At 47.0% G+C, this 72089-nt stretch overlaps 2 long non-coding RNA genes and 1 pseudogene across 2 annotated transcripts; 1 reads left to right on the forward strand and 2 right to left on the reverse strand.

Annotated features, from left to right (window-relative positions):
• Positions 1-18134: 18134 nt before the first annotated feature.
• LOC144132600 (uncharacterized) lies at positions 18135-60096 on the forward strand. Its single transcript, XR_013314875.1, has 4 exons — positions 18135-18259; positions 18370-18449; positions 37614-37760; positions 58919-60096. It is a non-coding gene; the product is annotated as an uncharacterized LOC144132600 (long non-coding RNA).
• On the reverse strand, positions 49940-50984 carry LOC144115362 (uncharacterized; annotated as a pseudogene).
• On the reverse strand, positions 55671-57482 carry LOC144132597 (uncharacterized). The gene is made up of 3 exons (XR_013314874.1): positions 57450-57482; positions 57196-57374; positions 55671-55817 (listed from the first exon to the last, which is right to left on the reverse strand). It is a non-coding gene; the product is annotated as an uncharacterized LOC144132597 (long non-coding RNA).
• Positions 60097-72089: the final 11993 nt, after the last annotated feature.

The following is a 72089-nucleotide window of genomic DNA, read 5'->3' on the forward strand; positions in this document are numbered from 1 at the left end:
GCCGCTGCGCTCCAACTGTGCAGAAACACTCTCGGCTCGCGTTCTCACTGGTAAATTATAGTTTGCTCACTTACAATCAGATTGTGGTGACAGTTTATGGGAGTGTTTTTATTAAGCCGGAGCGCACAGGCACCGAACGAAAGCACACCTCCCTCGTGAACCCGTGATGTGACTTCGTCTCCGCAAGCACGCCGTTAGTTATCTCTACTAACGCTACACCGCTGCCGTAGAGGAAATATTCCTTTGTGCCTGACTATGAGGCACACACAAAATTTTCAGAGAGAGAACAGGTTTCGGGCGTGTTTCTAAGCTTGACTGCGCAAAGCACGGAGTCCGCTGCGCACGCCGCGGGTTCGCGTCGCCTGCCGCCTTCGCTTGCATGGAGGTTACCCACAAGCGACGGAGCGAGCGTCGCCGTGCCGTCTTGTCGCGTCGCTCGCTCTTTCCCGCACATGGAGTCCAGGCTTAAGGGTTTCAGACGACCTGCGTGCAAGCTACGTATACTTCTCACGTTTGAGTACGTGAACCATCTACGTACGTGAAACTAGAACTATCCAATAAAACAAAAAAACAGCGGGGAAGGAACCCCGGGGGCTCCTTACTTTCCAACCAGCTCGCCGGCGCGGCGCCGAGGGAGGCATAGCCGCGCGCGGCGTCGATTCTTCTAGAGTATCGGAGAAGTTTTTGCTTGTTGTCGACGGAAATGGGGTAACCTTGTCCGCGCTAAAGTGATACCCTCTCCCCTTCGCTCCTGCGCCGATGACTCAGCGTGCCGAGAATGACCTAGATTTTTCTGGACGGTGATTTCCGCACTCGACCAATGGCGTTGCGCGCCCGGCGCGAGAAGGAGGAGGAGTTTGTGCCGTTGAAGCTGCGTGTATGTGCTCGCCTGATTGGCGCGAAGAACAAACAGACGCGGTCTGCGCCTATAAAGCAGGGGCTGTAACCGCTGTCGGTTAACCCGAGCCACCGTTTAAGCTTCCGAGAAGCGCGCCCGCACGACTCCCGGGAGAACACCACTCGACCAGCCCGGGCCAGCGATGCAACGTGCGCCAACCTGCGGGACGGCCCCGTCGAGCTCCTCAGGTCTTCGGACTGTCGCAGTGCCCGGTGAACAAATTGTGTTTTGTTTATTTGTCTCTCTCTGTGTTAGTGCACTTCAGGTGCAAAAATTGTGTTGAATTGTATCTCTCTCTATTGTGACTTTGCATGAGTTGCATTGTATTTGTACTTTCTATGTTCTCGTACGAGTGATTATGAAAGCCTCTGTATCGTCTCTCAGCTGTATAAACTTTTTTGTTTTGTGAACCTTTGGCTCCGACCCATTCTCTGGTTTGCGACCCGCGAAAGCTGGGCACCAAACGACCAACCCCCTTGTGACTTGGTAGCTGGTCTCCGACTGAGCTTGCCAGGCTGAGTCGAGGGCATCTCCTTTGTGACCGAGACCGCTACCGCCCACACGCTCTAAGGGTATCTGGGAGCGCACGCAAAAGTGCGCGAAGTGGTGACAGTCGTACTACTAAAGCGACGGAGCCACAAACCAGAATACCTTGCAGCGAAGACGTCTCAAAAGCAGCTGGAGCTTGAGATTTATCATGAGGTATCAATATTCTACATAATTTTCGCGTACTACACGCATTGTAAGTCGGAATTTTCTCTCTGAAGTGGTAATAAGCGTACATATATCCACTATGCTTAAGGATAAAAAATGAAGCCGCAATGCAGGGCTGTTGGCCGTCGCCGCATTACGCGACTTTTCAGTATGCCATTTCCTGAGGATATTCCGTGCAGAAGTTACAATATGGATTAATTGCTCCCGCATTTTTGAACGAATTTGGAGAATTTCGGAGCACTAAGCTTTAAAAAATTACTCACCACGCTCTAATATGTAACCGAAACGTTTAAATATTTGACATAAGCGACCTTGGAGAAATTTCAACCAAACAAAATTCAAGCAGTGAAGCCATTGTACGAGGTAAAAAAAAGAAGCACTGTTGTCAATAGGATGATTTTGTGGAAATAAGAGTAAAAAAGCCATTGGCCATTTTATATGCTGAAGTCGAGCAGCTGAGCGGCACGCCATAGTGGAAGGCTCCGGACAAATTTCAACCACCTGACAATCATTGTGCACCAAAACCTCGGCGCACGAGTATTTTAGCATTTCGCCTCCATTAAAATTCAACCGCCGCGGCTGGGATCGAACCCGTATCCTCGTGCTCAGCAGCCAATCACTACAACCACTGAGCCATTGCGCATTCTGGTCTAAGAGATTGTTCCAAGCGTACAGCAGCAAAAGATTGATGGAGGAGTTTCAAGCGATCTACCACGGCGAAAATTCTAAGCACGAAAACTTTGCAGCAAGACCTCGTTTGTTCCAACCTACGTATAGCTCGCTTGTGTCTGCAAATGCTGGTTGCTAAAGTATAGACTTTAGCCGTTGCAATAGAGTGCTGTGGGACGCAGTCGCGCGCAGCGTGCGTATGCACGCGCAACATACCGTTTTACGCTCCCACCCTGCTCTTTCCTATCCAAGTAACGAATTCCCAAATCGTTAGCAGTAGAGCACTCTATTTGCGAGAACGTGTATATCGGCGCTAAAGTCGGATACAAGAACGATGTGGTGTCAGAGGAGACCCTCCAACCAGTGGCGTCGACATGCCATAACGTCGCGGACAATCGCCTTGCACATACTAGCGTGCAGATGCTAGCGGTCGTAGCAGGTGCAGGGTAGTTGACCGTGCCTACGTAACAATAATGCGACCCCACTGGCTGGAGGGCCTAAAAGGCGTCCTGAGTTGTATCCGGCTACATACAGAACAAATCAGGAATCACCTCCTAAAACCGACAGAGCTGCGGAGCGCCTCCAGAGGTCCAAGCTCAAGAGCGCTGTTCAATCAACTTCTACCTCTCTAATGCGTGCATCACTGCCCCCTCCTGTGTAACACCGGCATGATGCGGCGTGGGCTAGTTAGAATGGAAGTCAGTCATGCTGTCTGTAGTAATATGGCTTCAGGCGAACCGCGCGCACTTCAGTACGGTTCAACCGTGGTGATTTGCCAGCTGCGGCTGCAACTGCGTAAGTCACATCACTGGTGGCGAACAACTTCGCAGGGACCAAATATTTGCGCAACAACTGTTCCGAAAGTCCGCAACGATGAACAGATATCCGAACCCACGAAGACGCCTGACGCGCAACTAACGAATCTTCATCCAAGGTTACACCTAGCACTGTTGACGCTGAACAAATGTGTCCGCATCGAGGTCAGTGTGTGTCGCAGTAGGGATCAACGGGAAACACAGCTTCGAAGGATTGGTCACTTGAAGTCCGAAGAAAAGCTGAAAAGGGGTCACGGGTAGCGTTTTCTGAAGGGCCGTGTTGTACGCACACGTGACATACTGAAAAATTTGCTCCATTGTTCTGTGCTCTACATCAACATACATAGGAAGAATGCGGCCAGTGTTCGTTTGAGTCGCTCCACCAACCCGTTTGTCTGCGGGTGATAAGACGTCGCACGTCGATGGCTGGACACTCACCACAGACGGGGTTTAGGGGCCGTGAAAGGTGTCCCACGGCCAGTAACAACGGTGGGGGTGCCATGAAGCAATACATTGTTGTGGACGAAAAACCGTGCTACTTCAGCAGCAGCGCCTTTGAAAAGAGACGCGGTATCAGCGTACTGAGCTAAGTAGTCAGCCGCGACGACTGTCGAACGTTTTCTAGATGAAGACGTCGGGAAGGAACCCGACATGGCCTGACCCGATGGAGGCGAAATTCTAGAGGCCTGTGCACAGTGCGCGGGCCTCTAGAATTTCGCCTCCATCGAAACTCCTTGCTTTAATCCGGAAATTGGGCGCGGAAGTATCACTTCAACAAGCCTCGTTTTTTATTTTCGATACATTCAGGCGTTACCTAGCCTGTTTCATTTGCGGGGTATATATAGGGCTCCAAAATAAAGCTTAGCAAGCTGTGTGTTGGTCTTTATTTCTTTGTGGTTAATGTGCTGTGAAATGCTATGTCCAGGAAAAACCAAGCCGAGGCAGTAAACACTTGAAAGAAAAAACTCATTTGTGTTCACGGCGGGTGCACGTGAGCACAAACAATGATGATTACAGCTATGGTCGAGCAGATGAGTGCTAGCTTGTCAGCATTGCTTTTGAACTTGCTGTATTTGATTTTAATGGTGCTGTCTAACATGATTGGGTGATGATTGCTTTGTCGCTCTGGCGGAGTTACGAGCACTTTGTAGGGTGAAAAGTGTATTGAAATTACTCACTTTAGCATATTATCGTGCGGCGCTTTTAACTCGACCGCTCTCATCGAGAGAGGAACAGACATACAAAAGCTGTATTGAGGTGCTTGTGAGGTGTGCGCTTGCGTTGATCGAGCCCACATGCATAAGCATGCATATATGCCATAAGCACGCGTTCTAGTGACTGCCCACCGAATCATCCATTGCTGCTTCGGCAGGTTAGTGTGGAACAGTGCAGCTTTCCAATAGCATGTGGCTGTTCGACCCGCCGCGCGTTTCAAGTCCGAACCACAGGGTATCGTTTCTTCGGCGTCACGCCAGCGTTTCGGCTATTGGCGTCGCCGGCGGCGCAATTCCGGCGCTTATAGCAAGCCGACGCAGGGCTTCGCAGATATCTGGCTACGCCACGTGTCAGCGTTGGTACCAGAAATACCTCGCAGGTGAGAATTGGGGGCAAATAATGTCTAGCCGCGCGTTGGCAGCGACTTGCAGATAAATTGACATAGCTGTGACTGAACCACCGCCACTGCGGTCCCTGTGCTATTGTCCCCCTTGCACACGCAGTAGCTACGGACAGATGATAATTGAGTGGCTTTATCCATGATCTCCGGACATCCTCCTCTGGAGACGTCCTAATGCCCTCACGTGTTTGGTCGCCATCTCCCGCGGCCGCCGAGCGACAACGCCGGTAGACCAGACGCAGGCGCGACGCGGAAGAAACGGTGCCTTGTGCACTCCGGCGTACGTGTAGCGTTCAGACTTGGATGCTTCGCCTCAGCACATTCTTGGCGCTGTCGAAGCGCGAATCATGTGTCACTTCACTGCTGATGGATTTATTAACGTGTATGTTTTGTATGGATATGTTTGCGGTTTCGTGTCACCATCACTATAACGTTCAAACAAATTGAGTTGTAAGAAAAAGAATGGTTGCATTAAATAGAGGATCCGAAAATCCCACAGCGGAAATCATGAGGTGCATGCAGGGTGATAGTTCATTAGAGCCAAAAATATCCACAAAGAGGCCTGTGTCGGAGCAAAAGTGGCACCAAATTTGAAAACACCGGAAGTGGGCGGAGCTTAAGCGTGGTGTCAAATTTCAAAAACCGGAAGCGTGGACGGAGGGAAGCGCGCTACCAAATTTGAAAACGAAGCGTGGTGCGAAGTTTTCAATCTCAAAATGGGCAATGATGGAACTTGATTAGTTTAGGCAGACTGGGGAAAAGAGGGGGAAAGAGGGGCGGGGAGGCGTCAGTGCTTACGCATTCCTCCAATGCGGGTGCCACAGTGATCTCATAATGGTTACAGCAGTGGAAGCTGCTGCTGCCCATGCCGCGCCATGCAGTCGTTTCAGGATGTAATGTTGAAGGGCGTTTCAAGGCTCTTGATGCCGGCTTACTGCGACCGCTCGCCCCGCCTGATAACCACTAAGCGGAAGGCACGCAGCTATGGCTATGGGGACGAGGTTAGTCACATGATCAGGCGCGTTTTTGGTGCCAAATGATGCAGTGTGTTTCCCACTGTCTTCTGCTAAACAGCTGCGTTAGTAAATTTAAATCGCATCTGGACAACCTCTGACGGCATCTAATCGGTAAATTATGTGCGGATAATAATATACTGACATCACTGCACCAAATATAAACACAGTGCACAGACATCCGACCTCCCAATGCTCCATGGGGCTGGAGTGGCCGAGCCAGACAGGCAGCGGAACCGCACATACATGTGCACAGGACATGATAAGACACATTAAACATGCAATGCTTTCATAAATACATATGCCCGCAGTCGGCGAGGTGTTTCCCTGAAAAAGCAAGGTGTTATTTTTAGCGTTGGACGTAAATGCGCACTTTTGTGCTAGCAGCATTAGAGCGCCTTTTTGTGCGTCGTACTCGTGTCTCTCAGCTTTTATAAAACTGCGCGAAGACGACACGTAAGGAGGACGACCCAAAGACACACATGCAAAACGCATCTGCGCTTTCCGTAACACCTAGTGATGGCGTTCGCTATGGCTAACGTTGCACTGGCAGCAAAGTGCAAGCTACCACTGTGCACTCTGGTTTACGTACGAACTCGATCGCTGCGCATCTAGGCCTAAGGAGGCATTCAGTTTCCTTGGAACCGCTCAGAACTTCAAAAAGTACAGGGTGTTTACGAGAAGATCAGTGATTTTAAAAACAGCCATTTTTACGTAAAAGTCATGATTTTTTCGCGATCATGGCGACGGCATTCATAGATGCCGAAGCGGTTGTGACAGAAGTTGAGTTAACAGTATCTGACTAAAATTTGCTAATTGGCGTTTAAATTTTAACAGTTGGGCACTTGGAAGCAAGTAGAGAATTGTAGCGGACCATCAGGGCAGCTGGCGCTAGTTAGTATTTTTGTAAAGATGTAATTTCTCGTTGCTCTACGACAGTTGGAATTTCGGCCCTAAAGACGGATCCAAGGGGCGCTGGGCGGCTGGGCGGCCGTACGCTCCTTTCACGCTTTCCCTCTGGTTCGAGTGGAAGTATGCGAAGCACTGCTCTGGCAGGGGTGGAGAGAAGTAGATGCGGCCGCGCTCTGCTTACGTGTCCCTGAAATACGTATGAACAGCTGAAATTACTCGAGCCACTGTACTAAGGGCCGTTTTACATTTGTGCACACCTGATAATTGATATAAGGTGCCTTGACGGATCGCTTCAATTAACTAAATACAAACAACAGCCTAAGAGTCTATATATAGGAGTTAAATAACTGATCTAAGCTTATTAGCACACAAATGAATTAAGACGTCCACCAATTCCGTCGCTGTGATCCTAAAAGAATCATTCTATCCCAAAGAGCGCATGAACACGCTGGGTACTACTTCTCACCTCCAGAATTTCAGGCCAGACTCCATTGAACGCTATTCCTTCGGCCTTAGTTAGGCAGTTGAAAGGCTTTTACTTGATACGTGAGAAGTTCTCAGTTTTTGTCTTCTTTATTTACGCTACCTGTGTTGCCATGAATATCAAGGTGGAGGAGCGGACTTTGTACAACGCTCTATTGAGTTGCCTGGGAATTGCTTGACTCGTTTGTTTTACAAATGCCACGTGTTAAAAAAATGTGCCGCCTGCTTTCATAACTGTGTACATTTTTTTTGTCAGAGCCGCTCGTTTCATCTGGCTGGGCCATTAAGGAACTCAAGCCCTTTCAGGTACGGACCTTGCATCGACCACGAGCACGGCTATTGCCTTGTGCCTGTCACGTGGAAAGTTAACTATCAATGACAATTGTTCGTGCCTAATAACCTTTGCAACCAAAATGAGCAGTTCGACATGTTAGACACGTTATAAAGGGGAATCCGTATTTACAGCAGTCACTCGTGGTAATTGTCACGCACAGAAATTTCAAGATGCTTGCAGTTCCTACATTGCATGCATTGAAACGCGACAGCCGTGGCCCTGGGCAGGACGTGATGGCGAGAACCTCCACTCAGCATGTCGGCGCCGCCGCGACTGTGCCACAATGACAATAGCGTGTGTTTATTTCTTGATTCAAAATACAGTTGAAGTCCCTCGACTACATAAGGAGGGGGGGGGGGGATTGTAAAAAGGCAAGTATTAGTCCGAACATAATACTGAACAAAAAACATCCAAAACCAACCAAAAATAACTAAATAAAAATATACGCGCACTATTCAAACTAATTGGGTGAAAACAATGTACAATTCTAGTATTATCACTACACTATGAAATGATAAGTACAGGTAAATCGCTAAAGTTAAACAAATGCATGGGAGCAAAATTTTCGGGTGCATACTGATTCATCGCAACAGGTGCATCTTCAGATTTAAAAAATGTAAGAAAGAAAGGGTGACACCATTAGGACTGTGGGTTAAGTTACTTCTCATTCCAACCACTGATTAGCTCTTGAAGTTTAGTTGTGTCCGATTCGGTACCTATAATTGATGACAAATGGTCCCATTCAATGACTGTGCATAGAATGAATGACTTCCCGAAAAAGAATTCCTGCAAAATGTGCGGAATCTGAGCGTTTTAGGTTAAAGGCCAGCTTTTTCTATGGTGACAGAGTGACAGCGATGGACAGGGCTTTCTTCAGATTAAGCTGTGTGGGCGCCTCAGCCTCACATTGGTTGCGCAGATTAGGAGGGAGGAGGTGTTTTGGAGAATATCCCATCTCTGGCTAGGCGACTTCAATATGCGAATCAGAGGGCGAGTGCACCACAATCAAAGTGTGGTTATGACTCACTGCGCATTATCAACGCTCTATATTTGCCCAAGCATCCATCATTCTCTCACACTATTTTTTTCTTCGTTGGATCGCACAGTGTTGGCACTCTGTTCGTCAATCATTCTTCATTTTGCGAGGGATCGTACATTATTGCAATTGGTATCTATTAGTGCTTATTTACGCAGTTCATGTTCCACCCAAATCAAGCATACACTTTCAATGGAAACATTAGGAAGTGCCATAACACAAGTATGTTGCGGCTTAATGCTAAGTAGCGCTATACACTTTTTGTGGACAGATAGGAAGAGAAAGCTTCAAAGAAAACACTAAGGGTCGAGTATAAGCTTCGCCAGAGTCACCAAAGCCAGCTTGTCCGTCAGCTGGTCCGATGTCAGCCAGGCGTGCTTGAATGGGGGTGTGGAGTGCGGATTAAAAGGCATTAAATTGTTGCAGGGTGAGAGTAAAGGATATGTTTCAGGCTAACGTATGGTTGCGAGGAAGTTGGGACATCCAGGATGGTAATGGAAGAATCAGGATGCTCTCTTTGGCATCGAAGGTTATTGATCAGCAAATACTCGGTTTTTAAATTTCATATTGATCTCACATCGCCATTCCCTCCTACACATGACAAAAAAGCAATGTTACTGAGAAAAGGGTTTGAACTGAAGGAAGCGATAATAATCTATTTGATGTTTTCCCCGCTCCTGGAACAATTTCGGTATGCATGGTATGAAGAGAGATGTTCAGAGGAGATAGCTAGTGGCCATTTTCGGTACTTACCACCCCCCCCCCCCCCTTACATATACAGTTTATCTAGGATGCGTGTGAGAATATTTTAAGCGTAATTCGCGGAGACAAATGACGCTTTCAAGCTTTTTACTCAGTTCCTAGTGCCAGCTTGTTTTAGACGGTGGAAACAGCAGGCTTGTTCATCATTTCAAAGCATGGAGAGCCCACACGCAATTCTTTCTCGCTCCCTGAATTCAGAAGGGCCCAAAGGCCTAGTGCGACGCCCCAACTCAAAGCTCGTTGGTAGTTAGGGGTCTTGATCCGTGTGCTCCGGAAAGCTTAGGAACACGCACGTGGTCAGATAACTTTCCGGAGGTTTGTTTGCGATGCTAAACTCACTCCTCTTATGGCATCGCACTGCCTTTTACGCGACCAGCTTTCAGTTGGGGCACTAACATCGGCCCCATTCTATGCACACCCGTGAATTTCAGGTGCCCGGAGCGGCAGCGAGGAACCAGAGCAGAAGAGTGCCTGCCATTCTGTCCTTTGCATCTCAAGCCCCGCATGTGGGTCCTGGCAAAGAAAGACCGTATCCTGCAGTGGAACCAGCCTCGCGAGAAGTGTGGCGCTTCGAGGAAGGTGAGTATCTGCGTGTTTTTTTTTTCGAGCGAAAAGCTTCACTGCAATAGCTTTTCCAACCGTCAGCGGGGCCGCAAGCTTGACCTTGAAAGTAGCTAGAGGTCAAATCATGAGCATAACTGGTGGTAGTCAGGTTCGACACATGACTTCTAGATGATGTCAGGACCGCGCGAAAAGAACAAGGACAAAAGAGGCACAAGAACACAACAGGACAGGCGCCAGCTCGTTACTGGCAGATGGATACGGCAATAAGGTTGGAACATGCAATGACAGGGTCGGTGCGGAAACTTGTTTGGAGGAAAGGATCCAATGCAGAACAAATATGCTCAAGAAGTACTTTGGTTTGAGCTAGTTAGTGCCTAGCTTCTAGATGGTGTCAGGACGGCGCGAAAAGAACAAGGACAAAAGAGGCACAACAACACAACAGGACAGGAGCCGGTCCTGTTGTGTTCTTGTGCCTATTTTGTACCAAACCAAACCAAAGTACTTCTCGACACATGACGTCAGCTACAGCAGCGACACCAGCGGCTCTTACACCATCTATCTCGACTGTGACCTTTGACCTTGACCTTCGGTGAAGCGGAAAGAGTGAAAGCGTCTGCCGGCATCGCATGCGCAGGTCATGAAAGTGGGTTCTGCATAAAACTCTGGGGCACTTTGATTCGTTTAGCATAAACCTAGGTGTGTTCGATGCGGCGCCTGCCGTGGAGACCGCAAGTTCCTCGATCACAAGCGTAACCAGGGATATGGAGCTTTTCGCTTTCGACCAGGGCTGAGCAGAGTAAACCTTCAGCAATTTTTTTGGACTGGCAGAGTAGTGCGCGTTAAGAAATAAATACTAGCTCTTGTTCAGACGGCAGTCATTGTAAGAAGCAGTGCCTGTGGGGCTGCGGCTGTCCTCTCTAACCTTTATTTCTATTGTTGTTGGGAAATACTTTCATTCTTTCTGTCAAAGCTGTCATGAGGAACCCGCACTAAGATGGCCGGGACGCTCTAATGCATTTACCGGCACACAGCATACTGTGAGCTGACAGCCAGACCTGAGACAAGCAGCTAGTTGTGTGGATAACCGCTGGAACCAAGCGGCGTCCTCTAAGGTGCACGAACCGCGTGAAGATTTCCTCTTGTTAAAGGCGACCAAAACTGGAATAAGCGGTGACACTCGTTGCTACCGATACCATGTCCTTCCTATGCGCCATTTCCTATAGAATGTGACCCACAGCGGTGCTTGCTGTTTTTTTTTCCGCGTATCATACTGCGTTTGCAATAGCTGTACATAACTTCCACGGAAGTCACTGGAGGGATGTCAGTATGTGCATGTGCGTGGAATTTGGCTGCTTCAAGCGCAGAACCAGCCGCTGTAGGATACTTCCGATGAACTTAAATTTCTTTTAACGAAAGTTCCCAGAGGTATAGCGGGGGATATCGAAGGCGCGCTGAACACAAAGCAACGAAGGTTACTTGTGCATGCTTAAACCTTCCACGTTCGGCCGTGGGAATCGCAACTTTCAAGCATATCGCGCACTCCATACAGGTGAATCCGTAGTTCAGATTGTCGATAGCGTGACAACTTCGAAACAATGATATACTCATTGAGTAACCTTGCAGTTCGTGTGGAGATGGAGATAACCCAAGTACCTTGACCAGGCGTATCTCGAAAAGGCGTCAACGTTTCCCCATCGGAACAGCGCCAAGAGAAATAAATCTTCATTACGCCACCATGCGTGCAGTGAAAAACGTTACATTCAAATGCGTTGTAGGTTTCATGGCCGCGATATTTATTTTTTTTTTGTTCTGCTTTTGATAACTAGGTTGCGCAGGCCGATGCTGACCCCGACACCGCAGGCGGGCTGTTGACCGGAAAATTAATTGAATGAATCTTGGGGCGGGTACAGCTTGTCCTGTTAAAAGAGCTGTGCCAAGCATAGGAGAAAACAGCGCGCATTGATTGTATCGGACGCTCTCGGTGAGTCGGGCAGGGTAATTTAAATCGCTGCGTTTTAAATCGGAAAAGCAGACTCTTGCCCTTACGAGCTGCTTTGAAAGAACAAAGTTGAGTTTCTTTTGCACGCGATACTGAGGGTACATCTTGACAAAAATTTACACGAAAGCGAAGGAGTTGAGTTCAAACGGGAGACGCCATGTTTCATACATGGCGTTCTAGAGTTTCTCACTGATACCTACATTGAGAGCTCACACCACTCTCTGCTTGAATTTCTTGAACAGTGCTTCATCCACGTAGGGAATGCGGGAAGACGAGGCTTCTTATCTGCCTTGATACTGTTCGGCCGAGGACGTGTATTCTGCCTCGGATGCGGTATACACGTGGAGGCTTTGCCGAAATGCTGCCCGCTGTACGCAGAATAATTTACTTCGAACGTGCAATTTTTCACTTCTTCGATTAATTTAACGCAAGTGCCATTTAGTTGTCAGGCTCGTGTGGAACCTTTGAGAGCACTTCTTCGGGGTTTTGCAGTGAGAAAGGTCTCATTGTTGCAGCTGATTCCATGCCTAACAATACCCACGTCAAATACGAAAGCTCATGCTTCCGGCATTTATGCGCCTTTCCATGGTAGATGTAAGCTTTTTCTCTAATATCGAGAAACTCTGCGTTTGTAGCATCTCTAGCACTTCTCTTGATGCGTCCGAAATAGTAGTAGCTTAGACAACAAAATAAACGTTGATGAAATTATTGGCTAACCTAAAGGTACCGACAACCGGATTTTGACCTTTTTTGTTCTAAAGCTCCTTTAGCCTTTGTAAAAAAAAAATGGGCCTGGCCGAGGCCAAGCGGAGTTGGAGCGAGGCGCTTGTAGCGTGGCTGGCGACAAGTTTATTGCGCAGGCGGAAACATTGCACATCTTGTTAAGAGAGTCCACTGTCTGCCACAGTCCGGACTCATCTGCACTGTTACTTTGTTCCAGGACTCAACTTTACTGGCGAACAATCCCGCCTATTGTCGGACCGAAGACCAGATAGGTGAGGGCCACTTTCCACTTTGTTATGGAAATCCATGCACTCTTCTCTTAAGCATGACTGAAGTTCTGATGTTAATAGTTTCTTTTTCTGCAAAAACTGCCCAGTCGCTATTGAAGCGTCACGATGGATATACAGTAACCATTTTTTCTTTCGTGCAGCACAAAAATTTCAGTATAGGCGCACTTTTCATTTCGCTTTAATTGAAATGCGAACGCGCCTCGTCCAGGTTTCATTAGGGGGAGTTGTGGAAGACGTGGGAGTGACCCTCAGTGCCCGAAACGTTTGTGATGTCTACGGATTAGATAGTAAATTCAAGTTCCGGGAATTTCATGCTGGCTGCAGATTGTTATGCGAACCTATGCGCTAAAAGCGACACAAGAAGACAACACACATACACGACACAAGCGCAAAAAGATTGTCGTTCATTGGTCTGGTCGATCGAAATAAGCACGTTATGTGAGGAGCGCGTGTTTCCGGCCCTTTGGGATCGCTTCTTAAACGATCAAGGCGAGCACGTTCCACTTCGCGCAGAAAACGCCCATAAATGGCAAGCAGGGCTACTACGTCACTACATGCTGGTGCAGTTATTGGCGCAAAGTGAATCCTGCCCAACAATCCGACACAAAAGCATTTTAAACGAAAAAGGTTACTTGAAACCAGCTTTTTCATATAGTGTAAAATTTCGCTACTACAGTCAATATACCTGCAGATCTAACTATGACAGTTTTTTGCGATCGTCCAAAACGTTGCCCATCGGTTTTCTATGGCATTCTTAACTGCTGCGTTGCGAGCGATGGAACAACTTTAAAAAAATAATCTCGTCGTGCTTCGTAAGAATAGAACATTACCTCAAATATTTCCGTACAGCAGGTTACATTATTTGTATATTCGAAACATTTGAGCAAAAATGCTCTGCATGCAAAAGCCTGAGAGTATTTTTTGATCGTTGGCAAGCGTTTTACGCCGTTCTCATTCCACTCTCATTTTGTCGAATACCTTTCGTGCGCACCGTCTGAGGTGTCTTCGACTCGTAGCGCTGGTAATATCAAGCTGATTTTTCAAGAATACGGTCTCCATGTAGTTACCGATACACTTTCAAAGCGCTGTTATATAAAAACAGCGTGCTTAGTAACGCGTGTGTAACTTGCGATTTACGAGGATAACGCTTATACCGAATTCGAACACTACATAGCAAGCGAGACAAGTTATTCCTCTCTGTATTCATTTTAAATTTTGGCCATGGGCACCTGTGAAAAATCGCCTGCTGGATTATTTGAGGAAATATTGGCTGCAGCGGAAAACCCCTAATAATGCTCAGAAAGTAACGCCTCGAAAAACAAATGTGCAAAGTGTCCTTGTTGCTCTGGGCGTGCAATACACTGCACCATCCTGTGTGCGTTGAGGTTTCAGCAATCGGTATCTACGTACCTTGGCTGAGAACAGAATTCAATAATTTTCGGACGTTTTTTTGCAGGTGCAGTTATTTCAGGCATCCCGGGGCGTCCCGAACAGCTGGATCAGTAATGTACCGGGAATATCCACTACTGGGTTTTCTACAGTCCAGGGTGTGGCTCCCGGAGAAGGCAGCACCAGTGAGGAACAAGAGGTGCCATGCCCACGACGATCGCGTGAAGAGGAAGTTGAGGGCACTCGCCATAGTGACTCCGAATTGGTACGGATAAGCGTGTAGTGATGACAATAGTCTATGAGACGCTCGATAGCTGCATCAGGAAATTGTACGAGGCTTTGCCTGCTGCATTTCAGTTTAGTCAGGAATTTTTGGGCATGGACCCGTTTCAAAAAATTAGCAGTGGTTAAAACTTTGGTTAAGCCTAGCTTGGTTTGCATGGCAAAGTACTGCCGATGGGGCAGTCCGATGGTTCAGTTGCCACCTGCCATGGCGGGCATATTGTGAAGACGTCAGTTGGTCACATGGCCTGCCACGTGACACCGCTTGATATCTGTTACGTGACTGTACTGACGCTGTCATCTTTAAAGGGGCTGCGAAACACCGCTTGAACGGATGCCGGTTACGCTTCAGATGGATTCTTTATGTCACACAGATGCTGACTCAAAAACAATTACGAGAATCGATGCATAGGAACGGGAGTTATTCAATGAAGAAATTTCAGAATACAAGCAAACAAAATGCTGCCCTCAATTTGCTTTTCGCGCAGCTTCCCATTCCCATTTCACTCTCCCAATGACGACACGCGGAGCGACCAATCAAAACAGCCTATCTTAACACGTGGCCGAAGTTTGCACTCCATGGTTGCCTGTTCTCTGCAACTCGTTCATGTCAAGGCTGGCAGCGCCATTTGCATGGTTGCAACAACCACGTGAACGCCCAGCTGACCCAGCGATGCTTCACCGTCACGTCGACGGCGCAGAAGGGAATACTGATCAGTGACGTTTCCTTCCTTATTGATCCGAACTCGAGCGCGAGATACTGCGACGGTGTGACAGCCTGCGCAAGATATCAGACACATTTAGCGTAGCGCCTACCACTACTGCTTACCGCCAACCATCGCCCGTCGCTCCTAGCGCACTGGTTGGCCACGGCGAGCAAGGAGCGCGTGCTGTTGACAGGAACGTGGCGCCATCTGACGCCACCACGCGCTGATTGTCTACAAACTGACGATGCACACTGCCTGCTAAATGAGAAACGAACGTATCCTACCATGGGACCGAAACGAACGCTTATAGAGTGCAATGGCTCGATCGGATCGATTCCGCAAAGCCGCTCTCAGATACATAGAGAGTAGCCATAAGTGTTTAGTGCTAGGTCGTAGGATGTTTACAGAGAGACACAAAGTCCTTCGATGCAAAAAGTAGCCAGTGCCTCTGGTGGCGTGTTTTTGTTTTACTTGATTTACAGTGCTTTTATCTAGGGCAAACAAGCGGGTTTTGTTAATGTAATATAAAACGCAAAAACTTGAAAAAAACGTATCTCTAGTTATTAAACCAATTCGCAGTATATTTACTCTTTGTCAAATCATCAAGCTAGCGTAAAATGATGTCATATCCGCTGCTAAAAACAACCACTGTATGGTGACACCGTCAGCGCCACGAATTTGTTTTTGCGAGCTAATTAAAATATTAAAAACCACAGTATACGCGGTACGACTGATGCTAATAACATCACTATAACTCATTCTATGCAACCAACCGGCAAAACAATACACTAAAAATGTGTTACAGGGCCCCTTTAAAGCCTAGCGTAGTGAAGCTTTCGCTTCAAAAATTCGCGAGAGCCATCCAGTGACATCCATAACCACCTTTTTCATCAAAAATTTGCCCGTCAGCGCCCTCTAGAAGTTCTTTATAGCGCTACAAAAAACAAGGGCACAGGAAGAACTACACAGGACGGGCGCTGACTCCAACTAACTTTAGTGAGGCTTCCACAACCTGCATTTATACACAACGAAGGACCAGAGCGCATGCGGGCGAAATATTTCTGGTAGATTAGGGAGCGCAGACTGCATGCTATCGTCTATTTAATAATCTGTATCCGCTGTCTCGCAGGGAAACTGATGTGGTGCTGACGCACGTGTCGACCCTTTCTTTGATAAAAAATGCTTCGGCCAATTCGCGTGCTAATCTATCCTTACTTCTGCTTAGAATTTTGATACGTTCAAGTCGTGGCTCACAGTTTTGGTCGTTCTCATCTTTGCACGAGCGGCAGTGTGCGGGTAGATTGTCAAACGATTCGGAAACGTTACTAAGTGAACTTTCATGTTCCCTGGCACGTTCGTTCACACAGCGGCCGGTCTGCCCGACATATACTTCGCCACATTTAAGGGGGATTTCCTATACCACACCCGTGGCACACTGCACGTACGGCTTTGCGTGCTCCATGCCGCAGCCGGAACTGTCAGGGCTGTTGCTGCTGACCTTGGAACACATCTTGGCCAATTTATTTGCGCAGAGAAGACCAGCGGCACGCCGTACTTGTTGCCAACCCTTTTCAGGTTGTGGGACACCCTATTCATATAGGGGATAACCACTGGCTTGGCGCTGCTACGTTGTGGTCTAATTGCTTTCTTTGGTCTCTCTTTGACTCTCTGCAATAGTGTCTCCGTGACCGCTGTCAATACGTGTTCAGGGTGCCCTGCTTTACGCAGTCTAGCTACCTCGCCCTGAAAGCTCTGCTGCATCATGTGAGGGCACGAATTGAGAAGAGCGGATTCCAGGGAAAGGGTCACAATCGCCCTCTTGACCGTTTTAGACTGTGCCGAATCAGAAGGTAGGAAATCTTTTCTGGCTCTAGGGCGGTAACACCAGCAAACGCATCTGTCTCCGAGCTTGATGTTGAGGTAAAAAATTAAAGGTTACTTCGTTCAGGCACCTCGTACGTGAAACAGAGCCCTTTGCCGTGTTGTCGGAACGTATCTAAAATCTCATTTCCAACTTCCTGGTAACCACCTGTATTACGTCTCTTTAAAATCACTAAATAGTCATCAACATATCTAAAAATCTTTAGGGCTGTTCCATCGTCAATAAGTGGAGCAAAAATGTTGTCAATTGATGAAAGAAAAATGTTCCACAAAACAGGAGCGACACATGATCATATGCAGATGCCCTGACGTCATGATCCATGACCACATGATCCTATGTAGATGCCCGAAACTGCGAACCACGATTGAAAGTATCAAAATTGTAATCAGAAGTAAGAATAGATTAGCACGCGAATTGGCTGAAGCATTTTTTATCAAACAAAGGGGTGACACGTGCGTCAGCACCACACCAGTTTCCCTGCGAGACAGTGAATGCAGATTATTAAATAGACGATAGCATGCAGTCGCGCTCCCTAATATGTCAGAAATATTTCACCCACATGCGCTCTGGTCCTTCGTTGTGTGTAAATGCAAGTTGTGGAAGCCTCACTAAAGTTAGTTGGAGTCAGCGCCCGTCCTGTGTACTTCTTCCTGTATCCTTGTTTTTTGTAGCGCTATAAAGAACTTCGAGAAACGGCTTCACCAACTAGCCCCACAACGTGTTTTGTTCAGCGCCTGCGTTGTAACAAACGAAGGCTGGCGCGTGCACGCAGAAGCAGCAGCTCAGCGGCGTGAATTCCGCACCCGTTCTCAACAAGCGGGCAGATCCGTCATCCAGGCTGGTCGCCTCATCCGCCGGGCTCTTCAACGCGAGGCCGCGTGCACCCGACGCACAGGTGGCGTTGGCTTGGAGGTGGTGCTGACAGCGACATCGTACCGAGCAAGACCGGAGGAACGGCGTGCGTCGGACTTGCCTCTGCTGCGCCGACTTCGTGTGCTGCTGACGGCGGCAGCGCGTGGGCAGACCGGGCGCCGCCTTCTCCGTGCGCGACGAGGGCGACTCGAGCTGGCCTTCCGCGGCGGCACCCTTTTCGTCGCGATGACCACAGCGCGGCGTGCGCCGTCAGCGATTACTCGTCCATGACACACACCGGTGGTCGCCGTGGCGCGGCCGTAAGTCCTTGCCTTTGTGATTGTTTTGCTTGCACCGTTTATTGCCGTCTGAGATTACCTTTCGCGTGAAGCAGGCGCATAACCGGAAATTTTGCTTTCCGGCCTTCAAGGTCTGGCAGCGGCACGTTGGGGCTGAACTGAGACTTCGAGGCGATCGAGAGCTGAGCTTGCGGCTGTGCGGTCAGTGATGGTAAGTTAATCCCGATCGCCAGCTCAGCTAGAGCAAATTCCGTGCTCAACAGCGACTCGCAAAACTATTAGCTGCTATCCGTTGAGAGCATGCAAGGATCACCCAATGGCTAAGATTTAGTCATATTTATGAAAGAAATCGGCAGCTGCGTTTTTATAGAGGCGAAACGCTAAGGCGCCCGTGTGCTGTGCGATGTCAGCGCACGTTAAAGATCCCCTGGTGGTCGAAATTATTCCGGAGCCCTCCACTACGGCACCTCTTTCTTCCGTTCTTCTTTCCCTCCCTCATTTATCTCTTCCCTTACGGCGTGGTTCAAATGTCCGGAGATATGTGAGACAGCGCCATTTCTTTTCCCCAAAAAAACAACTTCCAATTTTTTTCAATTATCATGGACATTTTCTTGAGTTTACGACGCCACCATCGTAGTAGCAGTAGGAGCACATCGTAACAGTACACTCAATGACGTCAGCACTCCGGCACCAATTGACCTCAACCTGAACAATTATAATAGACTTTCGCTATGTCTGCCTGGTGGCAGAATGCCCCACTGGATGTCGTGTGCTAAAGAACTGTGTCTCAGAAATGGGATCAGAATTGGGGATGGGTTGGGGCCTGAGGTCAGGCCGGGCGCTACCTCTGGCGCAAGTTTGGATTGGGGCTGCGGTGCAGTCAGTGGCGTCACTTCTACGCCCTGGAGTTTAGAAAAACGTTTGGAGTTCACTTTTTTTAGTACAAAGCTTCCCACGCTACTGCACTCTCGATACCTCTGACTTCACGAGTGTTTTGTGGCGAACTCTACATGAGGCAAAGAAGGAACAACTTGTCTCATCTCCGTCCCGCCCTCGCCCCACGCTTCATTCGACTGTTGTGGTACACGCGTGATGTAAACCACATGGCACAACACGAATCGTCGGAGCCAAGGCCAAGCATTCTCAGGTCTTTAAAGAGCGCGCCGTCGTTGCATCGAATACCAAAAAAAGGAACTCTTGCAGACTTAGCACGCCACAACAGTGAGTGCATAATCCAACCCACGAACATTGTACTGACACGAGCCCTTTAATGCCCGGAGATAAAGAAAAGTGAGAAGGAGGAGCAGGAACTAGCAGAACAGAGAGCAGAATGACTCAACCATGAACTCAATACGCATGAATACAGCTTTTTTGGAGGCAAAAAACGGCCACCTTTCTCATTGCAAGGGCGCTAATCTGTTACACAAACGCAATGCTCTATATATTTTGAAATGCGAACCACGTTAAATAAAAGAGTCATTGCCTACATCTAGTCACTCCTACGGAAGTCAAGAGCACACTTCGAAACGGTTCGGGCACCAAAAGAAAAAGAGTAGCAAAAGCGCCGCAAGCCTGGAATATGGCACTCGTCGTAGAAGAGTGCTCTGGTCTGAAGAACTGCATACCAATTTTTATATGCCTGAACGAGTCCAAAGACTGGAGAAAGGGAATAAGTCTAGGCACGTACATGCATATGAGTAATACAGTGCGGGGGGAACCATATGCCATGAAAGCTGGTCAGTTTCAGTATTCGCAGTACAAATTAATATATTAGGAACACAAGGAAGAGGTTCGTCAAATGATGCATAAATGGGGCCACACCATTCACATAACAAAGTTTATTAGCGATACATGGAACTTGAATGTACCGTGACACGCAAATGAGTTTCAGCATTCAGGTAACAAATTTATTTGCGGCGGAAGTGGATGACACATAATAGGTTTCAGCATTTACACACTACATGTAATAGCAACACATGCGAGTGACACGCGTCAGAGCAGTTACCTATGTACTCGCCCCCTTTATCTAATGGCACGATTAGTAAAATATTTTCGAACACTCTCCTACTACTTCGAATGTTGCAAAAAAGGGCGCATCCCGTCAAGCCGAATTTACTTGGCTTTTTGTCTGTACTCCCGTCACCTGTACATGTATAGATGCAAATAAACTTGAATTGAAAATTGAATTGGCCTCTCTCATGTACCGCGAAAAGCACGACTGGTAGCCCAGTGTAGCTCTCGCTACAAAAATAATTATTTCTGTAGTCGTCGTCATCGTCGAGATGATGTCGTCACCCCATCAACTTCCACTGCAAGGCAGACGACTCCATATTCCTTCCAGTTAACCCAGTTCTGTGCCACCTGGGGACAAGATATATCCCCGCAGACTTCCTAATATCAACAGCCCACTTGACTCCCGGACGCCATCTGACGCATTCCACTTTCCCTGGAATGCGGCCACTTCTTTACTTTAAGAAAGCATCGCTCCTGCGTTGCATGCCCCGCCTAGAACTTTGTTGCCCCTTCATTTCTGGCATCGTTAACGGGAGCGCGTGTTTTCTAATCCACGCTTCTTTCTCGCTGTCTCTTAATGCTACACCTTTGATTTTCCTTTTCATGGCTCGAAGCGCTGTGCGGATTTAATTTCTAGCCTTACGACAGTGCTGGCTAGGCGACTGAAACCCTGATCGGTTTTTGTTACAGCCTTTGCACGCAAGGCATCATAGATGCTTTCCCAGAAAAAAAACAGAAGTTTACAAGTTTACTGCCTAAAAAAGGTCCATGCTGCTGCGTAAGACAACGAGTCTCATCGGGAGCGGCGCGGAAACCGGAGAGTCCCCATCTGGCTGAAAAAAAGAAAATAAGAAGGAGTAAAACAACAGTATGCACAGATGTCGATGCCAACACGTAGTCTTTGTCCTAAGCATCCATGCAACAGGGTTTGCTCCTCAGTCGTACAGCGGAGCCCTTACGACACCCCTAAAACCCAAACGGTCTCTAAAGATGAGGACAAAGGTTCTTTAAGAAAGCATCGCTCCCGCGTTGCATGCCCCACCTAGGACATTTTTGCCCATTTATTTCCGGCATCATTAACGCGAGTGTGTGCTTTGTAATTCACGCTTCTTTCTCGCTGTCTCTTAATGCCACCTCCTTACCTTGCATAGGTGTAAAGCTCAAGCGGTGCCATTAGTTGCTCGCTATGCGGCAAAGAAACAAACGGCGGTTCCTGGTTGCTGTTAGCGAAACGATAAATATGATGGATTATTAACTGCGTCTTGGTACCGGTTAAGAGCGTGACACCTATAACATCTATGACCAGCGTCTGGATCGCGCCAGGTGCCTGCTGCACGACGCTTTGTGCTGCAGCGCTTGGTACCCTTCTTGCACACGTATCTAACAAGTTTCGCCGTACGACTCGACTTCGCACTGCTACCACGCCCAAACCAGCCTGCTTTTTCTTTTCGTGTTCTTCGCGTGGGAAATGCACACCGGTGTCAATTGCAAACAAGCTGCACAGAAACTGGTACATACCGAACGCGTTTGTACGCAATCAGCGGACAGGTTGCACACAGCGCATCGCGTGTAGGTAATGCGGGTTTGACGCTGCGTTCACTGTGTACTAAATAAACGCACCCCGCTCACGTGGGCCTCGCGCGTGGGCGGCGAACGCGTGTGCCCACCGCAGTCGACCCATTTGCGCGCCGCGCTACAACCGGTCAGCTGGGGGAGCCGCCAGGGGCCGGAAACCATTGTTTATGACCGCTCGGAGCTCGGCCAGGCGTGCGCGGCCGCCGCCCCCGTGGAAGCGGCGTTAGTCGGCCTTGAGGCAATGCTTACGTCTAGATGTTCACAGCTCAAATGTATACGTGCGCGCGCGGGTATCGGGATTATGCAGTGGAGAAGAATGATCTAGCGCCAGAGAGCCTACCACAATTGCGCTCATTTTCTTCATCGTATGTCCGTTTGCGTTTGTAATGCAGATTAAGTGAGAGCAAGGAAGATAGCAGGATCATGGGCACCCAGGCTCGTCCTGAACTGACCCTCTTCCAGTGGAACGAAAAAGAATTTTATCGGGCAACAATGCTTCTCATCATAGTACTGAGCCAGGGAAACCTCATCATAAGGGTGCTTTTCTTTGCATATTGCCGCCGTAACGTAAACATTCAGTGCGCATGAATTGGCGGGGTGCTTCTTTTGAAGCGAAAGCTTCACTACGGGACCTCGTGCTTTGATCACCGGGTGCCCCCAAGAGAAAAATTGAATCAAATCCATGACCAGGAGTCGAACCTGCGGCTGCGTTAACAGACCGCCTTTAAGGGCCACTAAGCGAGACCTCTAGGCTATCGCCCCTTTTTTATTCTTTATTGCCTGGCTCTGGCTTATAGATAACATTTAACCCAAAAACACTCAACAAAAAACACACAAAACGCTATACACATACGACTCGGTCGTGGTCAGCAAGCACGAGTCTGGCCTCGTCATACTAAAATTCACGTAACATACACAGTTGCTCTAGTCTTGAGAGCCACTCAGGAGGCTACACAGCGGCTTTCTGAATAGCAAAAAACCAGTCCATTCTTTCCAGAAAATAAATTCAGGCAGGTCGTGCATCTGTATCACAGTAATACCCTGCCATCCTGTAGCGCCATATGCAGTGGAGGGCCAAGAGCATAATAAGATCAAATGGTACCCCATCCTCATTATCAGTGCTTAAATAACGAATTCAACGCGCGTAAAGTGGTAGCTCTTTCTTTATTGTCCTTTTTAACACATCCCAAAAATAAACCCCTTCCTAGCAATGCAAAAAAAAAAACATGGCCCATCGTTTCGGGCTGTTTACGAATTAAGCAGTTTGATCCCCACGATAAAAAGAAAACCTTTCCCTCTAAAACCTTTTAACTGGTTGCGTGCCGGTGTGCAACTTGAAGAACAATGTCTTTATTTTGGTGGCACCTGCATTTTCTTCACCCTTTTTAAGCATCACCTCCCGGGCCCCCACTGTACAAATCCCTGTACATGGGCTCTGGAAAACCATTATCACAAAGATCATGGTCCAACTTTTTTCCTTTAGCCGCCACGGTGGCTGAGTGGTTATGGCGCTCGGCTGCCGGCCCGAAAGACGCTGGTTCGAGCCCGGCCGCGTTCGCCGATTTTGATGGAGGCGAAATTCTAGAGGCCCGTCTACTATGCGATGTCAGTGCACGTTAAAGAACCCCAGGTGGTCGAACTTTCCGGAGGCCTTCACTACGGCGTCTCTCATAGCATGAGTCGCTTTGGTACGTTAAACCCCCATAAAACCACATCAAAACTTTTTTTCTTTTAGTTTTGTACAAATAATCGCAGGAAAAACGTGCAGAAAGAAACCTAACACTTGCTACAATCTTTGTAGTAGCCAAAAATACCACCCGAGAGCTCTTCTGTGGATACAAAAACTCCGGCATCAATCGCCGCAGTCTCACTTGGCACACGGTGCGCAAGAACGGGTTTGTGACGTCGCGAAAAAATACGGTTCACCAGCTGCCTTAAAAAGAGGTGCCCTAGCCCGAGGCCCCTGTCTTTTGCCCGCCGGAACAGGTTCGTTCGGCTGCAACGTGCCCATTCGGAAGCCCATATAAAGACGGCAAAAATCCGGTGTAGCTTTTGAATGTCCACCCGAGAGCAATGCAAAACCTGCATGACATACCAGAGCTTGCCAATAAAAAAAAGGGCTGCAGACTGTAGTTCTGGCGAAAATTGAAAGATTGGTGCCTTTCCATTTTTCAGCTCTGTCACGTGCTTCTTTCATTTGCTGTTTCCAGTACTCCTCCCTTTCACGATAAGCATCGAGCGGAACGTCCAAATACTTGCCCGGAGTCATCGCCCACGGTACGTTGGCGAAATGGTCCGGGTGGGATGGCCACCATCCATACCAGAGTCCGAGGCATTTGGACCAATTAACCCCGCTACCGGTGACCTCGCTGAACTCGCGTACACAGCCGATAGCTTCGCTTATGCTCCCCTGATCAACCGTGAATACAGCAACGTCGTCAGCATAAGCCAGCAGCTTAACTTCAGCAGCTTGTAACCTAAAGCCATTAATACTATCGCTTTCTATTATTTTCATACACAGCGTTTTGATATAAATGCAAAATAAGAGAGGGCTGAGGGGGCAGCCCTGACGCATCGAACGCTGCAAGCTAATGGGGGCCCAAAATTCTTGTTAACGACCAATCTTGTCGTGCAGTTTTGATACGCCAGGGCTACATCTTCACGGATAACTGAACCGACGTTCACATGGTCTAAAACGAAAAACAAGATTTCATGAGAAACACAATCAAATGCTTTCTCGAGATCAATCTGAAGCATGGCCACTCGCCCATTAATGTCATCGCAGCTTTCGAGAAAGTACACTGCGTGCTTTGTGAATGTTGGAAAAATTCGAGCGTCCTTTTATTCCACATGTCTGATAGAGTCAACAATATCCGATATCACTGTCTGCAGTCTTTGCACTAGGCTATCGCCGCAGCCAACGCGCCTCTTGTTAAACTGCACCACACTGTCGCGCTGTGCATTGAACAGCGCCGTCTAAATCATTTTCATCTGCTCTGTCCCGCGGCACTGCCTGCTCACCGTCGTCTTCTACGCAGCACAAATATGTGCTTTCACTCCGATTCGAATGCAGTAAACATTAGCTGTAGTTCTTAAGGAGGTGCACTGACGTGAATCCAAGCGGCCAGCGTTTCAACGGTTTGAAGAACTCTCGTTCAGTCGTCCGTACACTTGTCTAGAGCGCTCGAATAGCGCGCTCTGTTGCGCATTTATGACGACTGCCGCTGCCGGGTAGGCGGGATTCAGCTTTCAGAGACATGGGGAGTTAATAAGCACGATCCATGGGAATGCACATGCAAGACAAGGCTAGGTTTCGAGCCATATGAAACACTCGTCAATGACACAAGTGCCACAAATACCGGTACAGCCGTCCGAGTGCTCTAGTCAAGTGTGTGAACGACTGTACAAGTGGGTAATCTTAAAAGGCATTGATAACTTGCGCAAGAATATGAATCGCCTCCGGATACGCTGTCATCACTATTGACACGTGCCATGTGTGCGTACACTCTAAACCAGGGCGTCGAACTGGAATTTTGTCGCGTTCGGTTCAGGTTCGGGTTCACGCGTCTCGGGCTCCAAAGCGGCATGTGGTTCCGATTCGAACAGGTTCGAGAACCGGTTCAAACGAGCTCCACCGGGTTCGAGTCAAAAAATCTTTGAATGTGAGTTGGTTTTCTAATCAACCTTGTTGGTCCTTTGTTTTTATTTTTTGTGTGTCACAGGCATGAAAACTAAAATAGACGCTATATTTGATGTATGAAAGATGTTCTACGTCCTATGTGGCAAGATTTATACAATTTTACGACGAAAGCCGCATTTTCAGATGAGCTGGAAATTGTGGTTCGCCTAATACGTTCATCGCGGATTTCAAGCTCTACACTGTAAACAATAAACCCAAATGGGAGTTTAAATAGCTGGCGTCACCCTTTAAACTCTAGATGTGTAAATATTTATACCATCAATATGGAGTAAAAATGTGCTAAACGACCTATTTGACTCCTTGCACTGAATAATAGGGCATAAAGGAAGGTTCTGCAACTCCCACTTTTAAATGAATCTTCTTGATCTCAGTGCGCAGCAAGTCACCTTGCACCATCCGCCCCGCCACCTAGCGTCTCGTCTGCTTCTGGTCGGTCGTCTGATAATGGCGGCGAGTGAGGACCCCTTGGGTAGCATCGTCGCTGGATCTCTGCTCACTTCTGCTCCTTCATGGGGCACCTGCCGCGGTACAAGATATCGGCTTGTCGCCGTTTTCTGCTACAGTAAGCTACATAAATGAACCGCTCTTGTGAAGCCTTCAGTGCTCTAACCATACCTTACCTCCCTTTATTAGTGTCGCCACCCTGTTACAGCACCCGCTTAGGCCTAATACTCACAGCTTTTTTCAGTGTGGTTCTCGCGGTGTGTTGCAGCAGATTATAGTGCGTTCCATGCGCGTGGGACTATGATAGAACTTCGTTTCAACGCTGAGCCCTTGATTGAGCCGATTAGACTAAATTTTTCCTCAGCCATATTGAAAAGCCAAAACTTGAAAAAGTGAATATAAAAGCAAACAATGCCGTTTCAAATTACCTTCAGGGGTGTTATTTTTAACTTCTGCTGCCCTGGTTTTTAGTCAAATATAGCGTGGTGCATGACCGTGAAAACTACTCCGAAACTTTTCAGTTTTTGACCTGTTCATTCTAATGTTACATCGCATTATCTACGAGCATAGCCAAAAAAAAACGAACTTGTACAGCAAAAGCAGACGACAAGCAGACGAATCCTTCCGCCTCCGCCTCCGCCGCCGCTAGGCTTGCAGACGGCGAAAAGAACGCGTGACGCGGGGTCACATTAGGGCAGCCCAGTTTGACATTGGTTTTGAGGGAAGGAAATGACGCAGTAACCGTCTGACATAATTCCATGGGTAGACACCCGAACCGCGCCGTAAAGGATGGAATAAAGGAGGGAGTGAAAGAAGAAAGGGAGAAAGAGGTGCCGCAGTGGTGGTCTCCGGATTAATTCTCACCACCTGGGGATCTTCAACGCGCAGTGACATCCCACAGCCTACATGAACCAGCACTGCCCCCATACCCCTTCCCATTGTATCGCCGGTAGCATAACAAACGTGGGTGGTAGTTGATTGACTGCGTTCCACGTATTCTCGGAAATACTAGTGGGACAGCCAGCAGAGAACATGAAGCGCAGTCACTGAAGTTGTCAGTGAGTACACGTCAACTATGTCCCACTATGTGCGCTGCGAGGAATCTGAGTCTAGCGGCAGCGCACTTCTCGCCACGGAAAAGCAGTTCCTGGACACCAACCTTACTGGCCGCTGGACATAGTGCGGTGGTTCCATGCCTCTAAAGTCGCCTATCTAAATGCACAAGGTTTCTTCTTTGTGATAAAAACAGCAACGAAGTGTAAAGAACCCGAAACCATCGCGAACCACATGGTTAGAACACTACCACCTGCGCAAGCATTTCAGCGCATGTGGTCAAGCGAATTTTGCAGTCAGTAATGGAGGACGTTTCTGGCATTAGTATAGAGTGGATAGCACACATGAATCATGGAAAACTTTATGATAGTACTTCATTGCTTAAGAGCGAATTAGGACTTGTTGCGTTCTGTGTATTTCCTTTATGGAGAAGGCCGTTGCCGTGGCTCAGTGGTTATGGTGCTCGGCTGCTGACTCGAATGACACGGGTTCAATCCCGGCCGCGGCGGTCTCATTTCGATGGAGGCAAAATTCTATAGGCCCGAATACTGTGCGACGTCAGTGCACGTTAATGAACCCCAGGCGGCCGAAATTTCTGTATCCCTTCACTACGGCGTCCTCTCCTAGCCTGTTGTTGCTTTGGGACGTTAAACCAGCATAAACCACAAACCCTTTTGGCAAAAGCTTAATGATTTGTGAGTAACTTTGAAGTACATTGTTCTCTTCTTGTAGCCAGCACATACGGAGCACAGCGGACGCTGGCGACGGCTGGCCTGGCAGATTGTGGAGTTAAGGACTCATGAATAGAGAGTGTGCTGCGCACGGTAACAGTGGCAGTTGCAACACGAGCCCATCCCTTTCTCGACCACAGGAACAGTGGCGAGAAAAAAATATTAGCCTATATAATGACGTGCCACAGGATCGGCAGAAAGCAACGCTCAGCGCTGCGGTTAGGAACACGGCGTTAACAAAAGTGACAGGTGTGTTCGCAAAGCACGGCGCCCAGCCAACCGCACGATGCGAGTTTCTCCGCTTTGGTGACGTTATTGGGCTATTCATTTTTTACTCGCGACTGGAGCTTAGCCCAACCGAGACGCGATGAATGTCGATGGGAGACATCACGAAGACGTGCACGCCACGGCTGCACCAGACTCCTGTCGCATAGCACCGCTTAGCCGCTTACCTTGGTTGCACTGCAATACACCAAAGAAAACTCGGCCTCCCAATGGCGCCTGCTGGTCAGTACGTCCGGCGTGGTACATTTCGTTACTTTTGACGTCAGCCGTGGCCAAGGCGGCCGCAAAACAAAGATTCGAGCGTCGCCAGGACTGACGTGCCACTAACTCATTCCTTTTTCACGCAGGAGGCGTGACTGCCTTCGCTTTTGTCGCCGGTTTCGCTTAGAAAATCTCCGCGCAAAAGGCTAACGCAACTCCGCCCGGAAAACTCTGCTGATTTAGAAATTCAGTAGTGTCATTTTTTAGTTATGGAGTGGCGCAGGCGTCTGTGCTGGCACGAACGACTGAGAGGTACTCTACGTTAGGCATTATTCTGATGCCTTACTTCCGGCACCCTTTAAGCATCCTCTTTCATATTCAGATGGCAGAACTCGGTTAGCTAATCGACGGCTATCTCTAAATCGCTGTCAATTTCACAGGTTCTGCAAATTTTAGTGGTCTAGGCGAACAGGAGCCTCAAGGGTGCATTGCAACATGAAGCATAAACAGAATAATTGGAAATACTTCTATAACATTTCGATCAGTTGTTCGGATAACCACGACAATTATCTTTCTATGTGCTGACAGGTCAATAGACAGTGAAGGCAGCATTGTTGGGACTCAGCTCCTATCCCACCACTGCCAGCAGTTGTTGGGGTGCAGGGTAGCGTGGTTGGCCCGGAGAAGGGAAGAGGAAGTCGGAGACGTGTTTGTGACGTGGTTATGTATACGTAAGAGCAACCGAGAATGCCTCTAAGTAAAAGGGAGTTTCTTAGCAGACGGGAGTCTCCGATACCGACGAACCAGCAAGCCCGATAAATAGCCTTCGTATTCCCCAGATCCCTCACTGGGGAATACAGTTCGGAGAATTATGTGCAGTCAAACGAGCAGATGAACACACTGGTGGTACCGCCCACGGCAGCTGGCGATGCTGATGATCTCACAGCTCGTCGATGGAAAGGGGAGGACAGACCTCGAGCACTGTTACATCGATGCCACCACGGCTGCTATGTGAGTCCTTCCGTGGGAAAGGAATAACAAGCCGCGTCCCAGCAGGTAGATGAACAACCCCGCATTCCCCCGCCTGTTGTCCGAAACGCTGGAACTGTGTCGAGGTTCCAGCCGTCTGTCAATTAATATTCCCATCGTGACCATTGAAAGAATCACATAGACCCAAGGGACTACTCGGCGAACTGGCACCACCATTGACGCCGCTGCTCCCGCTGCTGCTTCTGCCGCTGCTTCCGCCTCTGCTTCCGCCGCTGCTTCCGGGAACGACACTCCTTGTAGCAGCGTTTTTTTCCCCAGGTCTCATCCGCCTTCACGATTGTTCTCTAGGAAGTCTAGTCGAGGGAGTCCATGTCTTAATCCGTTTAGGCTGGAAGACAGACCGGGCAAAACAGCATGCAGCTAATCACCAGAATCATGAGTTGGTAAACTTGTGTAGATCATAAAGACACTCGCTCTGGACACACATACACAAACTGGAAGGATGACTACAAATGACAGAACGCAAAGGGAGCAGTCATTGCAAATGATTAGCAAATGCCCTCAAACGAAGATTTAAACAGAAAAAAAGCAGGCTCAGATAACGAATACAAGACACAAATAAACATTACTGGTACTTATGATAAACTCAGATTTTTGTGCGAAAAAAAATTCCTTATAACTACAAGACAGAACATTCATAGATCCCTAGGAGTCCTCATACTCTTCCTGGCGCAGTGGCGCAGCGGTTGAGCGATGCGCCACTGCCCAGGTGCTCCCAAAGGTGGGCGTGTGCGGCTCACGTTGCTCTTTCCGAGCGACCAATAATTAATTTAGGTGCCATCTGCTAAGGCGGGCAGGTTGTGAGGACGCTGCAAGGTCACGTGACTTTGGTGGCCCACCTGCCTCCAAGGTTGCTCTCTGGGGACCACCTGCCAGAGCCATGGTCATTATTTTTTACTCACAACGGGACCACAATATACCGAAAAGGCCAGCGACGCCCACGCCGGATTATGCGCGTAATTGGGTATTTAAAACTCTCGCGTTAAAACGGAGCCTATGACATGAGGTCTTCCGCTTTCTTAAAGCGCAAAAAACACTAAACACGAAAGAAAAACAGGCGTCATCCTTGTCAGTTACGATAATTTCTTTTCCGGGATGGGGGGGGGGGGGGGGGGGGGGAGGTCTGTGATGAAAATAAGCGCGGCGCTTAAAGACACCAACGTAAGTAAGCGAGCAGCACGACGACACGAGCGCTGACTATCAACCGATTGATTGTAGCTTCGCACCGTAATTTTATACAAACACCGCGGCATTTCCAGGCGAGCCGTGGCAATTTCCACGCCGAGATCTGGGGATAGCACTGGAAGCATGGGTGTCGATGAAACTGAAGAGGAGCAGTCCATGTTAGGCATAATAGTTAAGGATGGCTCGATAGCTTCGTTTTCGGGTAATACTCAGTTGACTGCAGTCGGCAATTAGATTCGAAACGCACCCGTAAGCGCGCGCACACACACATGCTGTGTTTTCATTATCCAAAAACGGGTGCTGTTCACAAAGCAAGGAATATCTTTACCGGGTACCAGGAATTCAAGAATGCGGTTTCGACACTGCAGTGTGAAAAGGTTCGTACAACAATATAGAATTTTTCAGTCACAAGATGCATTTACGAATTTATTAAAAATTTTGATCCAGATTTTACCAGTCTTAACTTTTTAAGTTCTCAATTGAGGCGAAAGGAAAAAGCGCTTGTGCTGAGGTTCTCATACAGGTGCGAAAACGCAAGGTAGTAAAAGAAATCAACCTAGAACCCTCCTACACTTTTTATTTTGTAGCGTCGGTAAAGCTATTGCCGGTAAAAGTTATGTGAATTGCCGCTCACATTTAAAGATATATAGATTTTGCATTACACTTCTTATTTTTATTTTTGTACTTAGAATTGGTTCACAGTGTAAAACTTTTTGTCTATCTTGTTTGCGCCGCCTTGGTCACAACTTGTGTATTACTTGCGTTTTGATTTGGCTTTCTTTTTAACTTGTAATCACATGATTTTGTGCCGCTAGCCTAAGCTGCGGCTATGTCGACAGAATGTATGGAATGCCAAGTCATTTGTTTGCGGCTTTTACATCAGGCTTCTCATTTCTTCAGTGTAATGAAAGGAAAGAAAGTATAGTTTTGTTTTTATCTTGAAGATTTACGGATGAAAGTGATTTTTTGTAATTTTTCGGTATAGAGCTATACTAGTAATTACAAAGCCCATATCCTAAGTTTTAACTGGTTTATAAAAATAGACGATGTGATTCAGCACAGCAAAAACATATGAAACATCACTTCCACTACTGCAGGAGAGGTCTGCGTCCATTCGAGGCAGTCAGAAAAATATAGGAGCAGCTCCAGATGCATACCGGGGAACTTGGGCGCGGTCACAATCTTCGAGGAATGTTAGCGGCTGCCATTCCGAGGCCGGCGGCGCTGGCGGCCGCGACCAGGCTTTGCCATGTGGCCTTCACCACTCTGCGCCTCTGTGGCCCCCTTGTCGCCTCCACCATCGCCGATTGTGGCGCCAGGTTGAGCGTGCCGCCCGCGTGGTCTGCATGACGTTCACGCACGGATATAGCTATGCAGGGCGCTGTATATGCTGCTAAGTTTTGCGCCGCGACGACTAAGTGTCAGATATGTCAGTTTGCTAAAACAACCAATTGTTTCCTGTAACTTCAAAGCACAACAGCCAGTTCGGCTGCCGGGACAACGAAAATGTCTCGCAGCGATGTTTCAAAGCGTGGTTTTGGTACAAGACAAAGATTCCACAATGAGAGCGAATGAACAATGAACGGTTTATGGCTTATGGTTTATGGGGTTTAACGTCCCAAAGCGACTCAGGTCATGAGAGACGCCGTAGTGAAAGGCTCCGGGAATTTCGACCACCTGGATTTCTTTAACGTGCACTGACATCGCACAGCACACGGGTCACTATAATTCTGCCTCCAACGAAATTCGACCGCCGCGGACGTGTTCGAATCCGCGTTTTTCGGGCCAGCAGCCGAGCGCCATAACCAAACAGCCAACGCGGCGGCTGAACAAGTAACGAAAACTATAGGCCATCCTCCGAAACGATCGTTGCAACTGTAAGCACTAAAGAATAGGCGCTGGTCGGAGATGTTGCTATGAGATAAAGCATAATGGACTACTGTCTTTCCTTGCGCTGATCATTCCCTTTTATTATTTGCGCTCCTCTCGTCTCTCCTGCTGGTTGCGAGCTGTACTGTGCTCAGCTCGGCCATTTCAAACACTGGATACTGACAACTTCTTTTTTTTTTCTGAATGTCTTCCAAGCAAGCATGCCAAACATCGTCCTGTTCGTAGCTGTCCTGATGTAGCACAGAAATATGAAACCTCGCTCCACAATGAGCGAACAGCGAAGAATCCAGGTACCTGACTTGAGAAGCACAGAATCCGAAGAACGCGCAGAAAACAACGATAAGTGCATAATTTTTCACATTGCAGCCTTTTTTTACACGGCAGTATTAATCAATACGTAGATGTCTTGTTATATCCTTCAAAGCAGTCTTATAGGGGGCGTTCAAAATCGGGCTTTCAGGAAGGAACGTTGAGCGGTACACTAAAGCTGTTGTTGTACGTAAGTCAGGTATCCACGTAGAGAAAATAAGTGAGAGAATAATTTTGGTCGATCGCGTGATTGACTAAAATCAGTTGACAAGCATTTTAGGTACTGTATATGGCAAGCAAGCAAGTTGATATCAAAAGCATAGACGCGCTGGTATTGTACTTTTGCATTCGCTACAATTCTAGCACGCCGAGGTATTTGCCGCCGAACTTCAAGCTTTAAGTAGAAGACTGGGTGAGTTGGTATGTAGTCATTCTAAAAATAGCGCAAATAAGACAAGGACGACGGAAGCAAACGACAGCACGAGCGCTGGTTTATCCGCATAGCTGCGCATGCAAGGCGGCTGCGATCGGCACAAAACTCTTCGCGGTGCTTTATATCGTCGAAAGCCTTGTATAGTTGCAAAATGTGCTTACATGTTTCGCAGATATATTTGCGAAGGTATTTAATTTTTTCTAGTGAAAGAAAAGGATGTCTTTCCAGAGAAATTCTAAATGCGTGTAAAATGCGCAGGCCCTCGACACTATTCCGAATCATTCCACCACAATAATTCTAACACTGTGGCTTCCACTACAGCGCAAAATATAAGGCCGGTTGAAGTCTGGCGCGTGAAGGATACTTTTAAGACTTTCGTCTCGCTTCTGCTTTTCTTTAGTATTCGGTGTCATGCTTTGAACACAACAATATTTGAAGAGGGAAGTGAAATGAAACGCTGATGAAAAAAAGTAGCCGTTTTTCGCCCAGAAAGGAGCAGCGCCCAGCGCGTGTCATGCAGATGCCTTGAGTGGCAAGACGTGCTTACCGGCCCCTGCGGCCCTCTGCCCTGCACGCGGGGAGGCCGCGAGATGCGTCTGGAGCAGCGGCTCCCTTCAGCAAGTCTATAGCCCCACCTGCCGGCTCAGCACGGGTCTCTGCCGGCGCCTCTCGTCCTGGCCGGGCTCCCCTGCATGGTATACGGAGTACTGTAGCGCGTCATACTAGCACGCGTATAGGGTGTCTGCACATCTGTGCAGCGACAACTGCGAAGAGGCAGTTGCCCTCTCTCCGGAACAGGCTTCATTGCAGTCAACGGCTGCATGAAGACAGAAAGAAAATTATTTTCAGGTCAGTTTCTACGCACCACTGTTAAAAGGAGGGGGGGACTTGAGTAACAAATCCTAGGTGAAAGTTTAAACACATTCTACTTGAATAGGCGGAATCATGCTCACAAACAAAATACGCGGAACAAAGTTTTAGTTGATGTTCTATAGTTCTGTGGGGAACAGTGTTCCACGTACGTTAAATATGAGGGTAAAATAACGATGAACTGGAGACAGAATAGCTGCAAGGTATGATCAAACTGCTCCCTCGCGGCCATCGCTGCAAACCTGTTGTCGGCGTTATGCAGCTTGAGGATGGAGAGAGGCGGAAAGCGTTATAAAGGACCAGAGCGAAGCGGCGACACGGACGACCACGGCGGTGAGGCCGAGGAGACGAGAGGCCGCCAGGATCGCCCGGAGAAAGGCACTTCCTGATAGGCAGGGCGTGCCACTCACTGCTTTTGGCGTCGCAGCGCTTGAATGAGCCTAGGAAATGGAACTTGGTGGCAATATATCGTAGACGACAGATGCGACCTGTTCACAATGTAATACCCCTGCCACACGGGCACTTTCGATCCTCATTGAGCTCGATCTGCATCGAGATTTTCGAGTACGCTCGAAACATCCGGTGCTACATGGGCATTTTCAATGCTCATTGAGAAGTTTCTCTCATGTGTGTTAGGTGGCGCCAAATGTTCCGCCGACAGCCATAACATGGCTATGTCCGGCAACACTGTGCAGTCGGGGGCAGCGGCAGCCAAATCCGTAGCCAAATCGGTACATTGCGTATCTGCGCCAGGTTTTTGTGGCGCACCTCTGCTGCTGTGCGATGCAACCCGAGGGCCCGCAACGCCTCCGCGATTTCTGCATAGTCTGCGGCGTTTCTCTTCTGGCACCGCAAATTATTTAGGCGGTCCTGCCAGCAGTCGATGAGAGCGGCTGTCTCGCGCTCGCTCCACAGTTTCCGCGCCGACGAGCAGGAGGACGCCATCTTTGTTTACACTGACGGCGAAGCTTGGAGCATGGTGTAGAGATTGTTTTCAAATGTTTGCATATAAGCAGGCATAGTACCTGAAAAATGTGCTGTTACATTTTAATCAATTACAACAACAACAATTGTGGTTTGGTTTTGTTAATTCGTGTTTATTTTTATAGCTTTATGAGAGCGAGAGTGTTCTCGATTGTGCTTGGAACCTCATGCACTCTTGAGGAATCGGCATCGAGTCAAGCGGGATCGAGCTCGATTGCGCTTGAAAGTGGCCGTGTGACAACCGTCGATCTGCATTGAGTTCGATGAGCATTGACTCAATGAGGATCGAAAGTGCCCGTGTGACAGGGGTATTAAACTCCGTTGCCTAGGTGCAGGAGACGATACAGGCGGCATTAAAAAATGGCACGCGGCGGCGATGTCGGGATTACATCTCGGCGAGCTTCTTCCGCACAGCTCGCAGGTACGCCGGCCACAGCACTTCTTCGCATGACGGCGTTGTCTTCTGGAGAATGGGAACGCCAGACCGAAAGCTCAGACGATGGCTGCCTTGCGGTCAATGGAAACTGTTAAACGCTTGCCACTTTCGCCGCTGGCCCTTAGATCACCGGGATATTGATACCTTGAAAACTCCAAGCGCACCGTCACGGTGCTTTATTCATGCGACCATGGCACCGTTCGGAGCCGTTACAAATCGGCTTAGTCCGCGCGAAATGGCCAGTAAAGTTTGTCGGTGGTTTGCTGTACCCCGTTGCAGGAGAATTTCACTTCATAACAACGAGGTATTCAATAAATGGCCTTCTAAAGGAGCTTCCCATGGAAATGGCTATTCATTCATTCATGCACTGCGTCATTTTTCAACGTTTGGTGACAGTGGACGAGGCTCTGATGTGCCACGAAGACCCTGAGTCTAAAATGTAGTCGATGCTGTGGAAGCACGAGGCTTCCTCTACTCCTAAAACGCCTAGGGCTGAACAGTCTGCTGGATAACTCATGACAACTTTCAGGGGCAATACTGAATTTATGCTTTTAAAATCCATACCACAGACGACTATTGTAACACGAAGGGCCTATACAGTCGCTGCCTTGGGAGAGGCCATCAAAGAGATGAGGCCATGAAAGCTCTGAGCGGGCGAGCTGCTTCTTAATGACGACGCGCCACTGAAAAAGCAAAAGCTCGCTACCAAGGGGCAATGGGGATGAGAGCAGCTAAATCACCGACCCTGCATTCAAGGTCTTTTATTATTGGCTTCCTGGAACCACTGGCGGGGCCAACTATGTTCAAGCGATGAAGATGTCAAGCGCACAATGACGGCGATGTTTGAAGAGCAGACAAAAGCCTTTTTTTTCAATGGGATGAATTTACTGCAGCCAAAGAGTGCGAAGTGCACTGAATTGTCGGGGGCTAAATTGAAAATAAATAATGCTGGTTTTTATAAGTTGTTCCACCCTTGCTCCTGCGAAGAAAACACCGAACGCTCCCTTCTGTCGCGAACAAGGAACTACCCCGCAGCGCCAGCAGTCCTCTTTCTTCCCTTGCCGAGAGGCCAAATGACTCCCTCCATCAGGCTGACACGGTGAACTGCGCCGCACCAAACCGTGAACAAAAACTGAAATTGCCAAATCTCTCGTTCTGTAAGCTTACTACAAGTTAATTAGCTTCCTTGAAATAAACAGTTAGCAAGTCAGCAGCTTAATCAAGGATGTAGTTTGTCAATAACATTTACCCTGGTGTTCCAAACGTCCTTAGATGTTTGCGCTAATGACCGTCATGAAACGAGGAAGTGTAAAATGTTTACATAACTAGAAATTTCTCTGCGACACCTGCCGTTTTGTGGTTAATCTATCTATTTGCGATTTTTTCTTCTCTTTCTCAATTATGTGTGTTTGGCCGTTTTTTTCCAGTGAAACGAAACGAGGCCTGAGTTCACGGTGCTTTTTTGTAGGCTCGTGTGGAAGGAACTATCCAGACGCCCAAAAACCTTCCATTATGGCTTGACACACCGTGCATGTTTAATTATGATACTTTAACCGTTCAGTAAAACTTTTTTTGTCATTTAGTTCGCACTCGACTCATTTCAAATACTGCTCGATTCTGCGAAATGCCCTCAATGTTTCGTATACCAGTTAAAAGCATGATCGAGAGATTTTGTTATAATTGCAGTGCACCACCCGACAAACACGCGAAATCGGCGCATGCGCGTTGTCATTTTTTTATGAGGTGGCTTTTACGCTCATGGTGCCATTTACATCACACCGTCTTGACAGCTGACACCGTGCCTGTCACATTGTGCACCAGACGTAAGCTGCTCAAGCGTATTACGTGGGTCCACAAAGCAGCAATCGTGAGTAGCTAGTCATCTGGCAGTATCAGTAACACGGCCTTGTTGAATTAAATCCAGGTGGATGAAGCTGCAGGTAAGCACTCACGTCCCGTGCTCTGTGGCCTGTTTGTTTATTTTATTATTTTTTTCAACTGGGGAAAGCAGTAGGGGGAGGGCGTTCGCCACTGATATCCGCGTGATAAAAACGAAAAACAAAACAAAATGAAAAGACACATCAGGTGGCATTCAGAGTCGGGAGGGCAAGTGGGGAACCAATTCCTCTTCTGCAACTAATGAAAGCATGCTCTAAACATCCGCGAGTGCTGCGAAGTTGGCGGATAAGGAACATAACTCAGCGGGTTTCATGCAGGCGGCGTGGCGCCAAAGGCAGTGGCAGTCCTTGCTTACCTCGCTGCTCCGGCCCTCCTTCCTTGGCGAGCACGATTTCCTCGTGAGCCATCAGGGTTGCTGCTGCTGGACGCCTCCTCCTCGAATGCTTGGTTGCCCCTGTCACATGGTCAGTAACTCTGTGATCGTTGCTGTTTGACAACGACAGGCGCAATGAATGGGGGCATAATGTACAACGACTTGTGTCTAACGAGGCTTCTTAGCTTTGCATTTATGATCCCGAACACTGCGTAAAAGCAGCCTCCGAAAACATATAGGTATTTTGCAGCAGCTTTTTTAGCGATTCATAACTACATTGTACCTGTCACTAACGCAATACCCACAGTCTGTGACCTTAGTTTAAAACAGTAAAAGTAGTGTGAAGCATTGTCGGGGGGATCTGATATCGAATGACGGATTGACGATTCGCAGTGATCCACAAGGATAAATCAGGAATATATTGTGAAAAAATACGGCCCAGGACATTCCTAATTAAAAGTCAAAAGCACCACTCTTTGAGTATTGCGCGATATTCAAATGATTCAAGTCTACACAAGCTGTAGGTAAGGCATGTCGAGCGTTTTTGCCCTAGCAATTAAATATAGAGACGTAAACGAGAATTAAAATTCAGGCTATTTTTCACAGCACCGGAGGAGTGCCGAGATGATCGATGTGACTTCACGGACTGTAAAATTTCAAACTCCCACTGCCGTAAACCACACCCTTCTGTGCGTCATTTCATGGATGCTGCCAAGCAATGCCTGGCGGGCTTTGTCTTCGTTGCCGTTGGTTTTCCTCCTTGAACGCAAGCGTTTATATTGCTGGAAATGTGCCTGTTCCGTTCATGACGTCATCATACACACTCCACTTGGCGCTTTGCTCTGCGTAGAAGCTTGAAGGCCTCCGCGATTTCAATCGGCGATTACGTCACCATTTCAAATGCTAGCCCTAAAAGACTTCGCATACTTCACTTGCATGTAAAGTATGCGAAGTAAAGTAAAGCATCTTAAAGGCTCTTAAACTCGTCGAATTCTAGAACCTCTGCAATTGCGCTTCGGGATTTTCTCGGACATTTTGAAATTGCAGTAACATCACAGTCCTCAGAGTATCCACTCTTCACAATATCAAACCGGTTTTCATAAAAATGATCGAATATAGCTTGGAGCTGCGAAAACCGAAAACCTAGACTCAGTCCGCGGCAAGGTACGGATCGTGTGATGCAGCGATGGCATCACAAGTTTCACTAGAGTAACACTCTTTACACGCGTTGAATGACTGAAGTAGTGAATGCAAACGATGAGTCCTTCCATAAAATTCCTGAGACGACCTAGTACAAGCCTAAAAATTTTGTTAGTCAAGAGAGAAGTGATCATTAAAGTGCAGAGAATATTTTTGGCATCGAAAATGCTGTGTTTCCCGTAAATACCATCAGATCTCAGGCCACGGGAATGGCAAGCTTTGACATAGATTTGCGCTGGAATAAAACGACGCATGTCTGAAAAACTTGGTAGTAGTTATGAAGAACGAGAGGAAAACCTACGACATATATTTCATAAAATATGATAACCTTGAAAACCTTCCAGAGCTCCAGAGCAAGAGAGGAACGCTAGCATTGCCCGAAGAAACAACTTCACTGACATGTAACGAGGTTTCCAAGCGTGTCCAGAGAAAGTCTTGATTTTTGCTGTGTCGCTGTCTGTGCCGCAGTCTTGCCCGCTTCTGTTCTTCGAGCTAGGCAGCATACAACGTCTCTCTGTCTGCTTTCTCGGCTTGAGCAGCCTTTGTCAACAGCCGCTTTTTTTTTAATTAAGCAGCGTGCTCTGATTCCATTGCCGCTTTTTATGCTTTATGTGCCGCCATGGTTTGCCGCGCCTCCTTCATGTAATGGGCAGTGCGCTAAGCGTTCTCTACTCTAGCCCCGCTGGCCCAACAACTCGCCAGCATACCTGACCTACACGCGGCAGTATATGCCGACAACATCGCCCTATGGACGACTGAAGGCTCTATAGGGGAAACAGAAGACAAAGAAATTGTTTCGAACCTGAAGATATGGGCCTTAAGTGCTCCCAGCTTAAATCAGAACTGCTCATGATTTGACCACTTCCCCGAGATCTACGCATACAGCTTCGTATGTATGACGACCACAAACCAGCGGTCAATAGATTCAAAGGTTCTTGGTTTCTATGTACAAGATCCGCTGGATGCAACCTTCACTCTACAACTTCTAGACAAGCAAACAAAACAAATCGCGGCCTTATCTGCAGAGGGGCCACACGCAACCACGGTGTGTCGGAGAGGGAAACCCTTGATATGGCAGACGCCCTCGCCACCAGCCGCTGACTTATCACCTTCCTTATCACCTTCCTTGCTCACCAAATCGCAACAAAACAAAGTTGATGTTCTTATTAGAAAGGGGATTACCTCAGAGCTCCGTCTGCCATAATCCGTTGGCACAAATCGCTTACTCGCAACGGGCATTTGCAATACAAACTTGGAACTACCCGAAGCCCAACGAAGCAACCAGATGCTTTGACTAACCCGTACAGAAACCGGCCAACACCTCCTACGGAATTTTTACTTGGCCCCCATCACCTGCTAAACTGCCCCGAAATATCAGATCATCCCTCCTGACATCCAGGTCCACCTGCGCATCAAATCTCTACCCAGGAATATGAATCCCGAGCTACACAGGTGCAAAAATTCAACCATTCAACTTCAACACGGACATTAATCACCCTTATTGAGTTCAAACAGTCACTGATTACAATATGTCGCTCTACAGCACCCGCATTCTCACATTAGGGCACACGCCTGCCCGAGAGATAACCCTCACGTGGATACCTGGGCAAGCCTCGATCCCCGACAATCAGAGCGTTCAGGCGCTGCCTCGAGAACAATCGCTCTGGGCTCGGAAGATCGGACACCTAAACCTACGCAGGAAACCTCTTGGGCTCTACTCACATACCACCGAATCTACACTCATTATAAAAATAGCTGCTGCCGCCCCCCCCCCCCCCGCCTTACAGTACACTAGATTCAAAATACTGTGTGGTCTGGCGGCAACTGCAGACAAACTGCTACGTCTCACTTTACCTCCTTCATCGTTATCACCCCACCTTGACTCTCCCAATCTGCTAAATATGTATAACGGCCAAGGCCACTGTCATACAGTGCCTGTGGGAATGCCCCAACCCATGGCAGTTCCCCCCATAACCAACCCATCCCCCTCATGGATGGCCGCTCTGCAGGCTGCTCAATCAGCTGGCCAAACAAACATTGCTAGTGGACGGAGCTCTCCGTGAGGCGCAGGCCCGTCGACTCTTGGACAACTAGGAGGCCACACTTGAGGATCTTTTGCTCTTTTTAAAAAAAGTTGTTCCTCTTCCTCCTTCCCATCAAGGTGCATCAAACCGCGGAGAAGAGGATGCCTTGTCTTTTCTTGCGCTCTTTCTTTCACATTATGCGATTGCTTCAGAGACTGTCTTCCAAGTGACAGAAAAAGAAAAGAAATAAAATGCAGCCGCACGAGTTGTTCCGTAAGCGCTGACTCGGGGTTTTTCACTCAAGAGGAAGGAGAACGCCATCAAACCGTTGCTTCGATGTGGGTGTGGGTGTATCGGTTGGCTTCGGTGTTTGAAGTGTGCCGTCGCACGGCTGTGTTACTTGAAACCTAGGACCGAATGGCTTAACGCTGTCCATCTGTTAATATGAAGTCTGTACCAAAAGTCTGAAAGCCCTGCCCCTATTGGTCGGCCCTGACCACGCCTCGATCAGGGACAGGGCTGACCAATAGGAGCGGAAATTTGATTCTCTTTTTGAACTGTGTTCCGATTGAGAACGTTACGGTATTCGGCCTGTCGTCTTTCTTACCACAAAACTCGCTACGCAAGCGAGCATAAGAGTCTGACAATAACGTGTCTTTGAACTCTGACACTGAAAGCGCTCAAAAAGACAAGGACGACAGAATACAAGAAACATACAAATCCCTTGCTTGCAACTGATTTTATTTCATAGGAAAACAATTCTATACTCTTGGTAATGACCTGTGCATGCTTACAAGACCATTAACAACGAGTGATGACTGGCATATATTATCGGGCAACCCAGGTGCCCGATGTAAGATATGACATCTCTTTTCCGGACAACAAAATTGATGGAGCGCTTACGCAACCATCGTCCGCTCGTGCTATATGTAAAACCTCCAGGATCGCTCCCGTAATTTGACATTTGCTTTCAAAAACTATTTTAAATTTGTGAAAAACGGAACGACAGTTTTCCTTGCTTTTCTTGCTTTTGTCCGTGCACGTGAGACAATGGATACTTAAGTGCCCGCTCTTTTGTTTCCTACGTTGTAATTATTCTCTTCTAAACTCTCATTTAGGCCCCTTACTGTCTGCCCTATATAAAGTTTTACACATCTCAAGGGCACCTTGTACACAACGCCTTCTGCGCATCCTGCAAACGGCTTTTGGTGTCATGATTTTGCAAGCGCCAGAAGTGTTTTTCCTGCACAGGGCGCTCAAATTATTCGGGACAGAAAACGAAACGTTTATGTTTACCCTGTTGCAAATTTTTCTCGGGTTGCGTGATAGCTTGTGCTTATATGGAATCACAGCAAATTTTCTTTTGTCAGTTGTCTTATCTAGCTCTTGCTCGGTCGTAGTTTTCCTTTATTTCTCTCTGAAAAGTCTATCGGCCACTGATACCAGCAAGTACCCGCGTCTTGCAACCTTTTGGACTGCCGAAACAAGCTCTCCTCAGTCACACGAGGGTATGACTTTATAAAACAGTTAAAAAACTCTAAACGAGTTATGTTTCATTTGTTGAGCTCTGAGTGCACAGAAGTGAAAGGCAAAGGAATTTTTCTATCCCGGGGATGAAAAAACCAGCATGTATGATCTCATAAAATCATAATATCATTTCAAACGGTATCTAGTTACAATTTAAAGAAAAGCAATATTTTATCATTCTAGAACCCGGTAGCCAGTGTGTAAAAATCTGTAACATGCGTGGTCAATGAAATTCGAGAGAGGAGGACTGAAGGAGAGAGGCGCAGGTAATGACAACGTAAATGAATTAAAAAGAGACAGACGAAGCGAAATTATGAAAATAAAAAAGGGCGTTGCAACTGGGCTCAGGGTCATCAATTAGTAATGTTAGAAGATATTAAACTGTGATATGCTTATGTCCTCCAAAGGGGTGGACAATGTTCATTGCAATAGGTGAGGATAATGGTGAGATGCAAGGACGTATTAGAGTTTGCCAACTAGACAAATGCGTCAAAATTGGCAAATAAGTCCATTGCACGTCTCTGCTGCGTAAGGCAGGCTATGGCACCTGTTATAGAATCCGCTGTTTTTTATAGTACGCAAGTTCGTCACCATGCGTAGCAGTTTGAAACAGAACATGCTGCACTGTTTCGACTGAGCCGCAGTTTTTCCAGTGTGCATTGTTCATTTGTCTTAAGCGCTACCGTAAGCCGTTTGTAAACGCGGCGTTAAAACAGAGTCTATGATAAATTGGACTACGGCAGTGGCCAAGTGATGCAGGTATCCAATGGGGACAGAAAATGGCGGGTGATTGGCGATTAGTTTTGTACAACACGTTGGACAGGGTTTGTAGCTGAACATAAACAACGAAAGAGATGAACACGCAACGCAGAATGAACCACGTATGTCTTTCAGATGAAAAGGGGAAGAGAGATTAGCGCTTTTTAAAAAAAAAACTTAAGCAGCGCAAAGAAGCGCTAAGTGCGCATAAAACAAAATGAAGGCTCATGCTTACGAGCCACTAGCGAAGATGAGCATCCAACGGCCGCGGGCGTACCGGCCCCACATGTCTAGCCCAGCAAGATTTTAGCTTTTCTCTCGCATGATTAAACTACAGTGGCATCGACAGCTAAAATACCGATACTTCGGGCGGTATGCACACGGCTTCCCATGCGGAGCTGACCGAGAAAGGCAGCCATTACGGCTGTACCGCAACTTGATTAATGAGTCCATCGCTTTCTGTTGTCCGACGCGATAGGAAGATTAGCGTTTACCGCCTCACACCACGTGAAACAAGAGCAACTTGTTGCCAGTTAGCAAACGCGAACGCGGGCGTACGCGAGCATCAACCGTTCACTGCCCTTTACCATGACGAACTAAGCGCTGGGCAGGACAACGCGAATCCAGACGCACATAACTCAGTGCTGCGTTGAATAAAACACTGCAGTAACCTAAGCGTTATGCCTTCCCGCTCCTATAGTGAATCAGACATGATAGGAGTAGTGAACCTCACCTTCTGGCAGCGTTGTTATTTTTTCAGCCTTGCAGTACACGCCGTGCATCAAACTCAGATGACAAATATTATCCATGCTATTATGTATTCTGATCTAACCACCCGCAATGATAAATCACAGTAACAAATGGGCTTTTGTATACTTTTCCTGTGATTTCATCTTCTGCAGTGTATTAAAAGCGTTGAATGAGCACTTTCAGCAATCGCTTCGAACTGATCCCTTCAAATCAATTTATTCCTCAGGATAAAACTATTGAATCGCGTTATGACAATCTCCGCTTCATTTTTGCCAAGTTCATTGCTTCATTACTGCCTGTTACCGGCCATGGCGTAGCCGATTTGAATTCACGGATCTTTTCAACTCATTGCTGCGTTGAAATAAACATTGCAGTTAGCTAAGCCTTGCTCTTCTCATTGCGGTAAGTTAAGCTCTCCATCTCTCAAAATCGTCTGCGAAGCTGTGCCTCGAGCAAGGTTGGTGGTCTTGTGCGGGTAGCAGTAGGTCGCCATTTTGTTCCGCCACACCGAAAGCTTCATTACGAAGGTAGACCGAGGGGAAGTTAGACTAAGTGTGTACACAAAGCTATCACACTAACCAAAATGCGCTTATAGCGATATGAACTGCGCGGTGAAAATGGGGGAGTTATGATTTATCATATGCAGCATCCAGAGGTGGCCACCAGGAGCGGTAGTACGATATAAAATTGCAAAAAAAAATGCCTTTGGGGCTTGCTTTTCCCGCAAACTATGTCGCATTCATTATTGTTAGCAGTTTAACTTTTGTTTCCATCAAGAAGGGCAACTGAAGTATTTTGGGTCAGTTTTCCTTTACAGAATGATACACTCATATTGATTTCAAGCCGATGAAGAGGAGTGCGCCCGCCGCTTAAGCCAGCGCCGTGCAGTTAAATTTTTGTTAAATTTCTTAACTTCAAGTCGAGAAGAGTTCTCTGCAATGCACCGAAGTTAAAGAATGTCATTTCGGTCCAAGTTTGGCGTTTGGTTAGACGAAGATATTTCTCCTAAGGTGCTGCCCGCGAAGAAAAAAACTGCGCGATTGCGCCAGGGAGCATCGCAGGGAGGTTTGCTGTGCCTTACAAAGAACTGCATATACTGAGCGGCATTTATAGCCACGATTTGACCTCAGATCTGTTATTCGTATTAGTTCCGCGCAAGAGATTGCCGCTGAAAGACTTCATAGAAGACAACAAAAGAAAATTACCACAACCAGTCCGCTTTGCCTGCTGCTACCGGCGAACTTAAGGGCAAGGTTCACGTATTAAAAGCAATAAAGAACACGTGTTCCGCTGATACGCTTGTTGCACGGAAACCTAGCTTTTTGTCGACGTCGGAAACAGTCGTTTACATCATGATTTATACTTTTCTGTCGAGATTGTGTCGAGTCTAGACGCAGAGGAGTGCTCATAGAGGTAAAAGTGCAGTTTAGGAATGGGTTATGACTTAGCAGATAAAATAATTTATTTTCCATCATGCAACTACTGAATCGCATCATAAATATTCTTTTAGTTCATTTTCACGAGCTTCATTGTATCATTGGTGCCTGTTTGCGGCCGCCACGTAACCGATGTTAATTCACTGATCTTTTCAATGATCGATTTGAGCAAATATTCGCAGCTTTCAAGTTCGTAATTGCATGCCGATGTTTTACTACTCAGCCATATGTTGAACAACGGTATCTATGAACTCCCAGAATGATCGCGCTGACCATCTGCATTTTCTTCAGTGCATCCACTAACATGACCTCATAAAGGTAGCGCACAAAGATATTCACACGTACGGATACATTACACCTCATCCTGACATACTGTCCTGATCTAGGAAATAGTAAAATCCTGGAAAAAAGCTACCAATCATAGGGCCGCGTAATATTTGTAAAGTTCAGCGCGCAGTGACAAGAGAAAAAATAAATAAATGCTCAACTCCGCGCTCAAAGATACTGAAATTATGAATCAGGTGAGACAAAGCTTTTTCGCTGAATTTCAGTCGTTTCGCGAGCTATTCAAGTATTGATGACTGGCGCTTATTTCGTAATCATGTGAAATATATAGAAGATTCCTGTGTGCTCCAGCTTTGAGTAGCATCGTGTATAAGCGATCCATGGCTTACCCGTGATAGTAGGAAATGCATGAACAGGAAAGCTATATTGTCTATTTAGCCCATTTTTAAACATAAGTCCGTGCTCAAGTTCTGTACATCCCAAGCGACCCGGGGCCTTTACTGTGCCAGCTCAACTACCGCAGCGTAAAATGAGCAGGTACACCATTCGGTTCATATATTTGCCCCCATATATGCTACTTATTTGGAGACCAAACGCATTGCTTATTATGCCAACCTCCTTCCCTCTGCCTCTCTGCGAAACGCCTCTATCACTGTGTACTTAGTTCTTTTGCTCTTGCTGGGCTCTGGCCCTTCCTGTCCAATCAGTATTTTAGAGTCGTAACCAACCACAGTACTTTCGGCGGACTCGCACTCTTGAAGACCCCACAAAAAACGGACAAGGTGGATGGGCGCCTTGCCTGCAAGAGTATTTGTTCTCTGTCACAGAAAGTGGGCCGTACTATAGCGCATACATAGGCCGGCATATGATGACAAAATCAGACACACACCCAGGCGCTTTCTATCTTCTAACCAACTCGGCCGAATCGTCAGGAGTCACGTACAAGTTCCGGCGTGCCCGCCACAATGGGGCTGCTTTTCTCGCAAACTTGCGGAGACGCCTGATTTGAGTCGCAAAACGATAGTCTAGAATATTCCAGCCACGACACCATCGGCTCGACAACGTGTTACTCAGGAGATGCCATGACGCCAGTTCGTCTGGCCGCGCCAGCTTCCCAGAACCCACCTCTCTGCGTCACAAGCCCGTAACATTTTTTTACAACCGCTAGCTGGCATCAGAAATGCCAGTTTTCACCGGGTTTGGCTGTCTTCCTGTAGTTCTGTGGTGTCCCGCTCACCACGCCACACTGTAGAAACTCGTCGCATCGTAAATTCGCCCTCACCGAGTGCCGCGTAAGGAGGCCAACGTGACCTATGCAGTTGAATGGTTAAAGCCTGTGGGAATCCGGGCTTCCCGCCGTTGCCCTTGCGCGGCAGTTCTGGCATCACGCGTTGGTCCAACACCCTCTAGACTAGGCAAGGCTTCTCTGCTCCTCCTTGACGTCATCACACTACGACGGGCGCCGGAGTTCGTGTTCTTCATGAAGGGACGGTGCTGCGCGGTCGTTCGTTCTTGTGTAACTGCAGCGCTACGTGAAATTGTCCTTTGATGATTTTGACCCCATGATTTAATGCTGGCATATATTAATGATGTCATTTCCGGTACACAGTCCGCGGTGAATAGGTTTAAAAACTGAAAGTTAGCGGTTTCCGGTTTATGAATATATGTTGGCTATTCAGTATCTTTTACTATCACCTATTAATGCCTGAAAGTCCGCACATTTTTTTTTCTACGGGGCTTTGATATTCCGCTGCGCGTTCCCATATATCTTTATTTTTGTTAATAGCTCGTTGCATGACGCAGATTTGGAGATTATTTTCGAACAAAAATTGAACCGTGTGGTTTATCACCTAGCGCCGACTGTTTTCCTGGAATCTAACTACTATTTGTAAACTTTTTCTTCCAAACAAACGCTCACCCTTCCTCCACAAACACACGCAAAAAAACATTGCCATAAGGTATGGCTCTCAGAACAGCTTGCAGCTCCATGCATGGCATCTGAACTGACCGACTGAGCAGATCCCTTTCGATTTGATAAAACTGAAGCAAGCTGTGTTGCATAAAAAGATATGTTTATTAAGAAGTACTTGCAGCTGGGCTTGTTGGTGCGTATTCGTGAAAGGCATGAGAGCGCAAAATGGCAACATGGAACAGGACGAGCGCTGCACTTTCAACATGATTTATTCAATTAAGAGCGTTTATATAGTATCTGCCCTAATCCATGCTCGCAGTTGATGCTCGCAGTTAATCGCAGTTGATTTGTCAACTGCAATTAAGAGCTCATCCTGTTCCCTTATTCGTCCATGTTGCCATTTTGCGCTCTCATGTCCTTCACGGATATGTACAAGCATTCAGAAAACTTTCAGAGGCGTGAAACACAAGGAGTCAGAACAGTCAAGATTTCAAAGTTTCCGTTTTTGAGCAACTTTTGCTTGCACAAGACTGTCGTTCCTATTTTTACAATAGTTTTTCAGCAGAATGTTTGTTGCAGCGCTAAGAATGTGATGCATGACCAAGTGAGGACTACGATTGCTTGCTTTCACATTCGTCGAGCATACTTTTTACTTCGCAGCTTGTCCAGGACGATTTTAGCAGTCATTGCAGCATTAACCACGGGAGGTTGGGGCAACTTGAGCCCTCCGCGATTCATGTTTGCTATAATTTCAGCATTCTCAATTATGATGTCTTCATCTTCTACCAAATTTTCTCGGCAAGCAGTGCATGCAAGTTTTTTAAGTGCTTCATGGGCAAAGTATCCGGCCACGTACGTTACAGCTGGCATTTTGAGCCTTCATTTCGAAGTCCTTGTATTTACTTTAATGTTAAACCTCTGTAGAATCGCCTCATCAATGCTGACAGCAGGTTCCCCTGAATTCATGTCTGGAAGCGCCAGGGCTCTTTGTAGGCGAAGCTTGCGTTCGGATTCGAACACTTGTCTGATGGACACATGGTACTGCCACCCGGAAAGCTGTCTATACTTGCCAGATCTTTCCTGCAAGCAGTCTGTCTGGAACTTCCCCAGAAGTACGTAGTCAAATTCAAGGTCTTCAAGGCAATAGTTTATTATCTTGACCAAGGCTTCCGTGGTGAGACGCAAGGCGCTGTGGGTCTCCCGAGTGAGAATTCTATTGTCAAACTTCAAACTCTCTCAGGTCAAGCCACTGCATAATTATTTGAAGGAATTCAACTTGTGGACACAACTTTTCTGCAATGGGAGTCTGCAGATCATCACGAAGCCGGTGTCCTTTGCTGGCCGACTTCACATTAACAATCCTCCACCAGGTTTCGACAACCTTTAAAAATTCCGCTGTCCCAGCTGCATGCTGCAGTGCATAGCGTTGACCGCATGTTCCTAGAGCAGCTATGGTTGATAGGTTGAACACTTTCAGTGCAAGCTTCACATTTTGCCTTTCCTTAATAGATAGATTGAGGGCCTTTACTGACAGTGTTGGAGAAGCCTTGAAAAGGTGGTCTTCTTCTTTTAGGTGAAGATCACGAAGGGTGCTGAACGAAGTAGTGATAATCATGGGTTGGAGTTCACATTCATAAGTGAAGGAAAAAACATGCATATTCCATGTTTCTTTTGGTTGATCCAATTTTTCCGAATGCATTTCAACAAGTGAACAGGGTAAATAACGAAAAAAAGAGGACGAGTGGGATCTGATGGGTGAGGTTAGGAGCTGCTGACTTCTGATGACATTCCAAAGAGACATTGTTTTGCGATTGATAGAGTTGTTATCTGTGATGGCTGCAATGATGCAAAGCTAAACCTTTTCAAGCTCATTTAGGATGCTGCAGAGCGCAGTGTTCAGCTGTTGAGCATTGATTTGTTCAACTGGCAAAATGTGAACACTATTTTGTGAAGACAGGAGGCTTTCAATCATAAAAACACGAGCTGTCTTTGCTGCATTTGAAGTGTTGCTGGCAGTGCCGACAATCGTGCCACCCTTATAATCAAAATACGCCTGTAGATGGATCTCATTCATCATGAGAACCACTGACTTCTCATGACACTTCATTGCACTCGCGATCTTCGCATAAAGCACAAAAGAAGCATCCTGCTGCCCAGCTGCTGTGTTTATAACATATGCATTGCATACACGCCTGATCGTGGACTCTTGCGGCAATGTGAGACATCCGTAGTTACGAAAGTACCTATAAGCATGAGGAGAGATGGTAAATAGAAGGCTGGAAAATACCAACAACTCTGAAGAGTAGCGGGGTGACTTGCTTAAAAGGAGAAAGACTTGTTCCTTTAAATAAGCAAAAGCATCTTGCCAATCTTCGTTTTACATTTCTTGATTTGTTGCGTCTTCAACAAGAGATAGCACGGGCTTCAATATGAAACTTGTCTTGTCTTCAGGTTTGCGGAAGACAGGAGCCTTATCAGAGCTCTCAACAGCATCCAACAGACCTGTCAAGCACCGAATATTGTTGACAGTTTTTGGAATGATCTCCCCGCCATCAAGTTTGGTGACCTCGACATCATGAAAATACTGCCTTAGAGAGAATTCGTGGTGACTATAACCGACTTTTTGATTGCTTGGGCATCATCACAGTAAGATTGAGGAAGAGTATAAAGTCATGCTGGGAAACCAGCGTCCAGAATTTGGAGACCTTGATTCATGGTATGCATTTCAAGAGTGCCTCCGCCTCTTCCGCCTGGTGTGCTTCAATAGACAAGTTGATGTCATCATGTAACGCCGCTGCCTCTCGGCGCGTCCTCTTTTCATCTGGGGCCTCTCGAGACGTGCTTGCGTTTGGGGCAGAAAGATATGCCGGGCAGTCTGGAAGTATGCTTGGAACAGCATCAGGTCTAACCGTACGAGCTTCAGCGCCACTTCAATAACTTTTCCGGTCTTTGTATCCGTGTAGCTTGTTCTATTTACCATGTCGGACGGTTTAAAGTGGCGCTCGCAGACCAGGGATAAGAAAAAAGCAAAGACAGTAACAGCTCTAGAACCTGAAGTTTAAAAATCAGACAGGTGCATGAGAGTACGAGAAAAATTTCTAAAATTTCGTGTGAACTGAATGTCAGCAAAACTATTTCGCTACGACTTTACAGATTTACCCGGTCCAAAAGAGGCAGCCCTACGGAATTATCTCGCAACATGCTGCCCGCAGCATTTTCAATGCAGCTGAGGGAGAAGTAACAACGACAGTAAAGGAATGTTACCTTACCACCGACCGCTTTCCTGGAGTGAAGTCCGCACGGTGGATAGCTCTAATCCATTGAACTATTCTTGATTGGTCCGCAGGGAAGGTGAAGACTCGCACACGCTCACCACCATCATACTTCTCGCGACACCGCGGTACGCAGCAATGCCCAGGCATTATCACAGCCTGCACACTGGACACACACCCCCCGGCATCGACGTACTTCCTCGTCCTTACCGTACCGGTGCTAACTCTGAAACAGCGTTGAGTTTCGTGACACACGCTGCACGAACAAAAAGGAAACGGAGAAATGCGAACACGTGCAACTACATTCACGAAATGAAGGAACCACTATGTTTACCGCAGTGCGAACGCATTTTCCAGTCGTGCACTCTGTACGAAAACGAAAAAGCCTAACAAAACCACGTACAAAAAACAATATTACATTCTAAAGTAAGCGGTTCAACAAAAAGTATAAATTTTTACAAAATAACATTTTATTTTTGCAGCAAAGCAGTAATAAAAGCATCGCAATGTTTCTTATATTCGATACTTAGGCTGGTACTGCTCCGCGCAGGCGTTGTTGCACCAAGAAAACGGAGACCGGCTGGAGAAAGTGGGGGCACGACGGGCGCTCCTCGAAAGCGCCGAGAGCTGGTCCGTCGTAGTGTGATGATGTAGCCACATAAGAGAGGAGGATATGGAGAGGCCTTTGCTAGTCTAGAGGGTGTTGGTTGGTCTCCCGTTTTCCTTTCTCCCGCCTCAGGTGACGGAGAGGCGGCTGGGTGACCAATCAAATGTCAGTCAGCCGCAGTTCCGCCCCGGCTTCCTATTCTATCTCTTTAACTCCCCTTCCCCAACCTAGTGCAGCGCAGCGAAGGTGTTCTCCAAGAGACAGTTGCACGCCCTGCACACAATTCTTCCCCAACAACAAGAACCACTTATCAATGGCCTTAGCAATCGGTGCCTTTTGGCGGGAATTCGAGACCCGCTTGGGCGGCCGCGCGCCGCGCGACTGTCCGAGCGGCTCCCAGAGAGAGAGAGCAAATTGAGGAGGCTATGGAGAGAGACCCGTCCGAGACAGCGTATGTACGGTGCGTACGCTACTGCTTGATCGGGCCGGCCTTTGCCGTTCGGACTAGTGCTGGCCAGCACGGGTCCTCGATCCGTCGCAGCTCGAGCCTGCCGAGGGGTCCAGCGACCTCCGAGAGGCGCACCTTGTGTTGACTGCCCACTCTCTCTCGCAAACGGCCCAACGGCCGACACGAGAGACATCACAGCGCTGCCGCTGGGACAATTTCTTGCAGCGGCGTGCTAGCGGCGCGCATTGCTCTGATCGCTCCGAGCGCGACCTGGGACGGGGTGACTGTTGAGTCTGTGTACCGCTGGAGGACGGCGTGAATAAACGTCTCCTTCGTGAACTTGGAGGCCTGTGTCTTTGCGGCGAGCCACTCTCTTCTCTGCAGAGGTTGAGTGCCGCCGCAGCGGTGCCCCAGGGTGCGTGTGGTGACGGCTGATCGGGGCCCTTGATCCCAACATGCAATATCCAAGGGGCTCACCGGACAGACATCAACTGACAAAGCATGTGCATGGAATGCGGCAACAGCGAAAAATGTCACCCCAGCGACAATGGAGGAAGTTTATTGCCATAAGAATTAATGCCATTGTGAATGCATGGCTTGTGTATTGCAATATACTAGTCGCCGTTGAAGTTACTTTAAGATGAGGCAAACTAATTCATTAGAACATGAATGTGATTTTTACATGAAGGTATGGAAGAGAGTCAGAAGCAAAAGCCCGTGCATGGTACAAGCAAGCAAAGAACACGGACGTTGTGGAATGTGGCCTTATCGTCAGGCCTGCCACTTCATGGCTTGGTGCCAGCCCTGATGGCATTATTGTAGACTCAGACACAGTGCTGGAAATAGTGTCCGACACCACAGACTGTACTAAAGCATGGTAGCCTTGATGCTCTGTTTAAGAGCGGCAAATATGATGTGATTGAGAAGGACCACAAACTCACACTGAGCAAGGCCGGGAAGAACAGATATTGTCTGCAAGTAGAGATGCAGCTGTTATGCTGCGAGAGAAGTCAGTGCGACTTTGTAATTTGGGCACCAAACGAGGAATATGTTATCGAGGTGCCCTATGACAAGCAGCTCAAAAGCAAGCAAGTGGCACATCTTGAGGATTTCTATTTTTCACACCTGCTGCCAGCAGTTGTTGACTGGAAGCAATAAACACATTTTCATTGCAATAAACTAACAAGATTCAACTAATTGTCTTGTCGTTAAGAACATTTGTCCCAGTTTATTTGTGCAGGCAACATCAGAATTATCAAATACATTTCTGAACATACAATAAAACAAATGCAGGCATAGAACAAAAACTAACAGGCTCGTACCCTCACATGTAGTGAACATTTCTTATCACCCCAAAGTGAACACAGGAAGTACAGACAGTAAATCTTCAAAGAATGACAAAGTAAGACATCTCCAATATGGTATCAACAATGGTTTCCATCAGGCAAGCCAATGCAGAAACACCCCAACATAACTTTCCATTGCATTTTAAAAATCCACAATCCCCACAAACGTCACACCTACATTGTACAACACAGCCGCAAAGCAAGTGCCCCTAAATAACGCGAAAACCAAACCTCAAACCCTGAACCGCTCCACTCATAAAATGCACTGACCGATTTCGACAGTACCATTCTGCACATACAGCTATGCATGTCTGGGCTTGATGCCTTGCCAATAATGCTTGTTTGTTCAACTAGCACATTTTACGCACACCCTGGCAGTGGTATGATAGTACAAAAGCTGGTTGCGTTCATTGTAATGTATTTTACCTGAAGGTCTTGAAAGAAAAGCGATTCATTTTGTTAGCAGTCATGAAGATTTTCCGAAATTGGATAAAACAATGTAGCCAACCTCCCTCCCCCCTTATACAGCCTCCACTGAGTGTGAGAAAGGATTTGCTTTAGTTGAAGCACCATGAGGCATTTCGCAACCATGGTCCAGAAGAAGCACATGTAAAAGCATTGGAAAATTTCCAAAAGGAATGAATGGACTACATAGCCCTTCACAGGGAAAGCAAAATTTCAACTGCGAAGATCTCAAGCTGGAAGACAATAAAATAGGCTCAGAACATCAACCTTGGTGGCTCAAAAGAGTTCTGCAAGTGATTCCAACTTCAGTTTCTCAAGGAGGAAGAGTGCTTTAGAGTTTGCTCTTCCTGGACGAAAGCTAGCGGGCCTGACATTGCTGACAAACACTTTGGTAATCAGACGGCATGAAAGAAGGCTCGAACGTGAGTTGTTTGTAGCAGCTAAGATAGCTCAGAGCCATCAGTGAAATAGCTAGGAAAATACCTGAATAGCATGTCTTTGACAGATATTTTTAGGTCATCAACAGCAGGCTTCCAGTACACCAGCATGCTTGAGTTAATTACGTAAGAGTTGTATCTTGGAAGTATTCACCTATGAGGAAGAAACTCTGAAGCTAATTAAAATGCTTAAAATTAAATTGAGAGCAATGAGAGCATTGGATAGAGACAAGAAAGAAGTGGGCTGGGTCAGAGATTAAACGCAAGTTAATGATATCCTAGTTGAAAATGAGTAATTGTCATCAGCAGAGCATGTAATATGGAGAGCTGATAACCAATGGCATGAAGGGTGGCAGAGTCAGATGGGCTGTTAAAATTGGCAAGTTTGCAGGAGTAAGGAGGCTACAGCTAGCCCAGGAGATTTAACTGAATGCAAGTTTGATGAGCCTTTCTCTTGCAGTGAACATAGTTACGTTAATCAGTGAACATAGAACATGGGATGTGCATAAAAGCAAGAGATGACGAGAAGATCTGGCTACTCCACATAAATCTCCACGTCCTATTCAGTTGTGTTGTCTACCAGTTCCGGCTGCTTCCCTGGATGGGATGGTGACTAAGCACCAGGTTCTTTGACATCGCCATGATCTGTAATCAATTTCGGTTGCAGGTTGCAGAGCCCAGCGATGGCTCAAATTACATCATTTGCTAGGGGTTTCTTTGAGAATATACTAGCAGGGAATTGCTTCAAAATCCTGAAGCATTTGAGACGCCTTATTGATCGCTCAACATGAATCCGAAGTCTTGCCAGGCGACGCGAACTTAATACATCTGAACGACAGATTTGCGGCCGGCCTTTGGAAAAGCTTGGGAGTGAAACTTTAACACATGGTGGGAGCAGGTCACCTATGTTAAAGCAACTGTCAGCGAGGACTTCATCGCCTTGCGTCAGGTGGTCTAAAAAACCACTGTCCAAAGTCATGAAATGGTCGCTTGCACGGCCACCATACGGTTTTGACATAAACATAATAAACCCACTTAGTGTAATGACGTGAAGGATTTTGGTCGTATTGTGTGATTTGTAGGAACTGTAAGTTGTATTTCTTCGGTGCAGCTGCCCAGGTTTGTCAATGAAAATTTCGAAACAGTCGGTAATGCAAGTTGCGGAGTAATTCTCCTCCAAAACATTAGGCAGTGTCCTCCTGATTGCTGTTCTTGGCAGCGAGAACACTCAGAACTCTCTGGCAAACTTGGCAAGTTCTGTTAGAATGAAGCAGAAAATCCTGCTAATGGCTGCCGTGGATGCACCAAAACGTAAGTTGAGGTCATTAAGCAATAGGCCAAGACGCAGCCGCATCATTGTAAGTAGGATTTGGTCCTCAAAGGGCATAGTGAAAGGGCTCTTCACTATAGTCGAAAGAGTCCGAACCAGTTCGTCAGATACTACTTTTGACACATCTGTAAAAAAAGCGGAAGTGACTTGGTGCAAGAGCGGAGTATGCACTGAATATAGTCTGACAAGCACTGTCTGCAGTGACTGGGGCCTGCTTGCGAGGGGTTGCATACAAATGGTCACGAACAGTCGCTGGCTCCACTTGAGTTCCTTTGTCTGATGTTTCGGCAATCTTGCATCTGCAGCCACAGGCCAAGCAGCCATCAACGAGATCCTGAGCTCCCTCTCTCCTGCACAACGCAGGATGTGGAGGAAAGTGAGACACAATATTTAGCATGGTGGCATGAGACAACACGCACACAGGATAAAATTACCATGTCATGCAACGGTAATACTACAAGGAAATAAATTGAGTGTTCTGCTGCATAATTGCGGTCTGTATCGCCCTGCTGTAGAAACCTGCAGAAGTACTGAGATCGTTAAAGGGACACTGAGAGAAAATTTAAATTGGCCTCTATCGATAAGGTACTGTGTTCTAATCACAAAAAAAGATTATGCTAAGCGAACACTGAGTTTTATGAATGGGAAATAAACTAAATACAGGTGTCCCCATCAATGGCTGATAATATTCAGAGTTTTCCTCAGTAGCCCGTTAAACAGTGCTAAAGCAGCAAAATGTCAAGCTTACAGCAGACGACGAACCTGTGCAGTGGAATGGCTGAGCAATGTACGTACATGCACTGACTGAAATTAAGGCTGCTCTCATGTGCATTGCTTTTTGTTCAAAATTTCACAGCAGCAAACATCAAACAACCAGCATCTCATGGGAAAAAGAATGAAAGGATAGTAATTGCTTCATTGAAATGCAGACTTTGTACGCCTGCAGAGATAGGCGTAACTCCTGCACACATGGCAGCAAGAGATGCACAATCTGCGTCCAAGCAATAAGCTATAACTGGGCTGTCCCTATATGAGCGGTTGCAAGAAATTTTAATGTTAATTGAACATGACGATGCTAAAGCTGGCAGAATTAGTAAGCAAGCTTAGAGTGACCATTTCATGATATCAGCAAGTTTATTTGCAAACAGATTCTGCTGTTGAATCCCTTTACCCTTCCACACGCCATTCTTTTTTTCTACTCAAAAGAAACACTCCCACCAAAAAGGTATCATCAAGCATTGACGAAGACAGTTTGTTAGGTCTCAAGCGCAAAATACTAGTAGAGGTGTCATTATAGAAATAGCAACAATAAAATTATGCGACTTATGAACGATTGTGGGAGTAATATCTATTCCGAAGGTGCACATTACGCTTGAAATTCCAGAAAAATTGATGTCACTATTGGTGGCAAACTATTGCACAAAAATGGTAGACTGCGTGTTACCCCGCTGACGAGATTGCTGAATACTGTTTACTTCATTCACTGTATGACATAAAAAGACCTTATTTGCGACGTGAAGGATGCAAAATTCACCTGGAAGGAAGAAAGCACTGCTAAGTGCAGCACACTCTTAGCTAAAGCAGCAATATCCTTAGTGTACCACAGGTTTAAACTCTGCATATAATTAGTCAAAGCAAACATGCATGTTTTGCACACAAGGCAGACTTGCATAAAAGCATGTAAATGAGAACCCATGAAACCCATGAATTCACACCACTTTACTGTACCTATGTGATAGATCCTCTGTTCCAACGTTGATAGGCAGGTGATGATCAGCTGAAGCACTCTCTTTATCTTGCTCGTCTGATGAATGGTGTGACAAAGGTTCAGCTGTTGAACAGGCATCAGGCTCTAAAGGAGTGACATCGTGACGCGCCAGCTTCCTTATTTCGTTGTGGTGAACAGTCTAAAGTATTGTAGAGTATGAAAATACAAAAGAATAAACAAACTGCGTTTCAGAACAAACCTCCAAAAGCCATACCGGTGTTCCAAGGTGCAATGTTGGTATGGGTTGTCTTTAGTGGGACGCCCATCAATGAAATGAACTGAGCATACCTGCAAGAAATGTGTATAAAGGCCACATTAAGTTCTGACAATCAGTGCAAGTGGATCACGTCAAACACCACAAATACAAGGAAATATGTAATGTGGTCATTCTAACTAAACATGTAATATGGTCATTTCATGCAACTCTCCAGACATTGCACTTCTCATTTGTGCTCTTCAAAAATATTCCACCATAATATTTTCTCAATGCATATTTGAGAAGCTTTGTTTTCCATAAACCGGGGCACACAACCAAGAAATCTTTTTGCAACCGGCATTTGCACGCACTCAAGCATAGCCCAACAGCATTCCTGGGCTGTGTGATGCCAATATTCATTAACAAACAAAAAGTCCAGCACAATGCCTTGAAAGCTTCTGGCCATATTATGAAATCGCCTATCTCACGTGCTCAAACACTCGTATCTCTCAGTTGTGGCGAAAATGAAATGCAGCCAGCGCCGCACGTTCCCGTAAATATTTAGAAACGAGATGGCAGAGATAAGGTATTTACAGTGCAAAGGATCTACGCTTCAAGCGCGAATGCACAGCCGACTCGAAAGGCACCGACTAAACGCGGACTTGCACATCAGTCCGTTTAGCTCGGTCCTAGATTAGGTTATTTTTACCATTAATACAGCAGGCTCTAAGTCGTTCTACCCTACTCTCAGATAAGCAGGGTGACTGAAACGATACTGGCAAACCAAAACCTCCCGTCAGAGCATGTAAAGACATTCATTTGAAGAGCGGCTCGAGCGCGCGATCACTGACGACTGCCGGCGTTACAGGTATCGTCAACAAACGACCCTAGAAACCGGTGTTTTCACTTTTATCCTGTGTACTCACCCTAGACGATGAGCCACGGTTGAAGTCTTTCCTCTCTAGATTCGCAATCCAATGCTGTCGTACGATCTTGTTCTTCTCTCCTTGCGGAAATCTATGCATCGCAAAAGGCCTTGTACACGCACAACCTTCGTGAAGTTGAGGCCCATGCGTTTCGCAAACAGATGTATTCCATGCCTTCAAATCTGCGTCGCAGTTCCTACAACCGAACACGAGACACGTCTTGCTTCTGATCTTCCACATTTTTGCCGCAAAGCATACAGGATACAGCAGCGAGGTCAACACCCCGTATACGCACTCGCTGCAGTCGCCTGCTATCCAGAAGGCCACTTATGTCGCGACAGCGGCGGCGCCGCTAGTGTCGACTAGGCGAACTGCTCTCTGTAAACGGTCTATAAGAGCGGCTCTCGTGCAGGGCTATCCACTTGATTCTCGCTGTTCGGTTCAGCCTCTGCGTTTAAGTTCATATATTCCCTCTTTTCAAGCACGTATTCAAATGGCTTCAGTTTTATTATAATCAGGTTTTTGTGTGACGTTTTACTGACTTATTTCTCCTATTTCCAGGACGGATCCTACAGCGAAAGAGGGCATGAAAATATGGTGGTGCGGGAAAGGAAGGCTTAAGCACGGAGCCACAGTCCCGGCAGCCTCGGCCTTGTGACACCACTGTGACAGAGCGCAGAAACCAATTTTTCATTGGGACAATGCAAATGTCTCACTGCAGCGTTTTAACGCGTGGTTTGGTACAACCACGTTTAGCCTGCAATGCCTTATCAGCAACCCAAAGTGACAGGGGGCCAAGACAGAGACAGCGCCGCCCCAAGAAACTTGCTCGAAATAGAAAGCACGAGTGAAGACAGTCCTACAGATATATTACCGTGCAACCTCGACGCAACTGAGTCGCAGGGGCTCCTGATTTTTTCTTGATAATTGTGTCTTCGTAATATAGATGCCTAACCTTGTTTGCAGCTGCTGCATGCCAACGGGATTACCTGCCACTGTGTAAACCGTCGACAACATAGGCAACATTTCAGTTGCCGCTAATGTGCGTTGCCGGCCATTTAAAGAGCGCACCGAGACCCCACCTCGGTCCAAATATACGTTCCCCACTCGAATATGTTCGCCATGTCAACGCGCGTCTTAGGCTTCCGCAGCCCGCATGGGCTTTACAGCCGGGAACGCAGGTCTTGGTGGAAGTATATCGTGGAAGAGAGGCTGACCGGGTTAAAATTTGTAGCGCCGTTTTCTAGGGGCTGGAGACGATATGGGCGCTGTAAAAAAAGGGCGTGCAGAAGACATTTGCGGCGAGATCCCGTTTGGGTTGGCTTCACCGCGGAGCTCACAAGCACGAGGGCCACAAAACTTCTAGACTTGTGGAGAATGCGTTGTGGGATGCACTGGAATCCCTCCTAATCCCCCGCGCCGGAGTCAGGAGACCACGTGGGCGCGACACCAGGAATGTGGGGAGAAGGCACTCCTGCTACTCTGCTCGTTCCCAACATTGAGGTGACGTCACGACAGCGCACTGGCGACTTAGAAAAGGGCTGCATTCCTGAGCTCGTGAGCAACGTATTGCTCCTAGTTCGGCAATGCCCGAGGGGATAAAAAGATGAGCTCGCGGCGCGGAAGCCCTCTCTTTCTGCTGGCCTCAACCTGACCTGCCCCGAGGGGCCCCTTTGCTTCCGGCCGCCGACAACGACTCTGTGAGCTACCGTACGTCTGTTTTATCAGATGGAACATTCTTCCGCAGGGTGCTTTGCCTCGCGTTAGGACAATAAACTATTTCCTAGCGTGCTCTGCCCTTGCCTATTCGTTCGAACCTGCCGTAGCTGCTACTGTGCACCACGGGTTGGAGAAACGTGCCGCGTACGAGAAACGCCTGCTTTCGTGTAGCTGGCACGGAAGTGCGCCTTACCGGCCGGCTGGACACCGAGTTACTCCACAGGGTACGCCAGACCGAAAACATTATATACGGCTGCCTTCCGGTCAATGGAAACTGTTTTACGATTTAGTTTGCCGCCGCTCAGCGCTGTGAAACCACCGTGACGTCGATACCGTCAAGGTCAGCGAGCGCATTTCTAAGCTTCGAGAACGGAAACTGAACTGAACATGAAGCAAGTGAAGCAGAGCACGCTTGAGGGAACCGTGTAAAGCGAGACGAAGAAGACTGGGAGAAGAAGAAGTTGCCACATCGAATGGGTGTGGAAGTTTTGGGCGCAACTGCAAATTGGCTTAATGGACATGAAATCGCCTCTGGAGGTTGTTGGGCATGCATTGTAGCATGTAATTGGACAATTTTGTGTAATAAAAACTAGATAATAAACACATTGTCTTCTAAAGTTGCTTCAAAGGGAATATTTATTCACTTGTTATATACATTATTTCTTAATAGTGAGGATAGAATTTTCTTTGTATTTGCGGATTTTGGGCTTACTTTGTCTAACCTCAATCATTAAAATTCATTTTTTTTTTGCCGCCCGTATATATTTCTCCTGCCTAGTTTAAAGCGTTGCAGTGCCTACCTTACCAGCTTCAAGCTGCTGCAAGTTTGTGTCTTTTTCTTGGCAGTCCTTTTCAAGCGAGTGGGCCATATGAGTAATATTTCATAGTGGCTCCAAAAGAACAGTCACGTGACAAGGCGAGCAGAAAAAAGATGCCTGTCCGAGCAAGTAGAGAAAGTTTCTATAGAATACCCAGATTGCTATCAATAAAATTATCTTCATCTTAGGTTGCAGAACCTTCGAACATTGCAGCGTAAAGCGTTATTTACGAGTTCAAATATTGTTGATTTTTTTATATATTTAGGAGCTGATTGCACTTCAATTTATAATGTGTATTCCTATTTTTTTCAATTATTCGTGTTTATCTGTGTATACTGATGAACCGGAAAGCACGCCTAGGTGTAGAATTGTTTCGTGCATCGAGGAATGCCAGGTGATCGAAACTTATTCCATGACAAGCCTTTATATGTTGCATATCATGCATATTTAGGCGTGCGGGGCCCGCGAAATGCTATCTTTACTGAGGCCATAGTTTATAAATTCGCAAGTTCCAGCAGTAAAAGATACGTTCAAACTTATCTTTCTCTGTTTATTCCTTACAACTGCATACACGTTGATCGAGTTTCATTTTCATATTTGGCGTGCCGCTGTGAATATGAAGTTGGCTTACCGGTGGAGGTTAATATGGATGCCAAGGAAGAACATACTTCGCGGGAAAGAAACGTTGACGGGTCAAAAGTGACCCATTCACCCCGGGTAGTGGTCACCAATGCACAGGCAGTAAAGGGGCTGTGCTTACCTGGCAGCTTGGCCTGCTTGTCTGGCGCGCCTCGCCAGGGATGAAGTTGGCGCAGCGACCTCGTCCTCGTTTCCTACGCTCGTTGCGATGTCAGCGTGCAGCTGCCCGCGGGCAATGCGGCCACCCCGAAGCCTGCACAACATGGATACGCAAAATTCTGTGACCCTTAAGGTCTACTAGGTATACGACTTCCATCAATGTTTCTAGATATGGTTAAGTTCAAAGCCCTTAGCGATTAATTCTTCCATCGTTGGGAAAGACACTTCTCAAGACAAGATACACACCGAACACTGATCGATCCTGCACAAAACCCTTGATATATTATGCGGAAATAAAACAGGGTCGCCAAGAGACTTTTGTTTGTAAGATTAAATATATTCGCTGTTCTTCAAGCAGTGGCGATTATGCTGCTTTCACGTTTCAACTTGTATTCTCTCGCTTCTCGTGCTTAGTTTCGACGCATACTCCGCCCAACGGAACTACATTAAATCACAGCATTCGTGGGGTTACTGTTTGTGACATTCACACGTATGGTGTGGATCACAGCCTCACGTCCTGACCGCAAATTGCGTGCTGCCACATTGCACAACTGATGTGCACCGCATTTGAAGCCTTTCAAGCATTTCAGCATTTCAAGTGTTGATCACGGCACCAGGTCCTAGCCACTATGTGCTTGTCACTCCTGATGAACAGGGTTTCAAGTGTAGGGCATTAATCTCGAAAACACCAATGGCGGAAAAGCTGGTCACCTGACAATAGCAAATGACGCATGAACTATTAAACAGGCGTCAGGAGCAAAACAAGGCAATTATCAAACTCACTCTCTCTACCAAGGAGAAAGAAAGCTGTGCTTCGGCGTCTGAACGTGGTGGATACCAACCGCGTGTTATGGACGTTTACTCTTCATTCCAGATGAAGGGTCCCAGCATTAAAAGTGCCCTTCTGCTTATTAAGGGCAATGGCTGGAAGTTCGTTTCCGGCGCTCCACCGAGTAGCGCGGCTGCGGTGTCATCACAATGGTCAGACCTTCCTCGTAAGCGCCGTGTGGCAAGCGAGAATGCGTGTTCTCAGTCCATGACTTTTTTCAATGGCACTGCTGCGCTATCGAGAATGAAATGGCTTCGTTGGGTTGATATTTAATTTCCGGGGTCTTTACTGGCAGTCAAATTTACTTCACCACCAGCCCGCTGCGGCACCATCCCCGCCCCGAGGCTTTAACTGATAACTCATGACACCATACCAGTTTCGAATCCATACTCGTGCAACGGAAAGGGAGTCATTTGGCCGGGACATACTACGTCGCATTCATTGAGATCAGGTGGTAGGCGCAGGGTGGGCACCTGCAAGCCAGTCAAGCCCTGCTGCGTAGTCGTTGATCCCTACCGAAGTCCAGCTCGCAATCTTATCTGGACCTCAAGAGTGCCAGTCGAGAACAGGAGATCATCTTGCACCGCCACAAGCGTATGCATGCCGACCACGACGGGATTACAGAAACCTCGGTCTGGCACCACATCCTTGGCATTAGAGGCCACAAATGGCATCTGTTTAATTTCTACCATTTGCCGTCATAGTTAGGCATCCTCTGTTCCTTCAACGCCCCATTATCATGCCTTCATGTTTTATAAGCCTGTGCACATACTGTGCGCACATCGAGTCTGAATTTACCACCTCCAACCTGGCATAAAACCACGCAAAAAGGATGCCCAGCCTTTTCTTGCGCTTTCTTTCACATTATGCGATTGCTTCAGTGACTGTCTTCCATAGAGACAGAAAAATAAAATGCACCCACATGAGTACATCGGGATCCGCTGACGAGGAATTTTTCACTTAAAGGAAAGTTTTTATTTTCAATTCATGAATTTATGAATGAATTTATGGAGGCAGTTTATAGAGAGTCGGTCCCCACTTACTATACAGCAAAATTTCGGTGTCTAAAGGAAGTTAAAGTGCGGAAGATAGCCGGGGCTTAATATGGCGGTGACATTGAAATTCCTGCAGAAGCGATACTTGAAGAAATCTGTCAGAAGTTGCAAAGTCCCATTCGGGCAGATAGGCGAATGACGATGACGAGATTAGACCCAAACAGCACATGTAATTGGCCCAGTATTGGAATCGTATTCGCAAAGGCCACCCCTACGAAGGACCAGAGTGAAACCACCCTTTGGCAATATTGGGCCGATTACCTGTGCTGCTTGGGGAAGAAGCGGCGGGTATCTCCGTAGCACCATTTGGACCACTATTCATGTAAAGCTGGACATTTAAAAAGCAAGCGCTACATGAGTCCCGACATTGCTCACGTGGATACCTGGGCAAGCCTCGATCCCCGACAATCAGAGCGTTCAGGCGCTGCCTCGAGAACAATCGCTCTGGGGTCGGAAGATCGGACACCTAAACCTACGCAGGAAACCTCTCGGGCTCTACTCACATACCACCGAATCTACACTCATTATAAAAATAGCTGCTTCCGCCCCCCCCCCCCCCCGCCTTACAGTACACTAGATTCAAAATACTGTGTGGTCTGGCGGCAACTGCAGACAAACTGCTACCTCTCACTTTACCTCCTTCATCGTTATCACCCCACCTTGACTCTCCCAATCTGCTAAATATGTATAACGGCCAAGGCCACTGTCATACAGTGCCTGTGGGAATGCCCCAACCCATGGCAGTTCCCCCCATAACCAACCCATCCCCCTCATGGAAGGCCGCTCTGCAGGCTGCTCAATCAGCTGGCCAAACAAACATTGCTAGTGGACGGAGCTCTCCGTGAGGCGCAGGCCCGTCGACTCTTGGACAACTGGGAGGCCACACTTGAGGATCTTTTGCTCTTTTTAAAAAAAGTTGTTCCTCTTCCTCCTTCCCATTAATGTGTCTTCATCTTTGTTCAAACGGGTATATGCCTGTGCACGTACTGTGCTTGCGCCGGTTACCACCTCGAAAGGTGCATCAAACCGCGGAGAAGAGGATGCCTTGTCTTTTCTTGCGCTCTTTCTTTCACATTATGCGATTGCTTCAGAGACTGTCTTCCAAGTGACAGAAAAAGAAAAGAAATAAAATGCAGCCGCACGAGTTGTTCCGTAAGCGCTGACTCGGGGTTTTTCACTCAAGAGGAAGGAGAACGCCATCAAACCGTTGCTTCGATGTGGGTGTGGGTGTATCGGTTGGCTTCGGTGTTTGAAGTGTGCCGTCGCACGGCTGTGTTACTTGAAACCTAGGACCGAATGGCTTAATGCTGTCCATCTGTTAATATGAAGTCTGTACCAAAAGTCTGAAAGCCCTGCCCCTATTGGTCGGCCCTGACCACGCCTCGATCAGGGACAGGGCTGACCAATTGGAGCGGAAATTTGATTCTCTTTTTGAACTGTGTTCCGATTGAGAACGTTACGGTATTCGGCCTGTCGTCTTTCTTACCACAAAACTCGCTACGCAAGCGAGCATAAGAGTCTGACAATAACGTGTCTTTGCACTCTGACACTGAAAGCGCTCAAAAAGACAAGGACGACAGAATACAAGAAACATACAAATCCCTTGCTTGCAACTGATTTTATTTCATAGGAAAACAATTCTATACTCTTGGTAATGACCTGTGCATGCTTACAAGACCATTAACAACGAGTGATGACTGGCATATATTATCGGGCAACCCAGGGGCCCGATGAAAGATATGACATCTCTTTTCCGGACAACAAAATTGATGGAGCGCTTACGCAACCAACGTCCGCTCGTGCTATATGTAAAACCTCCAGGATCGCTCCCGTAATTTGACATTTGCTTTCAAAAACTATTTTAAATTTGTGAAAAACGGAACGACAGTTTTCCTTGCTTTTCTTGCTTTTGTCCGTGCACGTGAGACAATGGATACTTAAGTGCCCGCTCTTTTGTTTCCTACGTTGTAATTATTCTCTTCTAAACTCTCATTTAGGCCCCTTACTGTCTGCCCTATATAAAGTTTTACACATCTCAAGGGCACCTTGTACACAACGCCTTCTGCGCATCCTGCAAACGGCTTTTGGTGTCATGATTTTGCAAGCGCCAGAAGTGTTTTTCCTGCACAGGGCGCTCAAATTATTCGGGACAGAAAACGAAACGTTTATGTTTACCCTGTTGCAAATTTTTCTCGGGTTGCGTGATAGCTTGTGCTTATATGGAATCACAGCAAATTTTCTTTTGTCAGTTGTCTTATCTAGCTCTTGCTCGGTCGTAGTTTTCCTTTATTTCTCTCTGAAAAGTCTATCGGCCACTGATACCAGCAAGTACCCGCGTCTTGCAACCTTTTGGACTGCCGAAACAAGCTCTCCTCAGTCACACGAGGGTATGACTTTATAAAACAGTTAAAAAACTCTAAACGAGTTATGTTTCATTTGTTGAGCTCTGAGTGCACAGAAGTGAAAGGCAAAGGCATTTTTCTATCCCGGGGATGAAAAAACCAGCATGTATGATCTCATAAAATCATAATATTATTTCAAACGGTATCTAGTTACAATTTAAAGAAAAGCAATATTTTATCATTCTAGAACCCGGTAGCCAGTGTGTAAAAATCTGTAACATGCGTGGTCAATGAAATTCGAGAGAGGAGGACTGAAGGAGAGAGGCGCAGGTAATGACAACGTAAATGAATTAAAAAGAGACAGACGAAGCGAAATTATGAAAATAAAAAAGGGCGTTGCAACTGGGCTCAGGGTCATCAATTAGTAATGTTAGAAGATATTAAACAGTGATATGCTTATGTCCTCCAAAGGGGTGGACAATGTTCATTGCAATAGGTGAGGATAATGGTGAGATGCAAGGACGTATTAGAGTTTGCCAACTAGACAAATGCGTCAAAATTGGCAAATAAGTCCATTGCACGTCTCTGCTGCGTAAGGCAGGCTATGGCACCTGTTATAGAATCCGCTGTTTTTTATAGTACGCAAGTTCGTCACCATGCGTAGCAGTTTGAAACAGAACATGCTGCACTGTTTCGACTGAGCCGCAGTTTTTCCAGTGTGCATTGTTCATTTGTCTTAAGCGCTACCGTAAGCCGTTTGTAAACGCGGCGTTAAAACAGAGTCTATGATAAATTGGACTACGGCAGTGGCCAAGTGATGCAGGTATCCAATGGGGACAGAAAATGGCGGGTGATTGGCGATTAGTTTTGTACAACACGTTGGACAGGGTTTGTAGCTGAACATAAACAACGAAAGAGATGAACACGCAACGCAGAATGAACCACGTATGTCTTTCAGATGAAAAGGGGAAGAGAGATTAGCGCTTTTTAAAAAAAAAACTTAAGCAGCGCAAAGAAGCGCTAAGTGCGCATAAAACAAAATGAAGGCTCATGCTTACGAGCCACTAGCGAAGATGAGCATCCAACGGCCGCGGGCGTACCGGCCCCACATGTCTAGCCCAGCAAGATTTTAGCTTTTCTCTCGCATGATTAAACTACAGTGGCATCGACAGCTAAAATACCGATACTTCGGGCGGTATGCACACGGCTTCCCATGCGGAGCTGACCGAGAAAGGCAGCCATTACGGCTGTACCGCAACTTGATTAATGAGTCCATCGCTTTCTGTTGTCCGACGCGATAGGAAGATTAGCGTTTACCGCCTCACACCACGTGAAACAAGAGCAACTTGTTGCCAGTTAGCAAACGCGAACGCGGGCGTACGCGAGCATCAACCGTTCACTGCCCTTTACCATGACGAACTAAGCGCTGGGCAGGACAACGCGAATCCAGACGCACATAACTCAGTGCTGCGTTGAATAAAACACTGCAGTAACCTAAGCGTTATGCCTTCCCGCTCCTATAGTGAATCAGACATGATAGGAGTAGTGAACCTCACCTTCTGGCAGCGTTGTTATTTTTTCAGCCTTGCAGTACACGCCGTGCATCAAACTCAGATGACAAATATTATCCATGCTATTATGTATTCTGATCTAACCACCCGCAATGATAAATCACAGTAACAAATGGGCTTTTGTATACTTTTCCTGTGATTTCATCTTCTGCAGTGTATTAAAAGCGTTGAATGAGCACTTTCAGCAATCGCTTCGAACTGATCCCTTCAAATCAATTTATTCCTCAGGATAAAACTATTGAATCGCGTTATGACAATCTCCGCTTCATTTTTGCCAAGTTCATTGCTTCATTACTGCCTGTTACCGGCCATGGCGTAGCCGATTTGAATTCACAGATCTTTTCAACTCATTGCTGCGTTGAAATAAACATTGCAGTTAGCTAAGCCTTGCTCTTCTCATTGCGGTAAGTTAAGCTCTCCATCTCTCAAAATCGTCTGCGAAGCTGTGCCTCGAGCAAGGATGGTGGTCTTGTGCGGGTAGCAGTAGGTCGCCATTTTGTTCCGCCACACCGAAAGCTTCATTACGAAGGTAGACCGAGGGGAAGATAGACTAAGTGTGTACACAAAGCTATCACACTAACCAAAATGTGCTTATAGCGATATGAACTGCGCGGTGAAAATGGGGGAGTTATGATTTATCATATGCAGCATCCAGAGGTGGCCACCAGGAGCGGTAGTACGATATAAAATTGCAGAAAAAAATGCCTTTGGGGCTTGCTTTTCCCGCAAACTATGTCGCATTCATTATTGTTAGCAGTTTAACTTTTGTTTCCATCAAGAAGGGCAACTGAAGTATTTTGGGTCAGTTTTCCTTTACAGAATGATACACTCATATTGATTTCAGGCCGATGAAGAGGAGTGCGCCCGCCGCTTAAGCCAGCGCCGTGCAGTTAAATTTTTGTTAAATTTCTTAACTTCAAGTCGAGAAGAGTTCTCTGCAATGCACCGAAGTTAAAGAATGTCATTTCGGTCCAAGTTTGGCGTTTGGTTAGACGAAGATATTTCTCCTAAGGTGCTGCCCGCGAAGAAAAAAACTGCGCGATTGCGCCAGGGAGCATCGCAGGGAGGTTTGCTGTGCCTTACAAAGAACTGCATATACTGAGCGGCATTTATAGCCACGATTTGACCTCAGATCTGTTATTCGTATTAGATCCGCGCAAGAGATTGCCGCTGAAAGACTTCATAGAAGACAACAAAAGAAAATTACCACAACCAGCCCGCTTTGCCTGCTGCTACCGGCGAACTTAAGGGCAAGGTTCACGTATTAAAAGCAATAAAGAACACGTGTTCCGCTGATACGCTTGTTGCACGGAAACCTAGCTTTTTGTCGACGTCGGAAACAGTCGTTTACATCATGATTTATACTTTTCTGTCGAGATTGTGTCGAGTCTAGACGCAGAGGAGTGCTCATAGAGGTAAAAGTGCAGTTTAGGAATGGGTTATGACTTAGCAGATAAAATAATTTATTTTCCATCATGCAACTACTGAATCGCATCATAAATATTCTTTTAGTTCATTTTCACGAGCTTCATTGTATCATTGGTGCCTGTTTGCGGCCGCCACGTAACCGATGTTAATTCACTGATCTTTTCAATGATCGATTTGAGCAAATATTCGCAGCTTTCAAGTTCGTAATTGCATGCCGATGTTTTACTACTCAGCCATATGTTGAACAACGGTATCTATGAACTCCCAGAATGATCGCGCTGACCATCTGCATTTTCTTCAGTGCATCCACTAACATGACCTCATAAAGGTAGCGCACAAAGATATTCACACGTACGGATACATTACACCTCATCCTGACATACTGTCCTGATCTAGGAAATAGTAAAATCCTGGAAAAAAGCTACTAATCATAGGGCCGCGTAATATGTGTAAAGTTCAGCGCGCAGTGACAAGAGAAAAAATAAATAAATGCTCAACTCCGCGCTCAAAGATACTAAAATTATGAATCAGGTGAGACAAAGCTTTTTCGCTGAATTTCAGTCTTTTCGCGAGCTATTCAAGTATTGATGACTGGCGCTTATTTCGTAATCATGTGAAATATATAGAAGATTCCTGTGTGCTCCAGCTTTGAGTAGCATCGTGTATAAGCGATCCATGGCTTACCCGTGATAGTAGGAAATGCATGAACAAGAAAGCTATATTGTCTATTTAGCCCATTTTTAAACATAAGTCCGTGCTCAAGTTCTGTACATCCCAAGCGACCCGGGGCCTTTACTGTGCTAGCTCAACTACCACAGCGCAATGAGCAGGTACTCCATTCGGTTCAATTATTTGCCCCCATATATACTACTTATTTGGAGACCAAACGCATTGCTTATTATGCCAACCTCCTTCCCTCTGCCTCTCTGCGAAACGCCTCTATCACTGTGTACTTAGTTCTTTTGCTCTTGCTGAGCTCTGGCCCTTCCTGTCCAATCAGTATTTTAGAGTCGTAACCAACCACAGTAATTTCGGCGGACTCGCACTCTTGAAGACCCCACAAAAAACGGACAAGGTGGATGGGCGCCTTGCCTGCAAGAGTATTTGTTCTCTGTCACAGAAAGTGGGCCGTACTATAGCGCATACATAGGCCGGCATATGATGACAAAATCAGACACACACCCAGGCGCTTTATATCTTCTAACCAACTCGGCCGAATCGTCAGGAGTCACGTACAAGTTCCGGCGTGCCCGCCACAATGGGGCTGCTTTTCTCGCAAACTTGCGGAGACGCCTGATTTGAGTCGCAAAACGATAGTCTAGAATATTCCAGCCACGACACCATCGGCTCGACAACGTGTTACTCAGGAGATGCCATGACGCCAGTTCGTCTGGCCGCGCCAGCTTCCCAGAACCCACCTCTCTGCGTCACAAGCCCGTAACATTTTTTTACAACCGCTAGCTGGCATCAGAAATGCGTTTTCACCGGGTTTGGCTGCCTTCCTGTAGTTCTGTGGTGTCCCGCTCACCACGCCACACTGTAGAAACTCGTCGCATCGTAAATTCGCCCTCACCGAGTGCCGCGTAAGGAGGCCAACGTGACCTATGCAGTTGAATGGTTAAAGCCTGTGGGAATCCGGGCTTCCCGCCGTTGCCCTTGCGCGGCAGTTCTGGCATCACGCGTTGGTCCAACACCCTCTAGACTAGGCAAGGCTTCTCTGCTCCTCCTTGACGTCATCACACTACGACGGGCGCCGGAGTTCGTGTTCTTCATGAAGGGACGGTGCTGCGCGGTCGTTCGTTCTTGTGTAACTGCAGCGCTACGTGAAATTGTCCTTTGATGATTTTGACCCCATGATTTAATGCTGGCATATATTAATGATGTCATTTCCGGTACACAGTCCGCGGTGAATAGGTTTAAAAACTGAAAGTTAGCGGTTTCCGGTTTATGAATATATGTTGGCTATTCAGTATCTTTTACTATCACCTATTAATGCCTGAAAGTCCGCACATTTTTTTTTCTACGGGGCTTTGATATTCCGCTGCGCGTTCCCATATATCTTTATTTTTGTTAATAGCTCGTTGCATGACGCAGATTTGGAGATTATTTTCGAACAAAAATTGAACCGTGTGGTTTATCACCTAGCGCCGACTGTTTTCCTGGAATCTAACTACTATTTGTAAACTTTTTCTTCCAAACAAACGCTCACCCTTCCTCCACAAACACACGCAAAAAAACATTGCCATAAGGTATGGCTCTCAGAACAGCTTGCAGCTCCATGCATGGCATCTGAACTGACCGACTGAGCAGATCCCTTTCGATTTGATAAAACTGAAGCAAGCTGTGTTGCATAAAAAGATATGTTTATTAAGAAGTACTTGCAGCTGGGCTTGTTGGTGCGTATTCGTGAAAGGCATGAGAGCGCAAAATGGCAACATGGAACAGGACGAGCGCTGCACTTTCAACATGATTTATTCAATTAAGAGCGTTTATATAGCATCTGCCCTAATCCATGCTCGCAGTTGATGCTCGCAGTTAATCGCAGTTGATTTGTCAACTGCAATTAAGAGCTCATCCTGTTCCCTTATTCGTCCATGTTGCCATTTTGCGCTCTCATGTCCTTCACGGATATGTACAAGCATTCAGAAAACTTTCAGAGGCGTGAAACACAAGGAGTCAGAACAGTCAAGATTTCAAAGTTTCCGTTTTTGAGCAACTTTTGCTTGCACAAGACTGTCGTTCCTACTTTTACAATAGTTTTTCAGCAGAATGTTTGTTGCAGCGCTAAGAATGTGATGCATGACCAAGTGAGGACTACGATTGCTTTCACATTCGTCGAGCATACTTTTTACTTCGCAGCTTGTCCAGGACGATTTTAGCAGTCATTGCAGCATTAACCACGGGAGGTTGGGGCAACTTGAGCCCTCCGCGATTCATGTTTGCTATAATTTCAGCATTCTCAATTATGATGTCTTCATCTTCTACCAAATTTTCTCGGCAAGCAGTGCATGCAAGTTTTTTAAGTGCTTCATGGGCAAAGTATCCGGCCACGTACGTTACAGCTGGCATTTTGAGCCTTCATTTCGAAGTCCTTGTATTTACTTTAATGTTAAACCTCTGTAGAATCGACTCATCAATGCTGACAGCAGGTGCCCCTGAATTCATGTCTGGA

Source organism: Amblyomma americanum, chromosome 1 (assembly GCF_052857255.1).
Source record: "Amblyomma americanum isolate KBUSLIRL-KWMA chromosome 1, ASM5285725v1, whole genome shotgun sequence".
Classification (NCBI taxonomy): Eukaryota; Metazoa; Arthropoda; class Arachnida; order Ixodida; family Ixodidae; genus Amblyomma; species Amblyomma americanum.